General features: G+C 49.0%; 1 protein-coding gene across 1 annotated transcript; it reads left to right on the top strand.

Moving 5' to 3' along the window:
* The first annotated feature begins 39,650 nt into the window (after positions 1-39,650).
* LOC119232438 (transmembrane protein 92-like) lies at positions 39,651-43,336 on the top strand. Its single transcript, XM_037494447.1, has 5 exons — positions 39,651-39,719; positions 41,835-41,860; positions 42,577-42,651; positions 42,791-42,986; positions 43,204-43,336. The coding sequence occupies exons 1-5, from the start codon at positions 39,651-39,653 to the stop codon at positions 43,309-43,311; spliced, it is 474 nt and encodes a 157-aa protein (XP_037350344.1). The 3' UTR covers positions 43,312-43,336.
* The last annotated feature ends 27,913 nt before the right edge of the window (positions 43,337-71,249 follow it).

The raw sequence follows: 71,249 nt of genomic DNA, 5'->3' as shown, positions 1-71,249 counted from the left end.
ATCAGCTGGCCCAGTAGGAATATCTTTAATAAAACAGATTAACATAGCCAGGTGCTTAGTAAGCAGCTACTGGTCTAGTAAATGAGGTTTTTTTCACCTCTATCAGGAAGGAGGAGCGAAACAAACAATTTGCATTCACTTGAGATGGATGCAGTATGCATTTAAGGTCTTTTCCCAGGACATATTAACTATTCTACTCCCTGTCATAATATAGGAACCTGGATGATCTTGAAATCTGTGGAATATCAGATTGACATATTCTTTTGATGATCTGTAATTCACGTGTATGTTGGGCAAGAGAGTTGAAAGTGGTAGCAGCTTTAGTAAGACGCATGTATCCTAGAGGGTGGGAAGTAGACAGTTTGCAAAGATCTAGGGGTTCATAACATTACTGGAGGTTTTAGGAGTTTAGTTGCCTAGAGCATGCCTTGATATCCCTCCAAAGAAATAGAGAGATTATTGCAATCATCCTGTACCTCCTACCACAAATAAAAAGACATCTGGTAGACCTCTTCTAGCTCCAGAGAAAACAGCCTGCACTTGGGAATTCAGCTCTGACCCATTTACAGGTGATGTGAAAGAACAGAAAATTTGAGTGATGCCTTGAGCAAGAAAGAGCTCTGCAAAAATTTCAGGATTGGCCATTTGCACCATAGGACCCACAGACCCTCTGGTATTAGAGGTGCTATGACACCCTTACAGGAAAATCACAAAGTAGACCCTTAGGGTTTTATAGAAAGACTGCTGCCATATATGCATGTATATAGTATACACTCCTTGCATACTACAGGGCCCTGGTAGAGGCAGGGGTCACCAAATGACCATGTGGCTGGACCTAACCATCATGAACTGGGTTCCAATAAGCCTGTGGTGTTTCTATGAGTCTCCTGAGCTGTCCTAGATCTCTCTTGAATGTCTCCTATGTGTCTGTAAATATTACTCCCACTTAACATGTGACTCAGCCAAGAATGTGCTCTTCCAACTGGAGGTGTCCAGTGTCCAGAGTAAGGACACTCCTACTTGCCACTGCATGACTCAGACAGCAGACTTATTGGCTATAGAAGTGTTTCTGAAGAGTGATTCACAGACCTTTGGGGGCCCCTCAAATCCTGCAAGTAGTCCACTGGTGTTGGTGGTAACCAAGGAAAAAAGGATTTTACACATAAACTTGAAATTCAAAATGGATTATGATTTTCACAGCGATCCCGTCATGGTCTTAATAACGGTCACATTTGTGGCCTCCCTGATGGCACAAGGGGTTAAGGGTCAGCAGTCAGCACAATGAAGCAATCTGCAGCTACTGCAGCACGAGTTTGATCCCCGGCCAGGGAGGTGACCCACATGGCTCAGCAGACCTCTTCTGTCTCGCCCGCTGCTCCCATCAGCAGTGTATTTCAGTCAATGCGCCTGTTCTGCTCCCCACTCTGTCTCTGGTGAATCCTCTCACTACCCACACCTCTGGCCTACACCCCAGCTCTTGTAGGCATAAATAAATAAAATCTTTTAAAAAGAACAAGTTTTGAATTTGGTTAGTCTATCTTGGCATCTGCTTGGGTGACATAATTACCTGTCATTTATGGCGTTTTGGTTATTATTTTTGTGACGTGTAATATTCTTAATTCAAATAAGAAGTCAACAGCTCAAAAGTGGCCCATTAAAGCTTAAGAAGTATGATGAAAATAGTAACCCAAATACTCAATTGAAAACAGTGTTAGAAAAGTAAATAGTGAACAAGCATTGTGTTCAAAAAAATGTAAATCTCTAAGAACTGGGACATGTATGATGATTTCACACAAGCAGCTGAAAAAGGAAAGTGTAAATAGTGAGTCTGATAGTTAATATCCAACACTGGATTTCATTGGACTGGCTATCCATCCCATCGGAATCCCCAGTGTGTTGTGTGTTATGAAACTTTGTCAAACAGTGGCATAAAGCCATGGAGACTTTCACATCATTTTCAAACAAAGCACACTGACCTTCTGGTAAGCCATTAGAATATTTGTTTTTTTCCCAGAACAAGAGTAAAATAAGCTTTCCAGGACAAAATTGATGGTTTTTTACCCCCCAGTAAAGGCAGGGGAAAAAGCAAAACTACTCCTCTTAGTAAAACACAGACACAAGTAACACTGTCTGAGAAGATTGTAGAATAGCTGTGTTATTGATGACACAGATTTTTCTTGGAGAGAAATTTGCCAGCTCATGGCAAACTTTCTTTATTGAGTGACTGTGATGTGGACTTCACATAGTATTGAATGTCTTGGCCTCTGAGTAAACTGTTTAAAGTCTTAAAATTGGTCTCAGGTGGATTAATCAATGACCTGAAGAAATAGTTTTATCTCATCTCTCTTTTGAAAAATTGATGTGATTCCTTATGTGAAGTTGGTTAAAATCAGTGTGGTTCAGAGAAAAACATTCAATAACTTTTCACTTTATCACTAAAAATCTGAGCTCCAGGAAAAAAAGATTCTTTGCTTAAGTGATTATTTTGTGAATTATGATATGAATCAAAACGATGGTTTGGCAATCACTGCAGAAGCACCAGGAAGAGTGCTTGCCCAAGGAGGAAAGATGTGCCTGAAAGTCAATTCCTATTTACTTCCTCATCTTTTCTTAGCATGTTGGGAGTGTCAACTATTGTCCCCCAATAGCCCTTCTCTCTCATAGAAAACATAGTATTCCTGGGGACTCCCTGGTGGTCTAGGGGTTAAATCTCAGTGTTATCACTGAGAAGGCCTGAATTCAATCCCAGACCAGGGAGTTAACCTACATATGGCCCAGCAGACCTCCCCTGTCTCGCCTGCTGCTCCCCTCAGCAGTGTATTTCAGGAAATCCTCCTGTTCTGCTCCCACCCTGTCTCTGGTGGATCCTCTCACCATCCTCACCCCCACACTTCTGGCCTATACCTTAGTTCTTCTATGCAAAAATATTTTTTTTTAAAAAAAGAAATCATAGTATTCCCAATTCTTAGTTGCACACATGATCATTCCAAATAAAAACTATATTTCCCATCCCCCTCTCAGCTAGATGTGGTCATATGACAATGTTCTGGCCAGTGGGATGTGAACTGAAGTAGGTAAATGAACTGAAGTATGTAAATGAAGTACACCAGGTCTAATAGGAAGGGCATCAGCCCCATTTTCATCCAATGACTACTTGGAATCTCATGTCATGGTGAACCAGCTTGCAGCATGACAATGAAGACAAGGTCTAAAGGTAGCAGAACAAGAAGATAGAAGGAACCTGGGTCTCTGGACAAACTAATGGAGAACAATCACTTTTCCAGCCCTTGACTACCTGTCTTTGGGCTATTTGATGAAAGAGAAATAAATTGCTCTCTTGTCTAAATCATGGTTATTTTGGATGTCTGCAATGAATGACCAAACCTAAATCCTACCTAATATAGAATTGCAGAAAATAGTGAAAATTTCCTTCACTGTGATCCAATGGTGACTATGATTCAGTCTCATTCACTGACCATACCTTTCAGCATCTTTTACAAAGATAAGCGCAGCAAGTTCAAGTCCACTTTTCCACCCTGAGATATTATAGCTCTGGAGGGAAAAGTTTCCTACAAGGAGTTTTAAAAAGGAGAACAAGATAAAACAGTTTTTTTCGTGTCATTGACAATGCCCCTCAAGAACACTTCTTAGATGTTAAGCAGCCAGCTCGGATGGCGATATGTTCAATGTCTGTATCGCCCTGATAGCACGAATCTGTCAGGATGCTTACTGTTGTTTATCAACTTAGCAGAACTTCTTGTAACCTTACCATGGTGTGACTGATCCTTTATGAGAGCTTGATTCTTCCTCAACACTGGTGATTTTTGTTTCTGAGCAAGAGAAAGGAATCGATGACATATTATTAAGGTTGTTTTAAAACCACATCCAAGTGTTACATCAGAACTTAAAGAATTCTTTCCAGAGTCAGAGTCAACCAAAGTGAGGATTATGGCTCCTCCCTCTCTCTTTCCCCCCCACTCTCTGAAATACTCAGCCTTCTAACTTTTGGAAGCTTTGTACCTGTTGATCTAGTGTCCAAAATATTGGAAACCAGCCTTCAGGGAGAAACAGGATTCTTCTTTGGTCTGAATCCATAAGCATCTGACAGAGCCACCAAACATTTGCTGCCATTTCTAATGACCTGTAATTGTGGTTTAGGATTTTCTAATTTAGTGCAAACAAGGAGTAAGAAAAGAAACTGAGAGTATACGAAAACTTGATGGCTCCTTATGGGCAAGCAGGGCATAGAAATACTGGTGAAACTTCCAGATACTATCATGTCCCTCGCTGATATGAAACAATTATCCTTCACATTGCTTTTATAAAGTTGCATTTTTATTATTTTAAAGTATAATATTCTTTTTAAATCTGCTTACACTTAATGATTGGTGTGTGAACTCAGTGCCCATTTGTTGATGCTAAGTGTGTGAAACATTCTTTGCTGCAGCCTACCATGGCTGCATTCCACAGCAGATAAAGAAATCCCTAAAGGGAATCCAGGGAGGCCCCTAAGATCCTGCAGCCTACGTGTCCAGGGCAAGGCTTGCTCCCCATGCGCCAGTTGGCTGATCCTCCATCGCAACATCTCAGAGCAGATCACGAGCTCCTGTTCATTCAATGTCACATCTGCTCCCCTCCAAGTCCAGCGTGGGAGGCATTGGTGTTCTCTTTATACAGATGGGGCCCCAGGGAGCTTCTTCCCAAAGCCACCCAGCTTGTGGAGGTGGGGCTAGGACAAGAGGTCAAGACTTTAATGCCCCCCAAAAGGCTCTTTTCCCCCACACTTAAATGTCTGCAGAACAACTTAAACTACAGAATAGGGAGCCTTATGGTGCATTCCAGACTCACTGAGGATGCTGCCTCACCCTTCACAACAGACATGAAATATACAGACCATTTGTTCCACTTTACAGAGGAGAACACCGAGGCTCAGAGAGGTTAAGTGACTTGCCCTTTGTTGTACACAGCTGGGAGTGGCTAACTGCCAGCCTGACAGTCAAGAGCTGGCTTTTTTTTTTTTTTTTTTAAATCTTTAAAATCTTTAAAGATTTAAAATCTTTTTTTTAAATCTTTAAAAAAAAAAAAGATTTAGAGGCACGGGAGGGTGGGAGAATTCACCAGAGCCAGAGCAGAGAGTAGAACAGGCAGAGTGACGAAGTACATTGCTGAGGGGAGCAGCAGACGGCAGGAGAGGCCTGCACGGCATGTGGGACCCTCGCCCAGCAGCCAGGAATCAAACTGGTGCTGCAGAGACTGCGGGCAGCTTCGCAACCCAGCGCTCAACCGCTGCACCACCGGGGAGGCCCAAGAGCTGGCTTTTAATCCCACCACAAGTGGCTGTCCCACGCACTGGCTGGGAGTATGCCTGTCACATCCCTTATTTTATGGTGTCAGCTCCCAGAAATCTTGCCTCCTGCTGCCCCATTCCCACTCTCCTTAAGTGACTCTGACCCCTTGTCACCTGGCAAAAGCTCACTTGGCAAAGGCTCACTTGGGAACCACCAGCAGGAAGCCTACCCCTTTCAGGCCTCTCCCACAGGGCCTAAACATCTCTCCTGGAGCCCAAGTTGCTTCACTGCACAGCCTTTCCCTCGTCACCCTCCAGGGGGCAGCTCTGGGAGGACTGGGGTTTTCTGTCAGGCTCACCCTGCCTCCTCCTACAGTGCTTGGCACATAGTGGATCCCCAGGAAAACTGGTAGGAGCGGGGAGCTTCTGGGGACTTGGGCTCTGCACTCACTTCCACCAGTTCAAATCCCAGGCCTTCCTTTTCGAGGTTGTGTGACTTCCAGCAATGTACTTCCCTACGCTGAGTCTCAGTTTCCTCTTTTCTAAAATGGGAATAGCAGGAGATCTGTTTCACAGGGCTGTTGTAAGAACGCAGGACACATAGGACAGCGTTTGACGCGGTGAGCTTGCGCTATGTATTTGGAGATGTGGGTTATTGTTAATCTCGTTTGTGCTGTTACTGTGTGCCATGCCTGCCTCTTCCACTGAACAGCAGGCCCCTGAGATGTGGGGTCTAACCTAACTCTCCCTCAACTCCTGGCTCCCCAGGGCCCTGCCCACAGTGCAGGTCAGGCTGTCTCCTTGGTCCGCCCCTGGAGCGGAGCACTCTTTGGTGGAGCTGCCCCAATCAGCATCCTGGGCCCTGAACATGTCCCAGCCTCGCTCCTGTCCCAAGGGCTCCTGTGCCTCGAATGCCTGGCGCTCCTCGCCCCACCCAATCAAGGGTAGTCCCAAATCCAAGGGCAAAGGTCCTGTCCTCCACCACACCTCTCCTATCAGGGCAGATGGGCGCCTTGCAGCCCTTTCTCAGAAATTCCAAGGTTCTGAGAGCACTAGAAAGACTTCTGGACTGGAGAGAGGAGCTCTGTCTCCCAGTCCTGCTTTGGCAATTCACAGCTGCGTGACTCTTGTCAGATCCTTACTTCCATGCCTGTAAGATGGGAATAATTCCAGCCCCCCTCTGTGATGTTTAACTGCACACAACAGAGACCAGCGGTGCTTTGGAAGCGGAGGCGGTGGGAAGAAACGCAAGGCGTGGCTACCGTGGGGATGGGAGCAGGGCTGGAGATCCGGCCCAGGCGTCTCTGATCAGGCCTGTGTCCAGGGTCCCCACTGTGCTGGGCAGCAAGCCCCTACATGGCGGGGCAGATTGAGGATCAGCCTAAACCCAAACATTGTCCAAAGTCACCCAAGGATTTCTGCTTGCTCAGTTTCTTTGCCACCTGCCCTTATCACTTTTCCTACAGCGCCTTCAAATGCCTCTGAGGGCCCCAAGACTGAAGCCTACTGCCCAGGGCGTTGCTAAGTCTGGCTGTGCGCCAGCTCTCTCTTTTACCCCCCTTGAACTCCAGCCCTGCTGAATCAGGAATTTCCTACCATTAGTCATGTCCTTTCAGTACTAAGTGGCAACTGCCTAACTCTAAGTGGCTTAAGCAGAAAATTAAACATATTTGGCTTATTTAAACCAAAAGTCCAAGTACAGCTAGATCCATGGGCTAAAATGGTAGCAAGAAGGCTCAGTTTCTTTCTTATTTTCATTTTTCTCTGAAATGTCTCTCTCCATGCCCTAAAAGTCTGGCTCCATGCGGTGGTCTCAAGCAGCTCAGGGTTTATTTTCTAAAAGCTAAGCAACCCCAGGAGAAAAACAGAACCTCTTTCACAATAGTTTCAGAAAAAAAAAACTCCCAATGTTGACCTATATTGGGCTAACTTGAGGCCTTCCCTAAAGCAATAACCATGGCCAGACGGATGAAATACGCTGGTTGATCTGGGCACAAGTCCACACTAGTGACACATGGACCAAGAGTGAGGGAGGGACAGTTCCCCAAAATAAAATCTGGATGCTGTTTCTGGAAGAAGGAGGAATGAACCCTGGGGAAAGCAAAACAATGGATGTCAAAATATTCCACCCCTTGACTGCCAGAGGAGGCACACACACACTTTCCCCATATGCTCAAGCCCTATAAGCTATTTTGTTGCCATTTTTCTTTTAATATGGAAATAACTTCATGTTTGCAGAAAAATTCCAAGGATGGTGCAAATAACTGTTTTCCCCCTGAAGACTTGAGAGTACATTGCCAACATGTTGTGCCAGCACTCTGAATACTTCAGTATAAATCCTCCAATGACATTCTCTCAAATAACCACAACACAACCATCCAAATTATAGATACACGTGTATACTTTATTCATGTTTTAGCATTTGTCCTAAAATATTCTTTGTAACAAAAAGACCCAGTAACTGTATTGCATTTGGTTGCCACACCTCTTTTTCCATGTGTAACAGATTCTCTGTCTTTCCTTGATGTTTGTGACTTTGTATATTTGGAAGATTTTAGGCCAGGGACTGTGAGAGTATCCTTTAATTTGGACTTGTCTGATATTTCTTCATGACTGGATTTAAGTAGTTCATTTTGGGTGGGAATAGCACAGAGATGGTGCTGTGTTCTGACTCTTAGCGGGTAGTGTGGGATTTTGACTTGTCTCACCTTTACCATGGGACCTACCTTGCTCTGGCCTACCTAATGACTGTAGAGATGAATTGTTTAGGTAAGAAGAAACAGGAAGGGAAAAGGAGAGAAAAGGGGAATTTTTTAAATTGAGGTATAGCAGTTACTATAAAGTGAACAAATCCTAAGCCTTAGTGAACTTGTACAGAGGAGAATATTGCCAGCATCTCAGTAGTCACCCTCATGCTTTGTCCAGTTATTACCTAGATCGATTAGAAGAAAATCAACTTTTATCACTGTGGAATAATTTTGCTTATTTTTTTTTTTTTTTTTTAAAGATTTATTTATTTATTTATTCATTTATTTATTTATACAAGCACTGGGTACAGTCAGAAGCGCGGGAGGGTGAGAGAATTCACCAGAGCCAGAGCAGGGAGCAGAGCAGGCAGAAGGACCGAAGCACACTGCTGAGGGGAGCAGCGGGCGGCAGGAGAGGTCTGCGCGCCATGTGGGACCCTCCTCCGGTGGCCGGGGAGCAGCTGGGGATTGAACCGGCGCTGCAGAGGCTGCAGGCAGCTTCGCAACCCAGCGCTCAACCGCTGCGCCACCAGGGAGGCCCAATTTTGCTTATTTTTTAACTTAATGTACAGGGAAATATATAGTACATTCTTATGTATGTGACTGACTTATTTGATTCATCTCTGTTAGAGCATGCAGAGATAGTTTGTCCTTTGTCATTGTTGTATGGTATTTCACTGAATGGATATACCACAGTTTATCCACCCATTCTATTACTGATGGTCACTTGGATTCTTCCTCACTTTTTACCATTGTGAGTAACCATGGCTACCAACAAATTTGCAGTTCCTCTTTGGTACATATATATGCACACTTTTCTGTTGGATATTTATTCAAGAGTAGAACTGCTCAGTTTTAGTAGTCATCACCAGATTATTTTTTTTTTAAAGCAATCATACATTTATACTGCTCCCAAGTCTTAGTTTTAGTTTGGTGAATGTCATTATGGAATTAATTTGCATTTTTCTGAATTATGTTGAATACTTTGCCATGTATTAATCAGCTATTTGGATATCCCTTTTTATGAAAACCATGTGAAAAACATTTTAAATTTGCCTAGTTAAAAAAAAAACCTGAATTGTCTATATTTTCCTCTTATTCTGTGGGATGATTTTAATATTTTCTGGATACAAGCCTTTTGCCAGATACATATATTAAAAATATCTTTCATGCTATGATTTTGTTTTTCTTTTTCTTTTTTTTTAAAGATTTATTTATTTATGCATACAAGAGCTGGGGTACAGGCCAGAGGTATGGGGGGTGAGAGGATTCACCAGAGACAGACTGGGGAACAGAACAGGCAGATTGATCTAAGTACACTGCTGAGGGGAGCAGCAGGCGAGTCAGGAAAGGTCTGCTGCGCAATGTGGGTAGCTCCCTGGCTGCCTGGGTATTGAACTCATGATGCAGAGGTTGCGGATTGTTTCATAGGTTGCGTCTTAACCCCTTGAACCACCAGGCAGGCTCCTGATTTGCTCTTTCATTCAATAATGTTTTTTGATAAATAGAATTTTTTAACTTTATCGAAACATGATTTAGTCAGCTTTTCTTCATGACTAGTTGTATGTGTTGTTTAAAGAATTCTTTGCCCAATCCTAAGATCATGGCTTCATTGTCTTTTGTTATTCTTTATTGTTTTCTTCTAGGAGCTTTCTTTTTCTGTTACTATTCATGATCTCTCTCTTTTTTTTTTTTTTTTGCATAGAAGAGCTAGGGTGCAGGCCAGAGGTACAGGGGGTGAGAGATTTCACCAGAGACAGACTGGGGAGCAGAACAGGCAAAGAGGCAAAGCTACTGAAATACACTGCTGAGGGGAGCAGTGGGCGAGACAGGAAAGGTCTGCTGTGCCATGTGGGTTAGCTCCCTGGTGGGGAGACTGGAACTCAGGCCACTGAGCTGATAGCACTGAGTCTTCACCCTTAGGCCACCAGAGAGGCCCATGATTCATGTTTTTTTAGATGTAAGTTTAAATTTTATCAAAGATATCTAAATACATGGTTTAAGAGACAAAGGAAATCTACAGGGAACATAGAAAAAAGCAGCATCCTCAACCCCTTCATACTTATTTCCTGCTCCCTAGAGTCACTGATTTTCAACTCAATCAACTAAGTTTTGGGAGAGCCTCCCCATTTCCAAGCTTTCATTGTCAATTTATTATTTTTTGTTGTTGCAATCCTTTTCTTTTGACTTCCCAGTGTGGAAGAGGAAGATTTAATTCTTTTCAACTCCTCACCTCTACTACACTCAGTCACATTTCCAGCCCCACCAACCCCTCAATATGGCTACATGGTAATTTTGGTTAGGCCAATATTCAGTGTTTACCTTAATATGACTATAATTGTTATTTGTGTCTGCAATGGGTAGGGTGCTATGATCATGTTTTCTTTCTGTTCTCCTGGAGTTAATAATTATCTTATTTGTGTTGTTGCTGATGTTAATTTAATTTTCTGTGTAACAACCACTATTTCAACCCCAACTGTCCAAATCCTCCTTCAAGATGTTCTGTCAGTTTCCTCTCCTTGAAACCATTCTTAAGAAGACTCTGATCTACCCAGATATCGACTAATTGCTTTCTAGTTCTGGTGAACAGCTCTCCTGCTGGAATCTCTTTTACCAACCTCCTTAGGGTTCCCTTTGCCTCTTCCTCACATCTGATACCCATTTACTGAAACCCAACTCTCCATCTTACTTGTTTTACCCTCTTGTTTCCTAGGAGCACATCTTTTGATAGGTTCTTGAGGAGGTATGAAAAGGGAGTGTCACTTCTGAAACATTGAGCATCTGAGAAGATCTTTTACTTATATAAATGTTTGCATAGGAGAACTGGGGTATAGGCCAGAGCCATTGGGGTAAGTGGGTAAGACAGAATGGGGAGCAGAACAGGCAAAGAGGCAAAGTTACTGAAATACACTGCTAAGGGGAGCAGCAGGAGAGAGAAAAGAGGTGTGCTGTGCCGTGTGGGTCAGCTCCCTGGCCAGGGATAGGACTCAGGCCCTAGGGGTAATAATGCTGAGACTTAACCTCTAGGCCACCAGAAAGGCCCTGAAAATATCTTTAATATACCCTCACACTTGACTGATAATTTTAGAGTTACAGGTGACAAATATTTTTCTTTCAGAATTTCAAAGGCATATTTCTATTTCCCTTCACATTTGGATTAATGATCCATGAAAACTAATTTTTCTGTCCAATATGGCATAGACACAGTCAAAGTTCATTTTTTCCTACATGGATATTCAGTTTTTCCAGTGTAATTTATTGAAAAAATCACTCTTTCCCCATATCCCCATACTGGGTCATGCAGGTGTGACATGTCTGTTTCTGGACTCTATTGTATTCCATAGTCTATTTGTCTGTAAGTTTGCCAATGCTGTTCTAATGACTGTAATTTTATAATAAGTCTTCCTAACAGGTAGTTTAAGTCCTTCTAACTTTTCACTTCTTTTAGATCTTTATTATTCTTGACTTTTTGTATTTTCATATAATCTTACAATCAACTTGTTATTTTCCACCAAAAAATACTCTAGGAATTTGGGCCTTCCTGGTGGTGCAAGGGGTTGAGTCTCAGCATATGAAGCTATCTGCAGCCACTGCAGACACTGCAGCACAAGTTTGATCCCAGCCAGGGAGCTGGCCCACATAGTGCAGCAGACTTTTCCTGTCTGCCTGCTGTTCCCCTCAGCAGTGGATTTCAGTAGATCCACTGTCTCTGGTGGAAGCCTCTCACCCCTCCCCCTCGAACCTCTGGCCCGCACCCCAGCTCTTGTATGCATAAAATAAATAAATAAATAAACAACAAATAAATAAATAAATAAATAAATAAATACTCCAGGAATTTTCTACTGAGGTTTAAAAAATAAAAACTTTGAAATTTAACTTATATACCATGCAAATCATCCATTTTAATAATTTTATATTTCAGTAGATTTTAGCATAATCACAGACTTGTGCAAGTATCAGCACAATCAACTTCAGAAACTCTCACCATTCTTCAAGAAAAATACCATTAACAGTTAATGCCCATTAACAGTCATTCTCCATCCTCACCTTCCAACCCTCTTTTTTCATCTTTATTTGCCTATTCTGGACATTTCCTATGAATGGGATCAGACACTATAAGGTTTTTTTTTTTTTTTTTAAATGACTATTTTTTTTTTTTTTAAGATTTATTTATTTATTCATACAAGCACTGGGTACAGTCAGAAGCGTGGGAGGGTGAGAGAACTCACCAGAGCCAGAGCGGGGAGCAGAGCAGGCAGAAGGGCCGAAGTACACTGCTGAGGGGAGCAGCGGGCGGCAGGAGAGGTCTGTGCGCCATGTGGGACCCTCCTCTGGTGGCCGGGGAGCAGCCGGGGATCGAACCGGCGCTGTAGAGGCTGCGGGCAGCTTCGCAACCCAGCGCTCAACCGCTGTACCACCAGGGAGGCCCAAGACACTATAAGGTCTTTATGACTTGCTTCTTTCACTTAGCATGTCTGCAAGGTTCATCCTCATTGTAACTTTAATTCCTTCTGTGACTGAATAATATTCCATTGTATATATATATATATATATATATATATATATATACCACATTTTGTTTTTCTAGTCATTAGTTGATGATCATGTGACATGTCCATATTTTGGATATTATGAATAATGCCACCATGAACATTCATGTGCAATTTTTTGTATGGACATTTGTTTTCACTTTTCTTGGGTATACACCTGAGAGTGGCATTACAGGTTCCCATGGGAACATCATATTTATCCTTTGGAAGAACTGCCAAATTATTTTCCAAAAACGTTGTTCCATTTTCCATTTCCACCACAATATGTGAGATTTTATTGAGACCAAATTGAATAGTAAATCAGTTTGGGGGAGAACTGATCACTTTGTGGTATGGGCACTAGCAATGTCTGAACACAGTGTATTCTTTTTCCCTCTCAATAATATTCTGTAATTTTCTGTGATTTATGAATATATTTTGTCATATTTATTCCTAAGTCCTTTAAATTAAAAATTCTATTGTTGGGCCTCCCTGGTGGCGCAAGGGGTTAAGATGCAGACTATGAAACTATCCACAGCCACTGCAGAATGAGTTCAATCCCCGGTCAGGGAGGTGACCCACATGTCGCAGCAGACCTCTCCTGTCTTGCCAGCTGCTCCCCTCAGCAGTGTATTTCATTACCTCTGCTTGTTCTGTTCCCCATTCTGTCTCTGGTGAATCCTCTCACCCCCACACCTCTGGCTTGTACCCCAGTTCTTATATGCATAAATAAATCTTTAAAAAAATTCTATTGTTGATGAGATTTTTTTTCATTTCCTAATTGCTTATTGTCAGCTTGTAGAATATAATTGACTTATATATATTGATCTTGTTTCTAAATACTTACTAATACTTTCTAAATTTACTAATTTCTCTTTTTTTACATTTTTTTTTTTATTTTTTATTTTATTTTTTTTTTTTAAGATTTATTTATTTTATTTATATAAGCACTGGGTACAGTCAGAAGTGCGGGAGGGTGAGAGAATTCACCAGAGCCAGAGCGGGGAGCAGAACAGGCAGAAGGACCGAAGTACACTGCTGAGGGGAGCAGCGGGTGGCAGGAGAGGTCTGCGCGCCATGTGGGACCCTCACCCGTGTGCCGGGGATCGAACCGGCACTGCAGAGGTTGCGGGCAGTTTCACAACCCAGCGCTCAACTGCTGTGCCACCGGGGAGGCCCTTTTTTTACATTTTTAAAAGGACAGTTTATTAGGAAAAGGAGAAAGAAAATGAGAGGCACCTGCATAATCACAGGCTGGCAGAAGAGCTGCCCTAAATTCATTAATTTTTATAGACCATCTGCAGAGTTACAAAATATTCCAACATACATAATCATGCCATTGATAAATAGCCAGTTTTTTTTTTACTTTTCAAATCGTACATCTTTATTTATATTTCTTGCCTTATTGCACCATCCAGGTCTTCCCATGTGATGTTAAATAGTAGTGATGAAGGTAAACATCTTCAATTTGTTACAGTCTTAAAAGGCATAGCTTTCAATATTTACCATTAAGTGATAATTGCTGTAGGTTTTTCTTTAAAGAGTTTTATTTTTTTATTTTAAAGATTTATTTTATTCATGCATATAAGAACTGGGGTACAGGCCAGAGGTGCAGTGGGGGGGATGTCTGTGTGAGAGAGGATTCACCAGAGACAGAGTGGGGAACAGAACAGGCAGACTGACTGAAATACACTGCTGAGGGGAGCAGCGGACGAGTCAGGAGCGGTCTGCTGCACGATGTGGGTCATCTCCCTGGCCAGGGATCAAACTCGCACTGCAGTGGCTGTGGATAGCTTCATAGGTTTTGTCTTAACCCCTTGTGCCACCAAGGATGCCCTGCAGTAGGTTTTTTTGGGGAAAAAATCAAAACAAAATAAAACTCTCACCATCTTTTATTATACTCCCCTCTGTCCTTACTCTCACCCTCACATCTGGGAACCTCAGTTCAATTGCCAAGGTCCACTAGTTTATCTTTATGTTGTTTTGTTCACTCATCCAATTTTTAAAAAGATTTATTTATTTATACAAGAGCTGGGGTGCAGGCCAGAGATGCAGGAGGGTGAGAGAATTCACTAGAGACAGAGTGGGGAGCAGAACAGGCAGACGGACCGAAAACACTGCTGAGGGGAGCAGCGGGAGAGCCAGGAGAGGTCTGCCGTGCCATGTGGGTATCTCCCTGGCCAGCCAGGAATCGAATGCATGCTGCAGAGGCTGTGGACAGCTCCACAACGCTATGCTCAACCCGCTGTGCACGGAGGAGGCATGAAATTATCCAATTTTTGTCTTTATCATTCTGACTAATTTTGCTTTGCATAATCCACTCAATCTCCTTAATTATATCTGTCCCTACAGCCATGTGGTAATTTTTTTTGTTTGATATAATCAGACTAAGAGAATTCCCTTTTACTCCTAGTTTGCAAAGAATTTTATCAGTTCTATCAAATGATTTTTTCACATGTATTAAACATGACTTCATTCCTTTATACTTTTAAGACAGTGGATTACATAATTGGTTTTCAAATGTGAAGCTAACCTCATATTCCTGGAGTGAATTCAAATTTGTAATGATGCATTATCATCTTTATATAAGACTGTATTGAATTACTATTATTTTTGTTTAGAAACAAAACCAATGCTTTTTCAGAAATTATAATTTTTCTTTCTTGTAACATCCACATTCAGTTTTAATATCAAGGTTATGCTGCCCTCATCCAAAAAGTTAGGAAGTGTTCTTTTTTCCCTTCTATTCTCTGTTAGAGTTTATTTAAAACTAGCATTATTTCTTTCTCTAAACTTTGGAAGAATTCAGCAGTGAAGTCATCTGGACTTGGAATTTTCTTTTTGGGGAGATAGTTTAATTACTGACAAAATTTACCAATAAACATGGACTATTCTCTATATTGTCTTCTCTGTGATTTGGTAAGTTATGCTTTTCAAAGAATTTTCCCACTTCATCAAAATTTTCAATTTTATTTGTATAGAATAATTATAACACCCTCAAAACATTTTAATTGTATGTAGGTTTAATAGTGATGATCTTTCTTTCCTGATGTTGGTAATCGGTATCCTTACTTCTTTCCCATCTTTATTCCTTCCTTCTTTTCTCTCTTTCTCCCTTTCCTTCTTTTTTCTTTTATTCTTATCATTCTAATCTTTATTATTTGTTTTATTTTATTGGGTTTATTTTGCTCTTTACTGATTTCCAACCTTTCTTACTTTCTACGCTATGTGTAGATATTTATAAATTTCTCTCTAAGCATTGTTTAAGTTACTTCTCAAGGTTTTGAATGTATGTCATTAACATTAATTTAAAATATTTTCTTGGGCCTCCCTGTGGCGCAGCGGTTGAGCGCTGGGTTGCGAAGCTGCCCACAGCCTCTGCAGCGCCTGTTCGATCCCCGGCTGCTCCCCGGCCACCAGAGGAGGGTCCCACATGGCGCGCAGACCTCTCCTGCCGCCCGCTGCTCCCCTCAGCAGTGTACTTCGGTCCTTCTGCCTGCTCTGCTCCCCGCTCTGGCTCTGGTGAATTCTCTCACCCTCCCGCGCTTCTGACTGTACCCAGTGCTTGTATAAATAAATAAATAAATCTTAAAAAAAAATATTTTCTTACTTTGGTGTGATTTCTTCTTTGAACAAGGAGTTATTTAGACGTATATTGTTTAGAGTTGAAATATTTGGAGTTTTTCAGTTTATCCTTTTGTTATTGATTTGGAGCCTAATTCCAAGGTTGCCAGAGGCCATACTCAGTATGATTTCCATCTTTTTTTTTAAAAAATATTTATTTATTTATACAAGCACTGGGTACAGTCAGAAGTGCGGGAGGGTGAGAGAATTCACCAGAGCCAGAGCAGGGAGCAGAGCAGGCAGAAGGACCGAAGTACACTGCTGAGGGGAGCAGCGGGCGGCAGGAGAGGTCTGCGCGCCATGTGGGACCCTCCTCAGGTGGCCCGGGAGCAGCCGGGGATCGAACAGGCGCTGCAGAGGCTGCGGGCAGCTTCGCAACCCAGTGCTCAACCGCTGCGCCACCGGGGAGGCCCTGATTTCCATCTTTGACATTTCTCAAGACATGCTTTATGATCTAAGATAAAGTCAAGCATATATAAGAATGTATATTTTGAAGTTGTTGGGTACATTGGTGTGTGTGCATATATATCATTTAGATCATATTGGTTTAAATTCTCCATATGCTTACTATTTTATGCTTGCTTTTCTGTCTATTGTTGCAAGGTGTGTTGAAATCTCTAACAATAGTGAAGATTTGTCAGTTTCTCCTTTAAGTTCTGTAAGAGAAGGTTTTTGCTTTTCATATGCTGTGACTTGTTACATGATTACAGGCATAGAAAGTAACGATTTTTATATTAATATATTTTAGCCTTCTATAAATAAATAATGATTTACTAGTATTACTGGTAATACTTCTTGTCTTAAAGTCTACTTTGTTTATATGAACAAAATATTTAATGTTTATAAGGTATTGTAACTTTTGGATAAAATGGAGAATTTATGTAGCACAACTTTATATATCCCTTAATTTCAATATTTCTGTGTTCTTATACTTAAAGTATGTCTTTCACAGTAGTAAACAGCTAAAATTTTCTCTAAGTCTGTTCTGGCAATCTTTGTTTTTAATCCATTTACATTTAATTTAATAAGTTATATTTGGGTTGGAATCTATCATTATTATTTATTTTTAAATTATCCCACCATTTAAAAATTTTTTCCTTTCTTGCCATCTTTTTGATTAATCAGTATTTTTATTAATAAGTCAGGCTAGAAATATATCAATTGTACTTACCTTTCCAAAGAACCAGATATTTAATTGATTTCCACTTACATGTTATTGTTTCCTACACTCCACATACTTTGGGTATATAATTTACAATTTACTTTCCTTGTTATAGTTTATTAGGTGGAAACTTGGGTATCTTATTTTAATTCTTTCTTTTTTCCTAATATAATCCTTCTAAACATTGCTAAAGGATCCACTTCCAAGTTCACTCACCTGCAGTTCTCTACTGACTGTTGGGAAGAGATGTTCGTTTCTCACTCTGTGGGCCCCTTCTCACCTTGTCATGATGTTGCTGTTGATCTGACTGGATTTCCCCCAGGTGAGTGGAAAGAGAGCGCGTGAGAGGGAGAGAGCAGGAAGCCATGGTGTTTTTTATGAACCAGTCTCAAAAGTGATTATGTCTGTTGTGTTCTGCTGGCTATGTGGACAAACCCTGACACATTGAGGAAAGGGAGTACTTAGGGGCAAAGACCAGTGACAACCATTTTGGAGGCTGGCTATCATATCATGTGTTTTTCTTCTTTGATGTTTTTTATTATTTTATTTTTTTAAAGATTTATTTATTTATTTATACAAGCACTGGGTACAGTCAGAAGCGCGGGAGGGTGAGAGAATTCACCAGAGCCATAGTGGGGAGCAGAACAGGCAGAAGGACCAAAGTACACTGCTGAGGGGAGCAGCGGGCGGCAGGAGAGGTCTGCGCACCATGTGGGACCTTCCTCCAGTGGCCGGGGAGCAGCCGGGGATCGAACCGGTGCTGCAGAGGCCGTGGGCAGCTTCACAACCCAGCGCTCAACCGCTGCGCCACCAAGGAGGGCCCCGATGTTTTTTATTTTTTCTTCCATTATCATATGTCCTTCTGGGATCATTTTCCTACTACCTGAAAAGCTTCCCTTATGATTTTTATTAGGTCTGATAGTGATGAGTTCTTGCAGTATTGATTGGCCTCAAAATATTTTAATTCCCTTCATTTTTAAAATTAAATGTATATATACTTAAATTATAACACCTCAATTACAGAGCAATAATTCAGTATGTGATATATATCAGTACATGAGCTTAGGAACTTAGGAATCTCTCATTTAATTTTTTTTTTTTAAGATTTATTTTATTTATTTATACAAGCACTGGGTACAGTCAGAAGCACGGGAGGGTGAGAGAATTCACCAGAGCCAGAGCGGGGAGCAGAGCAGGCAGAGGGACCCAAGTACCCTGCTGAGGGGAGCAGCGGGCGGCTGGAGAGGTCTGCGCGCCATGTGGGACCCTCCTCCGGTGGCCGGGGAGCAGCCAGGGATCGAACCGGCGCCGCGGAGGCAGCGGGCAGCTTCGCAACCCAGCGTTCAACCGCTGCGCCACCGGGGAGGCCCTCTCATTTAATTTTCTATTTTCAAGTACAGCATAACATTATAAACACATACACACACTGTCCTAACTATTTGTAAATAATGTTGTAATAAACATTGTAGAGCATATAATTTTTGACTTAATGGTTTCATAGTATTTGGATAGATGACTAAGAATGGGATAGCTGGGTCATATAATATTTTCATTTTCAGTTTTTTTTTCAGGGCAAATCCTGCTCACTTTCCCTAATGACTGCACCAATTTACATTCCCATCAACAGTGTAACAGGGTTCTTTCTCTGCATTGTCTATAGCATTTGTTGTTGGGGGTCTTTTTAAAATGTGCCATTTTCAGGGATACGAGTTGGTATCTCATTGTGGTTTTGACCTGCATCTCCCTTATTAAAAATGATGATGAATGATTTTCCCATGTATCTATTGGCTTTCTTGATATCCTCTTTGGTGATAACCTGTTCAGATCTGCTAGCCTGTCTCTTAATTTGGACTTGTTTCATGTTTCCTCATGACTAGATTCAGGTCATGATTTTTTTTTTTTTAAGATTTTATTTATTTATTTATACAAGCACTGGGTACAGTCAGAAGCGCGGGAAGGTGAGAGAATTCACCAGAGCCAGAGCAGGGAGCAGAACAGGCAGATTGAAGGAAGTACACTGCTGAGGGGAGCAGCGGGCGCGGCAGAAGAGGTCTGTCGCGCCATGTGGGACCCTCGCCGGTGGCTGGGGATCGAACTGGCGCTGCAGAGGCTGCGGGCAGCTTTGCAGCCCAGCGCCCAACTGCTGCACCACCAGGGAGGCCCTCAGGTCATGAATTTTTTACAGAATATTACAGGGAAGGTGCTAGTCTCTTATTACACCCTGTCAGGTAGAGCATGATTTTAGTGTGTCCCATTACTTGTGGTGTTCATTTTGATTGCCTGATTAAAATGGTGTCTGGAGCCATCTCCACTGTAAATTTATTATTTCCCCTTTTAATTAATAAGTATTTTGTGAGGAAGTACTTTAAGAGTATGTAATTATCCCATTTTTCAACAAACTTTCCATGTATTCATTTATTTATATTTATGAGGAATCATGAATTCCAATTTTATTCCATAAATTATAATCTATTAATATTATTATTTTTTCTGATGCACATGTTGTCCAGATTCAGCCGATGGGAGTCCGTTCTAGCTGGATTCTGTATTTTTCTGATGTGGTCCATCATTCTTTGAATACTTAAAAAAAAAACAACAGCATTATTATGTATCATTCCCATGCTGTACAATCCATGCATTTAAAGTGTACAGTGCAGGGCTTCCCTGGTGGTGCAGGGGTTAAAGTCTCAGCACTATCAAGCTATCACCAGCCACTGCAGCATAAGTTTGATCCCTGGCCAGGGAGCTACCCACATGGCACAGCAGACCTCTCCCAGCAGACCTCGCCTGTCTCACCCACTGCTCCCCTCAGCACTGTATTTCAGATCTACCTGTTCTGCTCCCCAATCTGATTCTGGTGAGTCCTCTCACCCCCCTGCACCTTTGATCTAGACCCAAGTTCTTTATGCATAAATAAACAAATCTTTAAAAAAATAGTGTACAATGCAATGGTTTATAGTATATTCACAGATATGTGCCAACATTGTCACAGTCAATTTTAGAACATCTTCATTATCTCAAAAGTGAACCTTGTAACCTTTAGCTGTCACCCCTCTGTCCTTCCAACACCACTGCAGCCTCAGTAACTACTAGTCTACTTCCTTTCTCTGTACATTTCCCTGTTTGGGACTTTCATATGAGTGGAATCACAGGAAACACAATATCTGCTGTTTTGTGACTGGCTTTTTTCATTTAGCTAATGTTTTTGAGGCTCATCTAAGTTGTGGTATGCACAATTTATTCCTTTTTATGGCTGACTAATACTCCATTTTATGGAAATGCTACAGTTTATTTATCTGTTCACCGGTTGATGGCATTTGGGTTGTTTCTGCCTTTGGGATATTGTGATTTATGTTGCTATAATATTCAGGTACACATTTTTGTGTGGACATGTGTTTTTATTACTCTTGGATATACTTAGGAATGGAATGTCTGGGTCATACAGTAACTCTGTTTAATAATTTCTGAGCATTGCTTTCTGGCACATGATGATCCAGCCTTATCTTGTTCTTTCTCTGTCTCAGCCTTGTAATGAGCCATTTCTCCAAGGAGCCCTGTTTCCTTTCAGTGGACAGTGGTAACTAGAATAAAGACGGGGGTGCTACTTATGCTCATTGTCATTAAGATGTCACTGCTGTTAGCCCTCCCAGTGGATGAAGCTGGGAAGTACATGCCTGTAAATACACACACGCATACGCATTGACACATGCACACAATATAAACACACACACATTTACATCAAAATTTATTTCTTTTTATTTCAAAAATCATGGGCTCTCACCAATACTTCAAATTCCAGTCCATTTCCCTCTTTTTATATTTATTACACCTTTGCGAACAGTGACCAACCTCGTACATTTCCTCAACATATTTATTTACTGGACCGTTCCACTGTGGGTAGTCAATGTCCCACTGCCCTGCTCCCCGCCCCATACGGTCCACCCCATGAGCACCTCCTCATCTGCTTAGTGCCATGATGCCACATGGTCCCCTCCCCACACAGAAGTGCTCCTCACCCCTCCTGGGCTGTGAGGCCACCCCACTCTGGACCTCCCCGCTACTCCTTCCCCCCATGGATATAAACTGCACCTCAACAGGCTGTAACATCCACCCATGTTCCCTCTGGACTCCCTGCCCCCACCCTTTAGGGCCTTCTCACCCCTCCCTTGGACTCCCCTTCCTGGAACCTGGCCACGGTCCGGTCCGTGGTCCTGGTTGGACCCTCGCAGGGATCAATCCCCCTTGCTGAGCTGGACCCACTTGTCCTCCTCCCTCTCTGCTTGGGCTGTACTCCCCATTCCAGTCTGCCTCTGCCTGGGATGGCCTCCTCTCAGCTTGAACCCCTAGACCATGTGCTGGGCCTCTGCATTTCTCTACCAACCCCACCCTCTCCCATAGGATGCCTACCTGGCTTGGCCCCTCTAGAAGCTTCTGGACTGAATTGTTCTTGAAGGGAAGGGGAGAGAAGTGGGGGAAGAGGGAGGGGATGGGAGAAAAGGGAGAAGAAGAGGAAGAGAGACTTCTGGCACTTTTTTTAAAAAGATTTATTTATTTAGGGCCTCCCCTGGTGGTGCAGCGGTTGAGCGCTGGGCTGCGAAGCTGCCCACAGCCTCTGCAGCGCCAGTTCGATCCCCGGCCCACCAGCGAGGGTCCCACATGGTGCGCAAACCTCTCCTGCCGCCCGCTGCTCCCCTCAGCAGTGTATTTCATCAGTCTGCCTGTTCTGCTCCCTGCTCTGGCTCTGGTGAATTCTCTCACCCTCTCACACTTCTGACTGTACCCAGTGCTTGTATAAATAAATAAATAAACAAACAAACAAATAAATAAATCTTTAAAAAAATAATATGAGGTTTCTCAAAATACTAAAAATAGTTTTTAAAAAAAGATTTATTTATTTATACAAGAACCAGGGTACAGGCCAGATGTGCAGGGGGGTGAGAGGATTCACCAGAGACAGAGCGGGGAACAGAACAGGCAAACTCACAAAATACACTGCTGGGGGGAGCAGTGGGCAAGACAGGAGAGGTCTGCTGCGCCATATGGGATTCTCGCCAGCCAGCGGGGATCGAACCCGCACTGCAGAGGCTGCGGACAGCTTCACAGCGCAACGCCCAACCGCCTGCGCCACCAGGGAGGTCCCATTCTGGCAATCTTTTTGAAAGGGAGACCAGGGTGACAGCCTGGCTAATGTTGCTTCTTCCACAGAGATCATTTCCTCCTGGCTGCCAGCCAGATAGATTACCTGGCAAGGAGGCCCCTAAGGGGGGGGGGTGTGGGCAGCATCAGGAGAAGGGGGGCAGGTGGGTTCTGGAGGGGGCCCTGAGTCTGGGGAGGGCAGTGAGGAGAGGAGAAAACACACACACACACACACACACACACACACACACAGCTTTGAAAACACCTGTGTGAGGCTAGAGATAAAGTCACTGCAGAGGGGGAAGGGCAGCCCCCTTGGGAGAGCAGTCAGGGGAGGGGTTACTGGGGAGGAGCTCAGCCAGGGGAGGTGCCCTGGTGGTGAGGGAGCTCGCTGAGAGGGAGGGTCTTACTAAATGGGAGAAGCCCTGGCTCTATGTCTAGACAGGACACCTGGGAGCTGGCACTGTCCTTCCCTCTGACACTGGGCCCCGCCCAGAGCCTTGGGGTGGGGAAGTGAGGAGGGGGCCTCTGAGCACCTTCTTTTCCAGGACCCGGGTGGGAAGCAACAGAGCCGTGAGCCCCATACTTTATGCCTATGGTGGGCATGGGGAAGCTGGGGTCCCTCCAGAGCCCTCCCTAGCTGGGCCTTCCCTTTCCCCCCAGGGGCCCGGCTCTCTCTGCCCTTCCTCTCTCCACGGTGCAGACAAGGGCGCAGGAGCCCCAGGCTGGGTTTGCTTCTCATTGTGCTCTTGGCTCTTCTGGTGGAAAAACCGAAGCACACCCCTTGGTACAGCTGAGGGGAGAGGGTGAGCGTGGCTGGGAGGCTGTCCTGCCAGGGAGGCCAAGGGGCAGGCGGGGCTGGGCCTGGAGAGAGGCCCCTTCCCAGCCTTCTGCTTCTACGTGGCTGTGGCTTCTGGGCCCAGGGTGGACGTCCTGGGAGCCTGAGGTGGAGGGGCTGGGCTGGAAGGAGGCGAACAGTGGGTTTGGGTTAGCCTCAGGCCGCCAGCACCCTCTCTCCAGGTTGTCCCCAGAACAGTCTGCAGAGGGTGGGGCGTCTAAAGTTCCTTGGGGTCTTAGCAGGAGCCGCGGGAAAGCCGCAGCAGGTGGTCGGAGTCAGGCAGGAGCCCCTGTCCCCACACAGGGCTATTTCCTAGGGGGAGGCAAGCCCCGTGCTTGGGTTCCGCAGCACCCCAGGACAGTGCCCTGTGTCCTCCATGTCACCTCCAGGAGGTAAGCTCTGCACTGGCCGCCCATCTGTCAGGTGAGGGCCTGGGCTCCAGGGACCAGCACCCACTCAGCGCTGCAGTCTCCAAGTGGCAGGGCCAGGATTTGAACCCCGAGGTCTGGCTCTCTCCCCAACACCAGAATCACCCGATAGCCTCCCTCCAGGGTCTGGAGCCCACACAGCAGCTTCCGGGTGGGCTGCCCATCAGGGGGCAAGCCTTGCCAGAACCCAGGAGCGGCTGGGCTGCCCTGCCCTGAGGGCTCGCCCTCTGTCCGCAGTTCCTCATTGAGCAGTGGGGTCTTCGGGAGATCTCCCCTCCACGCACCTCTTCTTGTGGACCTCACGCCACCCCCACTCCAACTTTCCAGCCACCCCCAGTCCCTCGCGCTGGCCCCCACTCAGCCTGATGGAAAGAGGAGCCCAGAGAGGAGCCCAACCACTTTCCTTCTGGAATCTGCTGCCTCGGCTTTCGGATGGAGAAACCATCTGGAGCGTATTATGGGCAATGGAGAAAGCGGAGCGCAGGAAAATGTGAGTTGGCCCTGGTGGCTCCCCTCCGCAGGAAGAGGGGGCGCAGTGCTCTTTCGGGGATGGGCTGTAACTGTCCCGGCCACCCCAGTCCCTGGCTAGGCAGAGAAGGGGCGTGCCCAAGAGACAGCGGCCTTGGGAAGGCAGGGCCCAGGCCCAGACACCTGCAGAGCCCAGTCTGAAATGCTCACCTTACCACCCCTCCCGTTTCACAGATGGCCCCGAGGCCCAGAGAGGGAAAGGGGCTTCTCCAGGGTCACACAGCAAGTCATGAGGTACGAGAGCAGGGTGGGTGGGAATGCTTCCAGATATATGCTCTTGCCATCGGACACTGGAGGTCCCCAAAGTCAGGATGGGGAGGGGCACAAGTTGAAGCCCAGGGGCAGGCTAAAAGGCTGAATGGCTTTTCTTTCCTTCAGCTTCAAATGATTCACTCATGGGAGGCACGTGTTAAGGAGAACAGGAAGGGCCATCTGTCATTCTTTTGGGATCTTCATTCCTTGCCTACCAATTCCACTCCTACCCCTGTCCCTGGTGCCTGATCCTTGGGGTTACTGGGGTCTGGGGTGGGGACCTTCGGGGCTCCTCCTCTCCTTGCAGGCCCCAGCTCTAGACGTGGCAGCAGGAGTGAGGTTTCTCCACTCCCTCCCAAGTGCTGTGCTGGCGGCTCCCGAAATAAAAACCCAACGCCGGCTTGGCAGAGAGAACTGTGGGGGAAGCAGCCGCCGGCGGCAGCGGCAACAGCAACAGCAGCAAGAGGCAGCAGCGCTGGGGCTTCATTCTTTCCATTGTAACTTCACCTCCTAACCTCTGGCATTTTAATTATTCTCCTACCCGCTAGCTAGTTCTCTCTGGGCCAGAGGGTGAGCTCAGCCTTTCCCCTTGTGTGGGAGGGGGTGGCCACTGCCTGGACCCCCAGCCCCAGGGTGCTCCCTGCAAGCTGGGTGAAGGCCCAGCTGGGGGCCCAGGCCTAGCTGCTCCCTGCCCTGAAGTCTCTGAGGGGCCTGGAGCAGGCCAGGCTCCAAGCCTACAGCTGGGCACCTCAGGCTCCATGTGTGAATCATTGTCTTCACACCCACTGCTCCACTTAACAGAGGCCACTGTCTTAAGCTCAGGCACCACAGGCTCACTGCCCACATGTGGATGATGCAGCCAGGCCAGGAGTGAGCAGAGCAGGGCCTAGGACCTGGCTTGTGGCTTCTGGCCCCACATTGTTTCCAAACCCAGGAAGAGGCGAGGGCAGCTCAGGCCTATCATTTGCCTCCTTTGCCCAGAGTGGCCATTTTTTCCCAAGTGGTAAGTGATTTAAAGCACTATTTTGATATCCATACACACGCAAGGACATAGTATGGGGCAGAAAGTAAAATGCCTGGGAATTTTTTTTTCACATTTTATTTAAATTTTATTTTATTTTTTATTTTTTTTCTATAATAAATTTTATTTTTATATTCCCCATACATTTGCAATCCCCTTATTTTGACCCCAATCCCTCCCCTCCCCGCCCCCACCACCCATAGAGTGTCTCTGGTTCATAGTTGTTTGTTGATTTTGATATTTTCTTTCTTATAGTTATTCTTTTTCCTGGTCCCTTATTTAGGTTTTCTAGATTCCTGCTATGAGTGAGACCATCCAGTATTTTTCTTTTTCTTTCTGGCTTTTCGCTGAGCATGATCCCTTCCAGCGTCATCCATGTTGCTGCAAATTGCATGTGTTTATCTTTTTTGAATGCTGAGTAATATTCCATGGTATATATGTACCACATCTTCTTGATCCAGTCATCTACTTTTGGGCATTTGGGTTGTTTCCAAAGCTTAGCTATTGTAAACAGTGCTGCTATAAACATAGGGGTGCAGGTATTCTTTGGAATTAATGTTTCTGTGTCCTTTGGGTAAATACCTAGGAGTGGAATTGCTGGATCATATGGGAGCTCTATGTTTAGTAGGTCCAGAAATCTCCACACAGCTCTCCATAGTGGTTGGACCAGTTTGCACTCCCACCAACAGTGCAGGAGAGTTCCTTTTTCTCCACACCCTCGCCAACACTTGTTGTTGCTAGTTTTTTTAATATGTGCCATTCTCACTGGTGTGAGATGGAATCTCATGGTAGTTTTGATTTGCAATTCCCTGATGACAAGTGATGTTGAACATTTTTTCATATGCCTGTTGACCATTTGCATTTCCTCTTCAGAGAAGTTTCTTTTTAGCTCTTCTGCCCATTTTTTGACTGGATTATATTCTTTGTTTTTGTTGAGTCTCATCAGCTCTTTGTAGATTTTTGTGATTAGTCCTTTATCATTAGTGTTGTGTGTAAAAATGTTCTCCCAGTGGGTGGGGTTTCTCTTTGTTTTTGTTATTGTCTCTTTTGCTGTGCAGAAGCTCTTTAATTTGATGTAGTCCCAGCTGTTTATCTTTGCCTTCACGATCACTGCTTTGGGTGATGTGTCTGTAAAGATGTCTTTGATGTGCATATCACATAGTGTTTCGCCTATATTTCCTTCTATGGATTTTATGGTTTCAGGTCTTATGTCTAGTTCTTTAATCCATTTTGAGTTGGTTTTTGTTCACGGTGTGAGGTAGTAGTCAAGCTTCGTTGTTTTGCATGTAGCGACCCAGTTTTCCCAGCTCCATTTATTGAACAAACTTTCTTTGCTCCAATAAATGCCTGGGAAATTTTAAGGAAGAAAACAAGTTCTCAAAGACAATCTCCACTTGGGAATCTCCCTCTCTGGTCCACTGAGTCACCAGTCTTCTGTTTGTGGCCAGTTTGTTCTGACCCCCAGTTGCTGCTGAGGAGGCTAATAGGTGGTGGCAGACAGCCTCTGTCATCCTGAGTGCAAGGGCTTCTCCCACCTGTAGGCCCAGGGCTGGCGCTCCCTGCCGACTCTGTGTTCCTGGGAGGTCAGCGTCCACGGGACAGGCAGAACCGGCGCCGAGAAGCCTCAACTCTCCCCAGGGCACCACCCCAACCTACCCCAACCAAGGCCTCCTGGAACCTCCGCAAACCCATTGCTTCATAGGCCCAGTCTGGGGGGGGGAGGGGTGGAGTCAGGGAGAAGGAGGCCTCTGTCTTCTTTCTTGCCCTCTAAGTCTCCCCCGAATGAAAATTCTATCAATACACGATTCCTGGGCATCACTTTGCCTGTACCAGGCATTGGTGTGGGTAGTTATGGCCTCTGCTCTAGCGGAGCCCCTGGAAGTAAAGTGTAAAGTGCTGTTCATGGGGGAGATGCCAGAGGCCATGGCAGCTGCTGGAAGGGACCCTGACCCAAGTTTGGTTAGGAGAGCATCAGGGAGGACTTCCAGGAGCAAGTGATGACTCGGAGGATTCCTGCAGAAGAGCACTTCAGGGAAGCACTGCAGATCAAGAAAACCTGCAAAGGAACTGACCCTGTAAAGACCCAGCACTAAGGGAGAGCCTGGTACACAGCCTGGGGGATAGAGATGCCATGCAGGAGCAGCCCTCGCCTGGACAGGGGCAGGAGCACTGGGTGTAGGCGGTGGAGAACATGATCGCATGCATGTTCTAGGGAGATTTCTGCACAGATCGAGGAGGTGGGTGACCACTCAGGTGCCGCCGAGTCCAGGTGGGAGGCCATGGTGCCTGCCCAGAGAGGTGGCATCAGGGTGGAGGGTGGTGGCCTTATGGACAGAGACTTTGGAGGCAGAAGTCCCAGGACCTGGTGGCCGATGGGTAGAGGGTCAGGGCTGGCTCTGGGTTTCTGGCTGCAGTTTTCCGGGTGTTCTGCTATTGAACATGGTGACTTTGGGGCTCCTGAGGCACAACCACGTGGAAACATGGAGGTGCATCCACTGGAGAATGTGTAGAGTGAAGAGACCAGGCCCAAACCCGAGAGAAGGTGGAGAAGGAAAGCCAGAGAGGTAGGAGGGACACCTGAGAGTAAGGGGCCGCCCAAGCCCCCAAGGAAGGCAACGCAAAGGAAGGGCCAGCACCAGCAGCTCAGGCGGGCAACAGCCCGATGAGGGGCACATGGTCTAGGGCCCAAGAGACTTTTGCTGCTGGTCTGCTCCTGGTCCGCTCTCACCCCAGCCTCCCGTGCCCCTCAAAACCCCTTCACTTTTGCCCATGAGCTCTTTTTTTTTTTAAACTTTCCCTCTACTCTCTTTATCTATCTATCTATCTATCTATCTATCTATCTATCTATCTATCTATCTATCTATCTATCTATCTATCTATCTATCTATTTATACAAGCACTGGGTACAGTCAGAAGGGCGGGAGGGTGAGAGAATTCACCAGAGCCAGAGTGGGGAGCAGAGCAGGCAGAAGGACCGAGGTACACTGCTGAGGGGAGCAGCGGGCGGCAGGAGAGGTCTGCGTGCCATGTGGGACCCTTGCCCAGTGGCTGGGGATCGAACCGGCGCTGCAGAGGCTGCGGGCAGCTTCGCAACCCAGCGCTCAACCGCTGCGCCACCGGGGAGGGCCTGCCCATGAGCTCTTGTTCACCTCACTCTCTCTCACTGAGCAGAAGGCTCACCACCCCCACTACCACCCCCCAACTCGGGTCCTGGGTGCCCTCTCTGGCTCCTGAGAGCACCCCACTGCTGCACCAGCCACCACAAAATCACCCAGAACTCCCAGAAACTGGGGCATAGAGGAGTACACTCCACTATCCAACCCCCTGGTGGCTCACAGTTTCCTCTAATTGAGCCCCCAGGGGGTGCCAGACTCCAGGATAGATCCAGGCAAGCCTGACCCCCAAACCTCAATGTCCTAAAGGAGAGAGAAGCAATGTCCCTGGCATGCCCAATTCAAGGAAGAGGAGGGGTCCAGAGAGCAAGCTATGGGCACTTAGATCAAGCAGAGGGACCCAGGCAGGCTTCACAGAGGAGGTGACTCTATGCAGGACCTTGAAGGACTAGCAGGATTTGGTCAAATGATGATGGCAGCAAAAGGAGGAGGAGAGAATGTGATGAGAAAGATGTCAAGGTGGAAAGAGGGTCTGATTCAGGCACAGCCAGCAGCTCAGGGCACTGAGCTTGGCCCTGGGGTTTTCAGACCTGGTGCTGTTTCCTCATTCATTCATTCCAGAAATATTTATTGAGCTCCTATTCTATGCTAAGCACATGCCGGGAGCACTGTAAGGAACATAATAAACCCCCCCTCCTCGAGAATTTTAAGCTCCAGGAAGTTGTAAACAAATCAAGATAAAGAATTAAGCTCATGGTAGGGGTCATGGAGAACCCCACCAGCCTAGGGGTCTGGGAGGGCAGAACCTCAGTCTCCTCTGTCAGATTAGGGGCTCCCTGAGGGTAGAGCCTGGATCTCCTCCAGTAGGCTGGGAGCACCCTGCACCTCCGGGGAACACAGAGAATGGGGCACCAGGGAGTGAGAGCTGTAATGGCTCAAAACCCCCGGGAATGGCTGCTTCTCCAGCCCAAGAGTCCTTTTGCTGGGCCTCCCTGGCAGTGCCCACATACATACCACTGCTCGCCTCCTCCCTCCCACCACAGTCACCAGCTGCTGCCAGTGCCTGGTGCATCAGGAGGCCTGGGACCGATGGCCCAGACTCCCAGGCCTTACAGGAGACTGTCGATCACTGCCTGTTGCCTGGGCAGGAAGGCCAGGAGGGCCTGTGAGGAGGAACCAGGGGCAGAGAGGGTAGCGGGGATCTTGGAAAGGACCCCCTTCCTGGCCAGGTCCAAGTGGGAGGGCTTCCCTCTCCTCCTCCCGTCCAACCCCCACCCCATTAAACCCTTAAATTAACCTCGGCCCCACCCAGCGGAGCTGGAGAGAGTGCCCCAAAATAAATCCTAAATTACATGCTGCCTGGGGGCAACCACAATTCTCCTTCCTCCCTCTCCAGCAAGCAGATCCGCCCAATGCTGGGGGGGCTCCCCCCAAGTCGGTTATTTATACAGCTCCCCTCTTTGCTGTCTGGTCCTATTGTGCTTGGGTGAGGCCCAAGCAGGCACCATGGCATCGGGGAGATGGAAGGGGTGCGGTAGGCTGTGAGACTTCAGGGCCTCTCCAGGCCCTGGGGGTGATGATATATAATCAGGACCAGGATGCCCTGGGGCGGGGCTAACAATTCCTCTACTGACCGGGCACCTGGTCACCTAGGAATGGGACCCAGAGAGAGTCAGAGAGAGAAGGGAGAGAGGAGATTAAGAGGGAAAGAAATTAAGAGGGAAACTGAGGGGGAGAGAGAGAGAGATCCAGAAAAGGAAACTAGAGAAAACGGGAGGGGGAGAGAGAAGGATTTTCCTTCACTTCCTGGTGGCCAAGGGGAGTGAGCAGGCCCCCAGCCCCCTGCCCCCTGCAAGGACTAGAGGGGCTCTACGCTAAGGCCATGGGGCAGGGGACCCTCTTGGGTGGGGACCAAGCAAAGAAATGGGAGCTGGAGGTGGATGTTTTGAGACCATGGACTTAGGCCAAGCACTGCCCTGGACAAAGCCACCTTCCACTCTGGGAACCTGGCTCCAGACAGTGCATTTGTTCCCCTCAACAAAAAAATATAGGGGGGACAGTGAAAGACGAGAGTGAGGAAGGTGGGAGACAGATACGCACAGAAACAGACGGACACACAGACAAAACAGACCCAATGCAGGGGGCACTTCGGGAGCCCCAGGCCTGGGGCAAGCCTGTCCCTACCTCATGGCCCTGAGGCTCTGGACGCCTGGCCTCTGGCAGGAGGTGCTGCCCCAGGACAGGGACGCTCAGCTTCAGCCTCCTCCTTCCAGAACCTCCTCCACTCCCCAAGGTCCAGACAGCCCCAAAGAGGTGTCTTGGGGCCAAGATGCCCCCCACCTCATGAGTCCAGAGGGAGGGCAGAGAATTAGACTCAGCCCCAGGGGAGGGGAGGGGGCAGGCGCTGAGAAAAGGGGGAGAAGTGGAGGCTGCAAAAGCCTGAGGAGGCGCTGGACACCGGGACCTGGAGCCTGACAAGGGGGACAGGACAGTGCGAGCCAAGACAAGAAGATGGGGGCCAGCCTCCCTCCATTGAGGGGAGCAGCCTGGTGTGTGTGCACGTGTGCATGTGTGTGTGTGTGTGTGAGAGAGAGAGAGAGAGAGAGAGAGAGAGGATTCCCCAGCACTGCCTGAGGGGCAGGGACCCCTCAGCACTGGGGAGGGACACGAGCCCCCACAGCCCCCACGGCCCCGCAGGTGGTGTCTCCCAGTGGCCCTGATTATCCGTCTGCTCACCAGGTCTCTGCGGCCCCCACCTGCCCAGAAAACACTGTTTATGGGCCTGGGCCATCAGACCTGTCATTTAGCGGGAGCAGGAGGCCCCGCCTCATGCAGAAAACTGCCCAGCTCCAGGCAGCCTCCAGCCCAGACACTTAGTGCCTGTTTACCCTGGCATGGGCGGCTGGCACAGGTGGGGCTCTCCCGGGAGCGGCCAGAAGGCGGCCAGCACACCCACCTGCGGGCAGAGGCGGCCAGGACGGTGGCTCGGGGAGCTGGGCAGGGCGGGGACATCTGGCCCAGCTGCCCACCTGTGCTCCGCTGCGGGGCGCGGGGACTAGCCCCCCAGAGCCCCGCACTCTCAGCCGCCCCGCGAGAGGCGATCACACGGGACCGAGGGAGAAACTGCCACGGAGGGTGCTGGATGCCCCCTTAGGAACGGGGGTGGCTGGAGGAGGTGGAGGACCCCCAAGTCTTTGGAGCCCTGCTTTGGTGTGCCGGATGCCGCTGCTCCCCAGGTCGAGGGACTCGCTCTCAGCACCCACAGGCACCTGGACTTGGAGTCCATGTCACCATCACGCCCCACTGTGAGACAGTTGCTGCTCAGATGTGCCCCCACCTCTTATCCCACAGACACAGAGACCCCCCCACAGCACATGACCTGCTAATACTGGCTCCCAAACACTGTCTGTATGGGTAGGACACCCCACAATACCCTCACTTCCCCACGTATAATCTGGACTCCAGCAGTGAGGTCACACACACACACACACACACACACACACACGTCCTTGGCACCCATACACGCCCCTCCCAGGAACACACCCCCACAGGAGCCCAAGGGGGTCGATGTTTCAGTCCTGAGCTTCTCCTGTCCCTCCCCCCTCACCCCCGGCTGCTGCTCTCCCTCTCTGCACCCCCACCTCTGCTTCTCTCTAGTCTCTGGGGGACTCCAAGCCGCGCCCTTGCCCTGGGACCTCGTTGTCTCCTCTCTGCGCACCCCGGGGAAACTCCAGGGCTTCAGGGCTGCACAGGTCCGGCAGCCGCCCCTCCACCAGGCCCGCGCCAGGGGCTGGGGGTCACAGAGGAAGGGGAACAGCAGCTGGCAGTAGTTCAGGCCTCACTTTCCCCTGCTCGCCGCCTCTTCCCATGGACCCACCACCCTTCCTCATTCCAGGCTGAGTCATTCCCACATCTGGAGCCTCTGCACATCTGGAAGAGCTGAATGAAGCCTGTGCAGGGAGCTCCACGTGGACACCCGCCCCCACCTCCATCTCACCCCACTCCTGACTAGCCAGGGTTCGGCTCCTCAGCCCCCGCCAGGATCGGCCCCCTGTCACCTAGCAGCAGGTGGGCGTCCCAGGACACCCGTCACCCCTGGGGCTCTCCCGGGCAGTGGCTGCCACTCAGTGCCCACCTAGAGGGTGGCAGGACAGCACGGGCCATGGGGGAGGCCGGGCCAGGCCGGGGAGGTAGGCGAGCCAGGCGGGAGGAGGCCGTGGTTTGGCCCGGCAGGCACAGAGAGTTTATGCTGGCGCCAGGCCCTGAAGCCAAACATCCTCCACTAACCTGCAGACATCAAAGCCGCAAGGGAAAGGGCCCTTCCGCAGAGCAAACCTGCGTCCTGGCTCTGGGCACAGGACCACCCTGGCCCACTCGGCGGCCCAGGCTCAGGCAGGCACAGCAGCTCTGGAGGGGCCACTCCCCGCCCCTCAGGCTACAGAGAGGGTGGACATTACCCCCACGAGGGTGGCACAGCTGGCACAGGACTAAGCTTTGACCCCTACTCAGGGCTCCATCCCACCCTTGCCCCTGCCACCCTCCAGCAGGAGACACTGATGGGGGTTCAGGACACTGACTCCATCCCAGGACCCCTTGTTCAGCACAGGAGCTCTCCAAGTGGGCGAGGGGTGGGGAGGGAGGGGCTTAGGGGGAGGAGAAGAAAGATTCAGGAACTAGAACCTGCAGTCCAGTGGGAAGATGAGATCTGGGCTGCCAGCCATGGGCGTCCCGCGGGACAGCAGGGGCTGGGGCAGGAAGAGGGCCTGTGAGGTGCTAACAGGGAGGGAGGAGGTGCTAACAGGGCCCCTGGGGTGAGGGGGTACTGGAGCCAGCCCTCCAAAGCTCAGCCTGGAGACAAAGAAGCCAGGGATTGGGGCGAGGGGGCTCTGCCACCTTATCCCGGGAGGCTGGGAGTTGCGCACACACAGGCATCCATGTATGACACACATGCAGACACCCATGGCACACCCCACACGTGTGTGCGTGCACAGCACCGCAGCCAAGTCTGTCCTGGGCCGGCGGCCAGATGATGTGGCTGCTTGGAGAAGCTGCGATTTGCCGAAGAATGTGCTCTCTGCCCGCCTGGCTTCCCCAGCACCGTGGCCCAGCCCCGCCCTCCGCGGGCTCCTTCTCTGCCTCATCCCGGGTCCCTAGGAGCTGGTCAGCCTGGAGAGGCCCCCGCTGTGAAATGCTTGCAACTCAAGTCTGCAGCCCAGCCCCCCAGAGGCCCTCCCGCCACAGTGCCCAGCCCACAGAGGGCTTCCACTGGCTGCCCTCAGCTTCTCTGGGTGGGAAGTGCCTCTGAAGTCTAACCTCAGTCCCTTAGCATTGGGATGTGAGCAGAGGAGCCCACAAGCAGCGGGCAGTGGAGCCCATTTGCAGCAGAAGTGGAGCTGGAAAGTGAGGGCTTGGGGGATCCCGGACCCCACCCTTGTTTTTCCTCTCTGGCTGCAGCGTCCTGTCTCAGAGAGAACTCGAGGATAGGGTGGGAGTGGGCTGCAGAGAGGGCGAGGAAGTCTTGGGGACAGGAGCTCCAGAGGCAGGGGACAGGTGGCAGGGGGACTGTCAAGACCCTTGACCTGGGCTTAGCTCAGCCCTGGCGAGTCAGTGACTCAGCTCCATCTGCTCCCACTGCCCCCTCCCCTCTCCCACAACCTTCCCCCTGACTCTCCCCACCCCTCCTCTTGGAGGTGTCTCCCTCTCTACCTCTGGCTGCACCCCGGAAACCTACACTTTGGAAGGATAATGGCTCCCAAGGGCCGTTTTTGTCTCTGCTAAGCCTTGGAGAAGGGGAGAATTAGTCGACCTGCTCATTAGGATAATAAGCTCCCTGCATGGTTAATTGGTAGGTTCACGCCTCCCTCCACTCTCCTAGGCCACAGGGTAGCAGCTTAGACCTGGGGTTAACTCCAGAAGTCATCTCCCCTACTCCTATGCCCATCATCGATCCAGAAGGAGTGAGGGGCTTGTGGGCTTCAACTTCCAAAGGAATGCTGGGAAGGCGACCCAGACCCTGGTGCTGTGGCCAAGAATTCCTTTTGGCAACCCAACCTGTATCTTCCTCCTCCTGGAAGGTGAACTGTAAGCCAAGCATTCCTTGTTGCATGCGTGTAGGAGTTCCTCCATCCCCAGGGAGCCATGTACTCACTTGGGGTGGGGGGGTGCATGCATTTGGGTGGCTGGAAGCAGAAGGAGTGTAGTCCCCAAACCACACAGCCAGTAAAGATGAAGAGCTCAGCTATTCTGGAACTGCCGACTGACAGCCCCCCACCAAGGAATTTGGAAATTCACTCCTAATGCCTGGAGAGAAATCTGGCCCCTGACCCTGGACGGCCCCTAACCAGCTTCTATTCAGTGACAAGAGAAGTAGTGTTTACTTGGAACAAAGCCCCATGGGGGAATGAAAGCTGAATCAGAACTAAGCGAGCCCCCGCAGCCTACTGGAACATTAGGACATGTACACATATTGTCAAGGGACAATGGCCAAGGGCCATTGAGAAACCCAGAGAAAAGGCCTGGCTGGGGGTGAGCAAGGAAGGCACGGCCACTTCTAACTGGAAGATCCAAGTCTTGGAAGGCTTTCTGGAGGAGGTGTTCATTGAGCTGAGCCTTTAGGAATGGGTGAGAACTGGACCCAGCCAAGGGGATGTGAGAGAGGATGCTAGACAGCATCTAGCTGGACAGCAGAGGGAGCTAGTGAGCAGGGCATGGAAGGTGGGGGTCAGGAATTGGAGCTGGACCCCAGCCCATCCAGAGGGCCCAGAACAATCTTCAGAGGGAAGTAAGACCCTTCATTCTTTGGCACATCACTCTGCTCCCCCGTGAAGGGGAGAGGTATGCGGGAACGGGCGTTCGGGGGAGAGAGAACACTCAGAGAACACGGGGGAGGAAGAAAGTGGGGTGTGTGGCTGGACATTTGGACAACTCGTGGGCAGAACAGGGAGGGCACATGGAAGGGGGGGGTGTTAGGAAGGGCACAAAGTTCTCCCACAGATGGGACTTTATTTGGGTGGAATAAAGGGGACCTCTGGAAGGTGGAGCAGGAGTGACACACCCCCACGTGGGCAACAGAGAGGCCAGGCACGAGGCCTTGTAGAGATGGTTGTAATGGCCCTGGGAGCCGCGCTGTGAGAAGCACAGTCTCCTGCTCCCCGGAGCTCTCAGCCTGAAGGAGAGGCGGGCCCACCATGAAGCCCACGCAGGCAATGCGCAGCAAAGCAGGCAGAGCAGAGGGGAAGGGCAAGACCAGGAATGGAGGGAATTGCCCAGCACTGGGGCCCTATCAGGTCCCTGGTGACCTTCCAAGAGGAGTGGTCAACACCCATCACCCTCCTGAGAGGTTCCACCCTCCGGACCTGATCTTGGGTGGGGACCAGAGCTCTTAATGGACAGCAGAGGGAGCTAGTGAACAGGGTACAGGAGATGGGGGTCAGGAATTGGAGCTGGACCCGGGCTGATCCAGAAGGCCCAGAGCAAATTCTTCAGAGGGAAGAAAGACCCTTCATTCTTTGGCACATCACTCTGCTCCCCCGTGAAGGGGAGAGAATTCGCTTTGGGCCCCTTTCCTGTTCGGGAATGAAAAGCGTTAACATTCATTGACTGGCCACCAGGCCCTGAACAGCTAGTTCCTCTCACCACAGCATCTAGCGATGGGGGAGGGGCTGTTATCCAAACGCTGCCCCCTTCATAGATGAGTTCAGAGAGGAACAGAGAAGTTTAGCTTCTTGACAAAGTCACACAGCACCCCCAAAGGGGCACACTTACTAACATGGCACAATACTCCCGCAGGCAGAATCAGGCTATTGAGGCTTTGGAAAGTAAGATGCCCAGCTCCCTAAGCCATTCTGGGGACCAGAGTCTCCCACAGTATGAGGGGTGGTTGATGCAGCTAACAGAGCACAGCCAGGCTCTGGCCCCTCACCCAGGCCTGGCCAGTTGGCTGGTTGAGCCAGGGGGCCAAGGTCTCCCAAGACAGCAGCTCCTCTCCAGGCCTGACTGGGTGCCCCCTCTGAGGCTGTCTCTGGGTGTGAGTTCTCCAGACCTGTGTAGTTCTGCTCCTGAGTCAGTCCCGGCGTCCTGTGTGACTTGGCCTTCCCACCCCTCTGGCCTCCCTCTCTGAGTAGGGGCGGGTGGACGGCTGACCTCTCCAGCCCTTGCAGCTGGGCCTGGCAGGAGCAGAGACAATCAGCTCCTTCTTTAGTGAATGGCCCGGGAGGCAGCGAGTGAGGATGAGGACATTTTGACTCTGCTGCTCTTGGGAAACCCCAGATGGAATCTGGCATGGAATCTAGAAGGACGCATGGACTGCATGAGGTCTCTGGCCTCCTGGTGCATCGTTCCTGCCTGCCTGAGCACGCCTGCGCATTCCCACCCATGGCAGGATTAGGTGCTGAATAGATGTTGTCTTCCAGGCACCTCCTGACTCTAGACGAAAACAGCCTCCCTGCACTGGAGTCTGGGACTACGCTGTACCCCCACCTCCACCAGACCTCACCCACCGAGAATACAGGGGCCCCCAAACCATGATGGACTGAGGGACTCTGGCCACAGGGCCCCTCACCCCATCCCTATCTGCAGAAGGGAAAACAGAAAGTTTGGTATCAAGAGAAAAACTGGGGAGCCAGAGGTAGGTTGCAGAGGCCCTGACTGACTCATGAGCCTTACTTCCCCACTGGGGAGATATGAGGGGGGTGTGTGTTTCTTCTCAAATGTCTGTTCCTGTGACATTTTAGGGATGTGAGTACAGGTATCAGATTTAACATAAAAATACAGGACACATAGTTATATTTGCATTTCAGATAAGTGCAAAACAAATTTTAATGTAAGTATGTCCCATGTATATTGCATGGGATATATTCACATCTTTAAAAAAATTGTTATTTATCTGGAATGCAAATTTAACCGGGAAACCCTAGATGTGTATCAGGTGGATACGGAGAGCCAGAGGGGGGCCAGTGCCAGCCTCCTGCCCTTCTCCAGGAGAACTGGCACTGCCTGGACCCTTCATCTCTTCGGTGCTCCCGGCCTGTCCACCCCGCCAGCACAGCCCGGTCCTCTCACACCCTCATTTCACTCTCCAGGATACCCTCCTCCCCTCAACCACTCCTTTACGTCTCCCTTGGGGCAAACCTTTGTAGGGGCCCAGACCTGGGCAGAAGGTCTGGTGGGTGGAGATACCCCAGGCCTTGGGTGCTGGCACAGTGGAGCTGGGCAGGGTGGGGGGCCCAGGGAGCAATTTGACCAAGGAGTCAGAAGCATGGGTGCTGCTGGGAGAAGGTTCCAGAACTCTCTGGACCAGGTTCCCCTTGACAGGGGCAGGTTAGTCCAGAGCCAACTGCAGGGGGAGGAGGGAAAAGATGCCCCCCCACCCCCCCCACCCCTCCACTACTGTTGTCACTTCAGGAGATTCTCTGAGGCCAGACACCAACTCCACTTGGGTCAGGACTGGAAGCTTTGGTCCTTAAGAGATAAGGAGAAACAAATGGAGAAGGGGATGGGGGGGGGCAGGGAGAGCGATCCACCAGGAGGGGGGAGCAGGAGACTCAGAGGTGGAGGCGGGGAGACCCAGAACCAAGCCAGAGACCAGGGACATGCAAACAGACACAGAAACAGACCCGACAGAGACAGACAGACAGACAGAAAACCAGAGATGGAAAAAAACCCCAAACACTCAAAAGTTGAGAGAAACTGCTTGGAGACTGAGGGCCCATGAGGCAGAGATTGGCAGGAATTGAAAGAGACAAGGAGTGAAACACCAGGCGGAGGTAACCGGGAGATGACAAACAGGCACTTTTTAAAGCGGTAAAAAGAACAATAAACCCGAGAAGCGGCTTCCTGCCTGCTAGGTTGGGGGTATGCACAGTGACAGAGGCAGCTCTGGCAGGAGGCTCCTAAAGTCCTGGGAGCTTCTCCTGCGAGCACCCCCTCTCCCCAGCTCCCAGAGCAGCCGCCCCCACACCCCATCGCGCCCCCCCAGGGCCGGGCCGCCTCTGTCCACCTTCGCCACGGCCTCCGCGTCTCCCCGGCTCCGGCTTCGGCGGCTGCTTCCCGCCACCCCGGGCCCTGCACCCCGCCCGCCGCCCGCCCCAGCCCCCGCGCCTCGGGGTCCCAGGCCCGCGCTCGGGGCGTCGGGGCGCCGCGTTGAGGCTGCCGCCCCCTGCCGGCCGGCCGCGAGGCGCGCGTCCCGAGGGCTGGGGCGCGGCCGCCCCCTCGGAATCCGGCTGCTCCCGCGCCGCGGCCCGCGCGGGTCTTTCCAGGAGCCCAACCCGCCGCGCCCGCGCCCCGCGCGTCCCGACGCCGCCCCGCCGCGGACCCCGGAGCAGCCCCAGGTCCCCGGGTGCCCCCTGTCCCCTGTCGTCGAGTGGGGTCCCGACGCCCCCGCCCCGGGTCTCAGGGGAGCTCAGGGGACTGGGAGGGGCCGCGCCCCGCTCCCGACCCTCCTTCCCGGGCCTGGAGATCTCGGGGCTCTTGGAAACCAGCCGCGCGTCTCCTCCTGGAGCCAAATAAAAGCAGTGGGTGACGTCCCCAACAGCCCCCTCACACTCCCCTCCAGGGGTCGGCTTCCCTTCCCGAGCCTCTGCCCGCAGAGGTCGGGGGAGAAGGGACGCCCCGCCCCCCTGTTCCCCGCACGTCGGGGCGCAGCTCGCCCCACCTCGGGCCAGGAATGACTGGAGGTGGGGAGCTGCGGGCTGGGAGGCAGAGCAAGGCTGTCCAGACACCGGAATCCCCCCCAACCCCCCCAGGTTATCAGTTCTACCTCCCAGTTACCAAACTTCAACCAAGCCCCCCTCCACACACACACACACACACACACACACACACACACACACCCCTTCCGCATTCAGGTCCAGGACCGTCCTATCTAGGGTGCCTAAGCTCCGCCTCCCTCCTGAGGCGGGGCCCTGCAGGTGTAGGGACCTGGAAGAGGCCCCCACCTCTCCCCTCCTTCCCCCACTACGCGGAAGCTCAGTGACCCCCATGCCAGGATGTCTGACTCCGGGGTGCCCGGCCTCCGGCCCACCTTGCTGCTCGGCCTGCTGGCCGGCCTCCAACAGGTGAGCTTTGGGTTCGCCCTTCGGGATCTGCTCTCCCCGGTCAGGAACCCGCTTCTGGAGCCCGGTCACTACCTGTCCTTGTCAGGATTCCCCCCCACCACGCGCTGTTAGCAGCCTCCTTTCTCTTCTTGCTACGGAGGGGGGACAGGGGGTGGCCCTGACTACCCAGGCTGCTTGCTGCAGGGACTGGGGTGGGCTCCGCCCAGCGCCCCACACCCAGCACCTCTCTGGAGTGGGGACTTTGACCCCACAGGAGCCTTGGCTCTTCCTTCTGCGCAGTCAGAAAGCTGGGAAAGCCAGCGGTGGGGGGCTGAGGTCTGCACACCTGGCCAGCCTGTCTCCCCAGCTCTGCTCCTCCAGGGCTGGGTGACCTTGGGGAAGTCCCAGGCCTCTGGGGCTGTGTTTTTCTGCTTGAGCCCTGGGGTAGGGGAGGCTCTCCTGCCCTCCTGGGACTGGAGATAGGAGTCCAGCCTGGGGTAGGATTTGACCCAGCTGCCTGACCCCAGGCCGCAGTGTCCTCTGAAGTCTTGATTCTGGCCAGAGGAACCCCTTGCTCCCACATAAACCCTAAAAGCCCTGGGGGAGGTGTGACCAGTCCAGGGATGGGAGCTTGTCCTGGAAGCACCTGATGCACCTTCCACACCTCATGCAGGTGTAGACGCATCTTTCAGTTTGGGCTGAAGAATCCCGGGGAAGTCCCAGGCTGCTCCCCGGAACAGGGCAGGTTCCCACCACCAGACCTTCTCAGAAAGCTCTGCCCAGGAGGCGCTGGTCCTGCCAGGCCTGTCCGGGTCAGCTGGCGCCGGCACTCACTAGGCCGAACATCCTCTTCTTATTCCTCCAACAACTGCAGGGCCAGGTGCTGTTAATGTTCCCGAATGATGTGTAAATAAACCGGGTTCCCAAGACCAAGATCCCTGACACTGGATAGAAAGCAGGCTGTGGAAAGCCTCCGAGAAGACCACCCCCTTAGAGTGGAGGGAGAGTATCTGGAGAAGCTCCCCTCCGCCCGCCCCAAACTGGAACTCAGCACCCATTTATTAAACCTGCCAGGAGAGGGAGGCGCGTCTGGTATCTGAGGGTCAGGGCCTGACTTCTGCGTCCTCCCCAAACCCCTTGGTTTGTCCCCAGCTCTGCAGTCGCCCTCTTGGCTCTGGTCCTCCCCTCTGTGGGCTTCTGCAGGGGCTCCCCCCTGCTCCGGTCACTCCTGGCTGGGAAGGACATTCCCACGGAGCCGAGCACAGCAGAGCGTTCTCTTGTTGGCTGCACGGGCGTCCCTGGCTGTATGCTGCTGTCATCCTTGTGGTTGTAAAGACAGAAAGTCACAGTGGCTTTGCCCAAGTGACTACCTATCCTTGAGCCCTGCTTGCTTGCACTGGAGGCTGGGAGGGGCGAGGTGTGTGTGACAGATAACCCCCCTTCATCACCCCCACCCCCCCAAACTGTACTCCCCCCGCCAGGTGGAGTAGCCTGGGGGAGATGAAACCAGGTGATGGGTGAATGGGCTTCATTCATTCCTCCAGGCCAGCGTCATGACTGGGTTTGACAGTGACTAAAAAGACAGAACTCCCTGCCCTCTGAAGGTTGCCTTTTTCGGGGAGACCAGCAGTTGAGGAGACAAAAGAAAGTGTTTCCGGTGTGAGATGTTGGAAGAGCTGTGCCCAGAAGCTCACCTCAGTGAGGGGAAGGCGAAAGCTTTGGAGCCTGGAGTGATCTAGCAGGCAGGAGTAGTTGCTGACTCCTGGACCCCTGACACCAAAGCCATGGAGAGAACACAGCGCAGAAGGGCGGCAGAAGACCTGAGCCTTTGGGACCAGGAATGTGGCTGCGGGTGCCGGAAGGGGCAGGCAAGGAGACAGCAGATAAGCTCGCACCTCGCGCCTCTACTAAGAAAGGGAATGAGGTTATATAGGTTTGGGGGGCCAGGGTTGAGAGAAAGGAGAGCTGAGGCCAGATGTGGCAGCTGGGGCTCCAGTTGTTGCCCAGGGGCACATGGGGGGGCGAGGTGGAGAGCAGTCTTGGGGGAAAACACTGACCCCTGAGAACATGCAGCAGCGTTGCTAGGAGACCCTGTTCCTGGGGAGACCTCTAACCTCTGCCTCTTTCCTTCCCCAGGCTGCAGCCCAATGTGGGATCATCTTGTAAGTCTGGGGTGTGGGCTGTACCTACCAGTCTGGGAGAGACACCCTGAAGCCTGCCCTACCTGCCTTCAGGGGATGGGGGGAGGGAGCACCTCATCAGTCATTCACACACACTCCCCTTCCAGCCCACTGGCCCCCCCCCCCCCCCCCCCCCCCCCCCCCCCGTCCCCCACCCAGAGGGGACTCTTCCCTCCTTCCACCAGCCAACCTGCAGGCTGCGGGGAGTCAGAGCCCAGCCGTCCTCAGTGCAGTCTCAGGCCATCTCCCCTCTGAGGGAACCCCGAGTGGGACAAACACCTTCAGTAGAAATGCCAGGAAGTGCGCGGGCTGAGGCTGCTGGGCAACCAGTGAGTCCTGGAAGCTCTGGAACACCCTCTCCTCCCACTTCCCCTGCAGGGGCACCAGCAAGGCCCCTCCCACTCCTGCTGGGCACTCCCACCCCCCCATCTCCCTAGGGTGTTGTGAGGCCTCTCTGCCTGTCCACAGTGGGGGCAGTGACTCGGCCTTCAGTCGAGGGGACTCACATCGCGCCCATTTTACAGAGGGGGGTTGCGGCCACGTGAAGAGCATAACTGACCCAGGAGCGCAGGTCCAGGTCCTGGGTGCAAGTTTCTCCCACTGAGCCAAGGGGAGCAAGGGGCGGGCTTGAGCTCTGCCCTGAGTTATGGATGAGATTGCAGGACTTGATGCCAACACCCCCTCTCTATGCCCCCCAGTATGTGCCCTGAAGGATTCACATGCTGTGACAACCAATGCTGCCCAAAGATGGACATCTTCTCTGGCCCCCTGAGGTGAGTCTGGGCAGCCTCTTCAGCTCAGTCCCCTGGGGCAGCTGCACTTCCTGCCAAGGGGGTCGGATGTGGGCCAGGGCAGGAGGTGCTGTGGGCATGGCATGGAGACTCAGCGGGTGTTGGTGCCTCCTCACTGCAGGGTCTTCGTCATCGCCTTCCTTGTCAGCATCCCCTTCTTATGCATCTGTGGCTTGATGAAGCGCTACTGTCGCAGCTGCAGAAAGCCAGAGCTGGACATCCCAATGGATCATGTGGGACCCCCAGAAAGGCCCTCCATGGCCCCCCCAGAGAGGGTGGGGGTATCCATTCCTGAGCCCCCGCCCCCCTACAATGAGGTGGGTGTCTGCCCCATCCCTGTGCTGCTCCGTGGCCGACTGTGCCTCCCTGTTGTCCTGAGCTAAGGGACAGTGGGAGGTCTCCTCACACCAGCCTCTGGCCCCGAGGGAGGCAGCCTGGGTCACCTTCTCCCTGGTCAGCGTGTCACAGTCAGCTCTGGGTGGCCATGGCCAGCACCAGGCCCTAAGGAGTCTGTGTCCCCTCCTTTCCCTGCAGGTTATTCTGAAGCCTGTCCTGCTCCCCACAGAGCCACCCCCTCCCTACAGCTTCAGGCCCGAAGAACATGCTGGAGCCCACAGGGGCATCGACAACCCAGCCTTCTGAGCCACCTCCCGCCTGGAACCCACCGCCAGGTCCTCCTGGATCCAGCCAGAGACTCCTGGGCCCCTGGATTGCCTGCGTCTTCCTGCTACCCCCGTCCATCCCTGGATTGAACTTACTGCCTTCCCTGCCCCAGCGACTTCTCTTGTCCTGAGGGCTGGAGCAACAGTGTCAGCTGCGAGGCTGCTGGGAGGAAAACCCCAGCAGTGGGAGGTGCCTGACCGTGGAACCAGGAGTGGACAGAGCCCGTCTCTGGACTGGACGCCAGCTCTGTGCCATTGTGGGGGCACTTCTGTGCTGGAGGGATCGCCACCGAGCACCTTCCACTTGAATGAGCCCCAAGAACCTTCCTCTTCTGCCTGTATAGGGGAGACCTCCGTCCCCCATGGGGTGTCACTGTCCTCCCAGGACCATGTACTCATTAAATTCCAGCCGGTTTTTGCTGAGAGTCAGCTTCTGGCTGCCTGGGGCGTGAGCAGGGAGGTGAACCCAGACACTGTGGGGGACTTAGGGAGGGCTCACTGTGCCCCAAGTCCCACCCCTGATGCGTCTTCCAGGGTGTGCTGACTGCCTGTCCGGGAGGACAGGACACCCACAGCCACCTCCGGAAGATGCTGCCTGCAGATGCTTTGCCCTGGCGCTGAGGTCTCTGGGCGCTGCAGAGACTGCATAGGGCGGTGGGCTGGCTGTTGGCTCCCCACCCTGCTCCCTCTGCCTTCCCCAGAGCAGAGTTCAGCTCCCTGCTCTGTCACCCTGGGGGTGGCAGGGGGCACAAGGGAGGAGAGTGGGGAGGCCAGTCCTCTGTGGGGCCATGTTGGAGACCTTGATCAGCGGCACCCCGGAATCTCCTGGAGGGAGCAGCAGAGTGCCAGATCCACCCTTCTCTTCCCACCCTCCATCCCCCCTATATGTTAACTCCTAAGAGGAAAGAGGCATTTTCCATCTCAACATGGAGAGTCCTGTGGGGGCTGTAGCAAAGGCGGGAGCTGGGAGGCTGGCAGGGGCATGCAGAGTAAGACAGACCCCCCCCAACTCCCTGCCACCTAGCTTCACAGTGCTCCCCGCAGTGCCTTCTCTGCAGGTGGAGGGCATAGCAGCAGCGCTGGCCAAGGCTCCTGGCCTGGAGAACTGGAAGTGGAGCTGACCTGACTGCTGTCAGGGATGCCCCCTCCAGGGCTTGTTAATAATCCTCCTTGGGGCATTGGGGCCCAAATAGTAGGAACTGGGTCTGTCTGGCTGGGGAATCCTCAGCCCCAGAGGAAAAATAACAATTGACAACATCGTGCTCGGGTTGGTTAGGGAAATGAGTCCAGACACAGGAAGTTCCATTTAAGTGTCAGGGATTGATGAGTGGGGAGCAGAAGGAAGATATGTGGGTGCTTTGTGTCCATGTGGGGAGCTCCAGTTAGACAAGCCCTCGAGCTAAGTTTGCCCTCTCTGTGGTACCCCCGGCCCCCAACACCATGGAAGGCTGTTAAGCGGTGAGTTAGCAGACGGAGGAGGAAGCCACACTCAGCCTGGTTGCTGCCTCCTTTCGTCAAGGAGGACATGGGCCTTGAAATCCACCCAGGCAGTGGTAGGGTGGCCTGACAACAGTAGTCACCCCAGACCAAATGTCGCTGGGAGCTGGTGCAGAAACTGCCCGTTTTTTCCTTCCTCCCTGTCACTAAATGCTAAGGAGCACGGGGCAGCACTATTCCAGGTCTGCAGAAAGGAGAGCCACAAGCAGACGTCATTCCTGCCCTCGTGGGAAACAGACGCTCTTCAAACCACCCAACAAACAGGTTGGTGTGTCGACTGTGGGCTCAGTGCTGGGAAGAACAAGTAAGCATGGAATATTAGAGAACTGTCATGGGCAGGGACTGCTTTAGATCTCTCCTAACAGGTGACATAAAAGTAATTGCAGAGGAAAGAGAAGGAGCTGGACTTGAAAGTGCATAGAGAAGAGCGCCCAGGGCAGAGGGGCGCCACATGGAAAGGCCCTGAGCAGGGAGACCTACAGGTGACCCCTCCTTGCTTTAAACCCCCGGGGGTTCCTAATAAAGGTACATTCATTTGTTGGGACTAGGATCCAAACAAATAACTACCACATGGATGACTTACAGCAACAGAATGTGCACTCTCAGTTCAGGCCAGAGTCTAAAGTCTCTGTGTGGGCGGGCCCGGTCCTTCTGGAGGCTCTCAGGCAGAGCCATCCCATGCTCCCTCCTGGCTTCTGGGGCTGCCTGCAATTCTCGGGGTCCTGGGTGAGCGGCTGCCACCCTTTTCTGCCACCGTCTTCACAGGACTTTCTCCTCTGTGTCTATGTGTTCTCCCATGCTGTCTCTCCTGGACCCTCTTCATTGGATTTAGGGGTCCCCTTAATCTGGGATGATCCCACCTCAAGATCCTTATGTTCATTAAATCTGCAAAGACACTTATTCCAAATGAGGCCACATTCTGAGGCTCCAGGCAGGCACATCTTTTGGAAGACAAAATTTCTCCCTCTACACAGGATATGGGCACCTCAGAGATCCTCAGCCACAGAGTATCTCAAAGTGTATTCCCTAAAAAAAAACTTCTAGAAGATGTTTTCAATAAGGGAGCGGTAATCTGTGCTCAAATAAATTTGGAAGTGCTGCTGTATACATACCTCCCACAGGAAGATCTGCAACCCAGTTTAACATAGTAAAGGGTTGAGAATTCCCAGGAAAGAAGCCCGCTTTCATTACTTAAAACAGCCTTCCCTTAATTTATATTGCCATAAAAGCCCATTTTCCTCATAATCCCTGGGAAATTTTAAGTTCTTAGCATTTTGTGGAAATTTGAGAAAAATGCTGACGTATTTCAACCCTATTACAGATGAGTCAACCAAAGTCCAGAAAAGGAAGTGACTCACCCAAGGTCACACAGCTGGCAGGGTCAGAAATTGGATTTAAAACCCAGTCTCTTCAATATATTAGAGATTGAGAGCAAATTAATGAGTATCAGGGGTAAGGGATGATGGTGGGAGGGGACTGTGTGTGGCTCTAAGGGAGTAGCAGGAGGTAGATCTTTGGGGTGATGGGAGGTTCTGAACCACAAATCTACCCAGGTGATAAAATAACAGCAATGCTCACAGCACACGCACATTGTACCAAAGTCAGCTTCCTGATCTGATACTGTACATAAGGTGTAACCACTGAGGAGCCAGTCAGAGGGAAGTTGGGACCTTTCTGCACTAGCTTTGCAGTCTCAAGTGAATCTGTAATGATTTCAAAATAAAATATTTAAAAAATCAGTTTCCTACCTCTAATGTTCAAGAGCTTAAATGTTAAAGTTCATTATATCAAATTTAGTTTTGGTTTATGCACCCAGGGCCCACTACAAAGCACGGTTTATTGCTTTTTACAGCTTGCTGTTTATTTAATGTAGGTGTAGAGGGAGGTAATTTGTGAATGTTCTGCTGCAACGGTGAATGCAAAAGTGGAGGGGTTTCTCCCTCCTTCACACCTGACATGACTTTTCTGCAGTCAAGCGTGTGACTTCTACTCACACAGAGATGCAGAGCAATCAGAGGCTCTGGAACATTTCTGAATCATCTACATATTGGGGAAGGATTTTATAAACACACACACACACACATACACACATAGACAAAATGTAAATTTTATTTATAAAAACAAGCAAATTGGGCTCATGCACCATAGTTAGCTGACCTCTGAACTGAAACATATAACCCAAATAAAGGTCTTATTTTTCCACCTCTGATCCTCTACCCAGCTTGCTTGTACATTTGTTTTTTTTCCCCTTTTTTAAAATTGTGGTAAAATATACACAACATAAAAAATTAATGGCTTAACTATTTTCAAGTTACAGCTCAGTGGTATTAAATAAATTCATGATGCAGTTTGCGAAGCTGCAGCCTCTGTCGGTTCGATCTGCTCACCAGAGGATCCCACATGGCGCGCAGACCTCTCCTGCTGCTCCCTCAGCAGTGTACTTCGGTCCTTCTGCCTGCTCTGCTCCCCGCTCTGGCTCTGGTGAATTCTCTCGCCCTTCTGACTGTACCCAGTGCATGTATAAACAAACAAACAACAAACAAACAGCAAAATAAATAAAAGCATGCCTCTATAAAAATAAAAATAAATAAATAAATAAATAAATAAATAAATAAATTCATGATGCTATGCAATGTTACCACCCTCCATCTTATAACTCTTCTCTGATTTTTTAAATATTTTATTTTGAAATCATTACAGATTCACTTGAGACTGCAAAGCTAGTGCAGAAAGGTCCCAACTTCCCTCTGACTGGTTCCCCAGTGGTTACACCTTATGTACAGTATCAGATCATGAAGCTGACTTTGGTACACTGTCCATGTGCTGTGTGCTTATAAAACAGTACCCATTAAATAACAACTCTCTGTTCTCTGCTGATTCAGTTCTACCTATATTCTAATATAGCTTATGATTTCTTCTTTAATCCACTGGTTGTTTAAGAATGGGCTGTGATTTTCCACAAAACTGTGAATTGTCAAGTTTACTTCAGTTATCGATTTCTAATTTCAGCTTGCAATTGGAGAAGATATTTTGTGTAATATCTATTTTTTAAAATCTATTGAGACTTCATTTGTGAGAGGAACATGCATGCTATTATTGGTGAAGTGTTCTGCGTGTTGCTATTCAATCTAGTTGGTTTATTGTGTTAAGTGCTCTGTTTCTTTAGATACCTTCTGTCTGATTGCTCTATCCTCAACTAAAAGTGGGGTATGAAGTCTCCAACTATTTTTTCTTAATTTTTAAAAAAGATTTATTTATTTATTTATACAAGCACTGGGTACATCAGAAGTGCGGGAGGGTGAGAAAATTCACCAGAGCCAGAGCAGGGAACAGAACAGGCAGACTGATGAAATACACTGCTGAGGGGAGCAGCGGGCACAGCAGGAGAGGTCTGTCGCGCCATGTGGGACAGCTTCGCAGCCCAGCGCTCAACCACTGTGCCACCAGGGGAGGTCCTGAAGTCTCCAACTATTATAGAATTGTTTATTTCTCCTTTCCATTCTGTCAGTTTTTGCTTCACATATTTTGATGGTCTGTTATTGGGTGAATAATGTTTTAAATTATTATATCTTCTTGTTATATTGAACCTTTATCAATATATGTCCTTTGTGTCTTGTAAGCTTTTTTGATTGAATATCTATTTTGTCTAATACTAGTATAACTACCTTTGCTCTCTTTTCATTACTATTTATATGAATATCTTTTTCCATCTTTTCACTTTGAGGCTATCTGTGTCCCTGAATCCAAAGCAAGTCTCTTGTTGACAGGGCGTAGTTGCATCAAGTGCTTTTATCCATTCTGCCAATTTCCGTTGTTTGGTTGGAGAGTTTAATTCATTCACATTTAAAGTAATGCCTGATGGGTAAGGACCTCTGTTCTGTGCTATTTGTTTTCTACATGACAGTGGCATGTTTGACCCTCATTTTCTGCATTATTGTCTTGTGTTTAGTTGATTTTTGTTTTATAAAGGAAATTTAAATCCTTTCCTCATTTCCTTTTATGTAACTTCTATAGATATTTTCTTTGTGCTTATCATGAATATTACATTTAACATCCTAAAGTTATAACACTCTAATTTATATGAGTTTAACTTCAATAATGTACAAAAAAAAATGCTCCTTTACAGCCTCAACCCCACCTTTTTGGGAAATGATGGCACAAAATTATATAACATAAGCCAATGATTTTTTAAAATGCTAATACTTCCCTCATGTAGTCTTTAAATTATGTAGAAAACAAAATGTGCAATGACAAACCAAGGTTACAGTGATACCACCTTTTAGATTAATAATTGTTTCTTTTATTTATTTATTTATTTTTAAAGTACATTTTTTTAAAAAGATTTATTTATTTATTTATTTATTTATACAAGCACTGGGTACAGTCAGAAGTGTGGGAGGGTGAGAGAATTCACCAGAGCCAGAGCAGGGAGCAGAGCAGGCAGAAGGACTGAAGTACACTGCTGAGGGGAGCAGTGGGTGGCAAGAAAGGTCTGCGCGCCATGTGGGACCCTCCTCTGGTGGCCGGGGAGCAGCCGGGGATCGAACCGGTGCTGCAGAGGCTGCCGGCAGCTTCGCAACCCAGCGCTCAACCGCTGCGCCACCGGGGAGGCCCAATAATTGTTTCTTTTAATATATTAGTCTTCTAAATCATGTAGAAAACAAAAAAAAAGTAGTTTCAAACCATTGTCACAAAAACAGTAACTTTTATCATCTTTGTTTTTTATATGGCTTTGAATTATTGTCTAGTCTCCTTCCATGTCCCCTGAGCATTTTTCATAAGGCAGGTCTAATGGTATCTGGATGAATCCCCTCAGCTTATCTAGGCATGTTTCAATTTCTCTCTCTCTCTCTTTCTGACTATTAGCTCACTGCCTTCTGGTCTCCAAAGTTTCTGATGGGAAATCTGCTGAATCTTAATGAGGATCCCTGTATGTGATGACTTACTTTTTTCTTGCTACTTTAAAGATTCTCTCTTTCACTTTGTCTTTTGGAAGTCTGATTATAATGTATCTTGGTGCAGGAAAATTTTGTTCATGTTACTAAGAGTTCACTGAGTTTCTTGAATTCTTACTTTCATATTTTTCATCAAATTTGGGGAGATTTCAATCAGTATTTCTTCAACTATTCCCTCTGTCCCTCTCCTTTCCTCCAGGGCCGCCACCAATGCATTCATTGGGTCACTTGTCCTTCATGATATCCCACCAGCCCTTAAGTGCCATTCATTTTTCTTCAATCTTTATTCTTTCTGTTCTTCAGAACTGACAATTTCCATGGCTCTATTTCAAACCAGGGATTCTTTCTTCTGCCTGCTCAAATCTACCTTTGAGTCCTCTGGGGAATATTTCATTTCAATTATTGTACGTTTCAGCTGCAGAATTTCTTTTTGCTTTTTATGTCTCTTCATTGATATTTCCACCATTTCATACATCATTTTCTCAACTTCTTCCAAATCTTACTTTAGTTCTTTGAATCTCTTTGAAATAATTTCTTTAAAGTCTTTGTCCAGTAGGTCTGCCTTCAGGTCACTTTCATGAACAATTTCAGGTGATTTTCTCTCCTTTAAATGGACCATAACTGGGCCTCCCCTGTGGCTCAGTGGGTTGAGCGCTGCACTGTGAAGCTGTCCACAGCCTCTGCAGTGTGGATTCAATTCCCAGCCAGCCAGGGAGCTACCCACATGGCGCAGCAGACCTCGCCTGCCTCGCCCGCTGCTCCCCTCAGCAGTGTTTTCAGTCCATCTGCCTGTTCTCCCCGTTCTGTCTCTGAATTCTCTCATCCTCACGTGCCTCTGACTGTACCCCAGTTCTTGTATAAATAAATAAATCTTTTTTAAAAAGGCAATCTTTAAAAATAATAAATAAATGGATCATAACTTCCAGTTTCTTTGCATGACTTGTGATTCCTTGTTGAAAACCAGACATTCGAATCTAATAATGTGGTAACTCTGGAAATCAGATTCTTCCCTAGAATTCGCTGTTTTTTGCTTTTTTTTTTAAAGATTTATTTATTTATGCATACAAGAACTGGGGTACAGGCCAGAGGTGCATGGGGGGGGGGTGAGAGGATGCACCAGAGACAGAGCAGGGAGCAGAACAGGCAGACAGACTATAATACACTGCTGAGGGGAGCAGAGGGCGAGACAGGAGAGGTCTGCTGTACCGTGTGGGTAGCTCCCTGGCTGGGGATCAAACTCGTGCTGCAGAGGCTGCGGATTGCTCCATAGGTTGCATTTTAACCCTTTGCGCCACCAGGGAGGCCCTGTTTTTTGCTTTTTGTAATTGCTTTTGCAATTTTGATGTTGTTGTTTTAGGTTGTTTCTGTGCAAAGAATAAGACTGAGCTATAAACTTCAGTTCTTCTCAGGTCTTTTATGAGCCGGTGCCTTTCCCTGGGCATGTGTGATCACTTTCTAATTTTCCCATATATGCAATTGTTCTTGAATGTCCTATAGTCTTTAATGTTTGGCTCCCAAAAGGAGAAAAGAAAAAAATGAAGAGGGAAAGCAAAAGCCTAATGGTGTTTTAAATCCCCTGAAAGTTACATGTGGGGGTAGGAGAAAGAAGGTGGGCAACACACCTCTGAGATCAGAAGCAACAATCATCAGCCATCAGAGCACAGATCCCTGATATTTTGAGGAGTCATTTTTGTTCACTCTACTTCCTGTAAACTGTGCAAGCTGCCCAGGAACACGTGCACAGCTGTCTGCCACATTACTGGGGGAGTGGGGGGAGCTGGGCAGGGGATGAGCACTACTACTGGGCTGAAATTGACCAAAATTAAATACAGTTTACCTTCTAAGTCTTCTCCTTGAAGTTTCACACCTTCAAGATACTCCAGAGTTCCCAAAGAGTGATATCAGACAGATTCTGTGCAATTGCTGCCTTGGTAAGGAGACAGGTCCTGGAGCTTCTCACTGCACTACATTTCCAGATTGATCTCCACAGGATTATATTGTGGTTGTGTCTATTTAAGAAATTTCAACTGTGTTAGCTGAGATTTGACCAATAATTTATTCAAAGCCTGCTTTAATTTCCTGCCAACATTTTCTCAGAACAAAGGATGTTAAGAACTTTAATCAGAGGCTCAAGAAGATAATTTTGTTCTTGGACACAGCAACAGCAGAACTTTCATCAATAATTAAATTCCAAACTCATTACAGCACACATTTTCCCCATATGTCCAGCCTCCTGAATGTTCTTGAAACTGTCTCCACCTCCCCTTCCTGGCCCCACCCCTATTCACATAAAAACCATGAAACTGGGGAGCAACCATTTTTTACAAAGTGGCTTTGGCTGTCTGGCCACAACTGAGCATTGGTGAGCATTGATCCAGGCTGAGCCAATCAGAGTCCTTCTATGAGAATATTGGATCTGGTGAGTCTGCCTAATTTCTGTACGGCTCAGGTAAAAAAGCTGCTGATGGATAACCAGGAACACACTAGGATCCATGTTAGCCACTGTATGAAGAAGACTGGCTGAATGAGATAGAAGTCAACATTTAGAGCAAAATAGAGAAAAGAAATAGAAAGTCCTGATGATCATCAAATGTCTGGCTCCATTTATTCCTGAGGTCCAGCTGTCTTCACATAGCCTGGCCACCAAAAGCTAAATATCTTATATTTTTGCTCAAGCTATTGTAAGTTGATTTATTGTCACTTTCAACCCAAAGAGCACAGCGTAGCCTGCTAGACCAACTCCCTCACTTTACAGATGAAGAAACAGATTCTGAGAAAGACTATGGCTTCATTAAGGCTACCAGTTAGGAAATGGCCAAGATAGAATTAAATCTCAAATGTCCTCACTGCTGAGCCCCTGTTTCTGCACAGCAGCTGCTAATGCAGCCACGCGATGTTTTCAAAGCCTTTGGAGATTTCCAAGGTCCTCAGTTGGAGGGAAATGCATCTATATCTCCTCCTATCTCCAAAACAAAGGGGAAAGGATAAAAATAGAAGACCATCGAAACCTAACTGGAGACCTGGGACCTGGGAGGTTGGCACAGGAAATTGAAAATGGAAAGAACAAAGATTTTATTAGAGGTGCAAACCAAAAGGACTCCACACTATTTGTAGCTGAACTCTCACACAAGGAAGGCAGGATCAAAGGAGATCTTCACCTCTTTGCAAAACTCTCACACAGGATTCAGATTAAACTGAGCCAATAAAAATCCTCCTAACCAAGGCTAAAGGGAGATCAGAAGACTAAGCAAGTATCTGCTGCCTGTGAGTCCCCAAGATTTCTGAGGTCACCCTTCCTTTAACATCAAATAACATGGCTTGAGGGGGGCCTCCAGATGCCCTTTCTACTAACTAGTGCACAATTCCTCCCCGCCCTCTTAGTCCCACCGCAAACACTCTCCTCCTGTTCCCTCACCCCACCCCAGACACAGCCCTCCTTCCTGCTGCCCCCTCCCCAAGCACCACATACAAAATTGTCCTAAACCTGAGCGTCTGTGCCAGGGAGGACTGTTTTCATAAAGCTGCCTGCAGTTCTGCCGTATGGTTGGAAGGTAGATTCTAAATAGGGAATCCATGGACCCACAATAGTTTCCTGGATAGAATTTGGGTTGTCCAAAAACTGAAATGGGAAAAACATGATCTCTTGATTTTTTCAGAAACTGCTAACTAAAAGTTGGCATCACATAGAAACCACAGACACTCTGTATCACCTTAGAGTCCCTGGAACTACCATGAAGTGTCATTTACACTCAGAAGTGCTTTACCTTGGTAGTTATTAAACTTACTGCTAGATTCCATTATTAAGTATTTTTATAAAGAATCTCACGCATTATTTTATCACAAAATTTCCAAATATTTCGCTTATTTCATTTGGATATAATTTGTTCTCCTTGTTCCAATGTCTTTTATTTTATGCATTTAAAGTGCATTTCTGCATCATTCAGAGAAGGGGCCCATTGACTTCATTAGATTGCCAGTGGGATCCAGGACAAAAATAAAATAAAAATTAAATAACTTTGAACTCTGGGGAGAAGGTCCAGATGTAAGGATATCTCTGGAAAAAAAAATTCTTTTTTTAAGGAAAGCAACAATTGTTGGGGGTGGAGAGGAGTAGTTGACTTTTGCAGAGACCTGTGTGGTAAAAAAGACCTGGGAGGGCCTCGTGGTGGCATCTCTGAGCTTGTGCAAGCCCCTTCCACGCACTCGACACCTGATCTCACACCCCTCAATGCACTCTGTAAGTGAGAGTGTGTGGGCTGGGCCAGAACAGAAAAGCATGTCATCCAAAGTAGGCGGAGGAATGTAGGTTGAAGGTCCCAACTCTGCTACTTAACAAACTGAGGCACAGAGGTCACCATGCTGGCCTTGCTGATTCTGTTTCCACCCACATAAAATGGGGTTATAGCCCCCAGGACTGTGAAGTCAGAATTCAGACAGCCAAGCAAGCAACCCTTTAGCCCCTGGTCCGAGCCTGGTGCTCAGGCTGTCTTAGTCCATGGTCACTGCCTCCCGCCTGGCCCTGAAGGCCTCAGGCTGCTTCTCCCTGACCTTACTTTCCTCAAAACTCAAAATCTAGGACCTGCAGCTTAGCTCAGCAACCAGGTAAGCTCTCTGCATGGTTTCTGTTCTATTTTTAATCCTGAATTCTTCCTTTTAGTATAATGCTCCAAATATCCTTGGGGAAAAAACCTGGAGCCTAAATCCTAAACAAATAATTGAATTTGACCTGGCACAGTTCGTCTTGTAACCATTAGAGAGAACATGGAAATCTGTGCTCATTCCCACTTGTCACCCTCAGCCGGGAGAAGGCTTTCCTCTGGGACGCCCTGTCTTCTGCTGCCCTCGCCTGGGCAGAAGTGGGACTGCATGGACAAGGAGGGCAGACCCACATGTGTGGGTACAGCAAGGCTGAGCCCCAGCTCTGGAACTGGCAGACACTGCCTACCTGGAGAGGCTAGCAGTGCACCTCACAGGAAGAGGCAGGTGCTGTGGCTTGAAATGCTGGTTTCAGGGTCACTTCAGGACCCAGAGAAGGCTAATGTCAAGGGAGGGGGCTCTAATAATGACAAAGCTAGTCCGTCTCTGTTAAAAAAGTTTTTCCCAACATTGAACTACACTGGAGGACAGTCAGGATCCCAATCTGAGATCCCTGCACTAGAGCCTGGTAACTCAGCATCTAGTCCTGGGACCAGCAGCCTCTGTCACCTGTGGGCTAGTAATGCAGGCTCTCCGCGCCCCGACACCTACTGACTCAGCCGGGTGTGGAAACAGAGCCCCCAGGCCGCTGGTGTGCATGTCAGAGAGTGAGAAGCGCCAGTTTTGTGACTGGAACACACGGCCTTCCAGTCTTCCTGGGAGCGCTTATCAACATGCTTTGTTTTCCCCAGATGGAAATCACATTGTTTTTTTTTCCTGTTTAGAAAGGTTCTACATGCTCACAGAGAAGAAATTCACACAATATGGGGAAATTTAAAGAAGAGAACAAGACCCATGGGGACATAAATATCCTCCTAGACATTCTCTGCGTGCACACGGGCACACTTGCTCACACGGACTTGGACACAAATCACACTGTATTCCCCACTCTCTGCTTTTTACTTATGGTCTTAAGGTATAATTTCTTTTCTAGAAAAGTAGCTGCTCCATGAATATCTGCTAAATGAAAACACTGAGTGAAACAATAGTCATGACTCATTGAAAACTCACCTATGGGGGCAGGAGAGGCTGGTACCAACCGACACCTGTTGTGTGATCTTGCAGATCTCACCTCAGCCTCGGATTTTTTCAGAGGCCGGGACTGGCCAGCCCTGGTTTCACCCTGCTCCCCCACACCCTGCCACGAGAGACCCAGGCAAACCATCCGCACAACAGCAGCGACCCCCGTCCCTCTCCACGGCCACCTTGGCTCCCTGGCTGGCTGGGCCATCCTTGGCTGTGAGAAAGGTCAGCCTCACCAGGCTCAGGAAAAACACCTGTAATCTGGGCAGGTCACGGAGGGTGGAGTGTTTAACCTAACAGGGTGGGGAATTCAATAAAGGCGCAGTTCAGGCCCACCTGGCCTCCACCCAGCAAGGTGACAGGAGTGGGGAGTCTCTCCCTGCCCCTCCCAGCACGGGGACAAGTCAGAATACAGTGGTGACACTGACTCCCAGTGGTACAGGGGCCAGACCTCGTGCTGAGCAAGTGCTTTCCTCACGACAACCTTGGGTGGAAGGTGTGACTCATGGCCACTGCGCTAGGAGAGCCGAGGCTCAGGGTTCTGTGACCTCTGGGAGGGTCCAGGGTCAGAATCCAGGATGCCTGGCTCTAGAGCCCATAAGGGGAACCCGGTGGCCTGTGGGGTCCCAGATGTGGTAGTGGGAAGGTTGGAGGGTGGACAGACCTGAGGCAGGACTGGGCCTCAGAGGTCGGTACCTGCAGCAGGATCCTGACATCGGGGCTTTGATTCCAATAAGGAAATGCTGCTGGGGGTGCGGGGATGCAGCTCTTGGATCTTTCTCATCAGACAAGGAACAACTCTGCCCCTCTGCAGGGCTGGGAGAGGGCTGGCCCTTTCTGTAGCAGCAGAATGGTATGGACCCCAAATGAATGGTGGGGAGCCTGCCAGCTGCACAAGGACAGAGCCGGGGAAACACGGAATCGGTGGCTGTAGAACAAAATGTTACAAGTGAGGAAGGCTGATGGGGTTTGGGCTGTGTGACAGCTGGCAGCTGGAGGCTGTCCCCCAGAGGACAAAGGACACAGCGCCAACCCAGTCTGTGAGAGGCACAGGCAAGCTGACCTAGCACAGAGAGAGGTCCCTCCCCTGGCGCAGGACTCTGCTGCCTACCTGGAGGAGGAGGGGGCCCCGTGAATGTGAACTGGAGGCAAATCTGAAAGGAGGAGGGTGAAGCAATTCAGGTAGAGATCTGGGGAGGGTGGCAGGCAGCCCGGACTCCACTGGGGAACTGTTAGATCCCAGGAAGCATCTGTGCTTCTCTGTGTGTGTTTATAAACTTCCCCCCTTCCAAGCTGGAATCAAGACTTATTTGGCAAAGAACTTTGTCTTGGGAAAAGAGCCAGCCTAGCGATAGAAGCATTTAGGTGAGTTCGTTCCTCAGAGCTTTCAACATGACTTATTTGTCCAGCGCTCAGGTATTTTTCTAAGATAAGTAAGTAAATTGTTGACAAAAAATGTGCACTTGAGCAAACTTTGGGAGATTGTTGGCACTTAAGTCCTGGGTTTGTGTCAGCTCAAGCTTGTGTCTATGTAACTGGTATTAGGGGTGATAAAATGGGGCTTACATCTTTTTTTTTTTTTTTTTTTTCAGAAAATACAGATGTAGCCATGCACTATGATTTTTAATTGGAAGAGATTAGACATATGATCTTGTATTAATGGATTTGTTTTAATTGACTTATATTTTAGAACAGTAGTACATTTACACAGGCACTATATAGAAAGTATAGGGGTTGCCCCCTGCCCCCTTCACCCCTCAACCCACACCCAGTTTCCTTACTATTAATATCTTGCACAGGTATGGTGTGTTATTGACAATTGAGTCAATATTGTTCCCACGTCATCATTTTTTAAAAAGATTTATTTATTTATTTATTCATACAAATGCTGGGTACAGTCAGAAGGGCGGGAGGGTGAGAGAATTCACCAGAGCCAGAGCAGGGAGCAGAGCAGGCAGAAGGACCGAAGTACACTGCTGAGGGGAGCAGCGGGCGGCAGGAGAGGTCTGCGCGCCATGCGGGACCCTCCTCCGGTGGCCGGGGAGCAGCCGGGGATTGAACCGGCACCGTGGAGGCTGCAGGCAGCTTCGCAACCCAGCGCTCTACCGCTGCGCCACCGGGGAGGCCCCCCACATCATCATTATTAACTGAAGTCCAGGTTTACATCAGGGTTCACCCTTTACGTTGTACATGCTATGGGTTTGGACACATGTATAACATTACATTACAGTGTCATACAGAATAGCGACACTGCCCTAAATGTCCTCGGTGTTCCACCCAACATTAACAGATTTCTAAAAGGGAGATTTTAGAATTAAGTGATTTCCCACCACTTTCTGCTGGAAAGTGGAGTTATATCACCCACTCTCACTCCATGTCCACCCTCTCTGCATTCTAGGCCCCTCACGCACAACCTCAAGTGAGGTGGCCAGGAAATGCTTATCATTTCCATTCAATGTGGCAATATGGGGTGCCCTGAGGAATTAAGCACATTCCATACAGTTGTCTCCTAACATTGCCATGGTAGTTCTTATCCCTACTCCCAGCTTAGGGGTCCTGAACAGATTCCATTCAGCTCTTCCACTCTGGAGTGTTGCTTTTGGCTGGAAGCAACAGAGACCTTTATTTTTCTTTTAAAGATTTATTTATTTATGCACACAAGAACTGGGGTACAGGCCAGAGGTCCAGGGGGTGAGAGGATTCACCAGAGACAGATTGAAGAGCAGAACAGGCAGACTGACTGAAATACACTGCTGCGGGGAGCAGCGGGCGAGACAGGAGAGGTCTGCTGCGCCATGTGGGTAGCTCCCTGGCTGGCCGGGATTGAACTCATACTGCAGAGGCTGTGGCAAGTCAAACTATCTTAAGCCGGGTCCCAGTTTAAACATCACACCAAGGGCAGTACTCAGGACTGGTCTTGCCCTAGGGAAACTCTCAGTGGCACCTGGAACCTGGTGACCCTTTCCTGAAAAACACCTGAATCTTGCAGAAATGATGCCTTTTATCTTTTTTTTTTGTCTTAATAGGAGGATTGAACATCTTCCCAGCAGGTTTGCCTCCAGGCGTGCAAACACAAAGTTCCACTCTCACGCCCCTCCTCCCTTTTATGCCTTTCCTAGTTAAAGGCCCAGGCAGTTCCCTCAGCTAATCTCTGCTCAGAGGTCCCTGCACTCTCTTGCTGGGAGACTGGTCGGGCTGGCTCCAGTGTGTCAGAGCTGGTGGGCTTCCACCCAGGGCCTCACACATGCCACAGAGAGACATGTCACTATTCCTGTTGAACTGAAGAAGAGCACTCCTAAGAAACAATCCTTCCAAAGCAGCTTTATTGCAGTTTCTTGGGCCCCATCCAGCCTACACTATTTAGTTCTTCCTGTCTTGGCTGAAAACTCAGGCAGGCCCCAGCAATGCTGCTCATCCTTCCTCCCATCCCACATTAGTCACATAAAAGTCTAAGTCTGCAAAAGAGTGAAAGGTCAATCTTCCTTTCGAGGAGACATCTCTCCAAGCTGGGGCCAGTGACTGGAGAGAGGCGGGGCCCCTGACTTCTGTTCCCCTTGGGCCAGGACCAGCTGTCCAGCTGCAGGGAGCATCATCCTTTCCTTGGGGATTTGCCCCAGCTGAGACACTGCCTGGCCAGGAGCACGGCCGGCCGGGCCCCACATCCAGCACTGACAGAGCTGGAAGGCTGTGGGGGTGCACAGGGAGCTATCCCTTCTCACCTGGCCCCTGTGCCATCCTAGCTCCCTCCCCTTCCATGCTCAAGCACCCTTCCCAGATAATTGCCCCAGGAAATCCCCTGCAGGTCCAACTGGGCCCAGCATCTGCTTCCACCCTGCCAGGACCTCCTCTCCTCTTCTTCTGTTTCGAGGGCACACAGGCCACCAACACATTTGCTTTATTATGGTGGCAGCTGGCAGAGAGCGTGGCTGGAGTAAAACTGCATATTTCCCAATATGTACCCCAGAATCAGACTGACTCACCTCAGGCATAAGCAGCAGCGGACAGGGTGCTCCCCAGGCACAGGCAGAGCCTGACAATTTAGGGTGGGGTTTACAGGAACCAAGCAGACTTGGTCTCCCCAGGAGAATGGTAGGAGCTGAGAGGACCCACCCACAATCAAGTAAGTCCCATTTCCTGCCTTGGGGGAGCCAGAGAAAGGGTAGAGACCGGGAGCAACAAAGCTCCTTTCACACTAGAGAAGCCAGCCCCTGAGGAACTCTCTCACCTCCTTCCTGAAACAAATAAAAACCCCAACAAAGGTTAAGTCTAAGTGCAAAGTGGATTGTGTTATTATGTTAAGACAGGTCCTTCAACCATGCATGGCACTGCTGACTTTGGGGACCTGATAATTCTTTGTGGTGGGGAGCTGTCCTGGGCTCCGGAGGAAGCTGCTTTACACCTTCCCTCGCACCTCACACCCCACCTCCAATCAGGACCATCAGAGATGTTTTCAGACTTTGCCAGGTCCCAGGGTGGGGGTATGGGGTGAAATTGCCCCAGGTCCTAACTGATCAGAAGAGGAGGAAGAAGCCCATCTGGGTGCTCCAGCCCAGGGCACAGGGATGCGCTGGGGCTGGAAGGGAGAGGGCCAGCGAGAAGAGTGAGGTGTCTGTCCCAGCCAGGTTTGTGGAGGCCAGGTATTGGGGGCCAGGCAGGAATCCACCACGGTGGGGAGCTGAGAGGAACAAGTGTGAACCCAGGCACAGTCCGGGCAGCCGAGGGGATCAGTGCTGGAGTAGTGGACAGGGCATGGGCAACCTCTGGAGATACCAACACCAAGCCCTGTCAGCTCCCATCCTCGAGAGGGCTGTTTGCCTGTAGGGCAGGGGAGGGGTGGGGGTGGGGGCCTCGTGCCACTGCGGAGAGATGAGGACACTCCCCGGGCCTGTCAGATCAGGTCCCAAAACTGCCCCACCTCACCCTTCCCCTACCCTCACATCTCCTGATGGTGCCTCCAAGGGCCAAACCCAGCGGGAAAGAGGAGAAAATGGGCTGGTAGAGACCTTCCATGGAGCGCAGCTTCCTAGAGCACAGAACAAGGGGTGAAGGGAGAGCCCGGCTCACCACAGGGGGAGCTGTGCAGGCGGGGAAGGGGCTAGAAGCAGACAGACATGTGAACAGATCTGACATGGTGTGGGGACGTAGGACCCACCGATGACATGGGTCCCCCCACGCCACTGAGAACACTGGAAATAGATGCCTGAAAAGAGAAACAGCTGTACTGTCCTCACAGGAACACCTGCCAACAAGTGATTCACTTACTGGAATATTTGCCTCTGGCAGGGGAGGAGGTGGTGAGCAGCAAAGAGGAATGTGGATAAAAGAGGATAAATAGATGACTACAAACAAGAGGCCCCTGGTGTGGACAAGCAGACAGAGTGCCTGTGACTAACAGACTTCTGCACCTGAAGTTTAGTAACAGGCAGAAATAAAAATAACAGAGGGAAGCCCACCAGCCAGCTGGCCAGGAAGGGGGCCGGCGAGTGTGAGCAGAAGCTGTTCAAGGAGCACAGCCTCTGCTCCAGAGCGGCCCAGGCCCAGAGAGAGAAGGCGGCTCGGGGGCCTCTCAGAATCTTCTTTCTAGCAACATCTTATCTTTAGCAACTTTTTTTTTTTTTTTTTTTTTTGCTTTCAAGTCAGTTAGTCTGCTATTAGTATAGCCAGTCTAGCTCTCTTGTTTGTTTCTTGATTAGTGTGTCTCTTTCTTTTTAAAATTTATTATTTTCTAAAAGATGTATTTATTTATGCATACAAGAACTGGGGTACAGGCCAGAGGTGTGTGGGTGAGAGGATCCACCAGAGACAGAGTGGGGAACAGAACAGGCAAATTGACCAAAGTACACTGCTGAGGGGAGCAGCGGGCGAGATAGGAGAGGTCTGCTGTGCCATGTGGGTTAGCTCTTGGCTTGGGATCGAACTCATGCCGTGCTACGTGGGTGCTAGGGTGGCTGCAAATAGCTTCATAGTGCTGTGACTTAACCCTTGCGCCACCAGGGAGGCCCTCTTTTTAAATGTTTATTTAAAATCTTGCTTTATTTATTTCTTCCTACCACCAGCCCTTTACCCGCCTGCCGCCCCCGCCTTAACCATAGAAATCTCAAGTCGTTTATTAGCACCCACTAGTTTCTATAAGGATCTTGCTTTGTGGAATTGTCCAGTATGTAAATGGCCAGTATTTGTTTCTGTTATTCTGACCTGCTTTACTCCACACAGTCCCCTCGAACTCCTCCCATCTTGCTGTAAATGGCAATATCTCATCTTTCCTATGGCTGAATAATATTCCATCGTGTGGATTACCTTCTTCATAATTTTATGAAAATGGCAAACAGGTCAAGACATTGTATAAGATCCTCATATCCCAAGAGGATTCCAGAATTTTAAGGCCATTAAGCTTGGCACCTTCCATTCTGGAATGAATTCAAGCCCAAAGGCCTAAATTGAGCCTCGACTTTGCATCCAGCCGAGTGCGTGAATCACCCAACAGATGGCGGGTGCACATTTAGAAACCAGCCCAGGGAGGCCTTGGCGCCAGAGGGCCTCCTGGGAGGAGCGGTGCCCGGCCAAGCCCAACGTCCGCTTCCGAGTGGGGCTAAGAGACCAGGAAGGTGTGTGTTCTGCTCTTTCTGGAGGCAGGTGGGTCCAAACCCCATGGAATCTTTCTCTTGGGTGGAAGAATACAAGACACAGAGAGCATGGAGGGCAAGAAAGGGGGCCAGAAAGAAGTGCTTCCAAAGAAACTCTCCTGTAGAGAGGACATGAGGTGAAGTTACACAGTGTTGCTCAGTATGGCATGCGGTCTCAGGATTGTCTTAGCCCTGGTGCTGGAGCCTTCTCTCCACTCCTTGCTCCTGGCCTCTGCATTCACGCCTTATTTTCACTGGGGAGGTCTGCAGAAAAACACGCCTTCAGGGAAACATGAAAGTTTGTCATAGACTCATTCTTATCTCCTCTAGGCAAGAAGCTGTGTACAAGGTGACTTATGCCTGGTGATCTGGACCAACAAGGAAAATTCCTTAACTCTTACTAAGCCTGTGCTCAGGCTCACGGGGAGCAGCGGTGACGTGGCAAAATTCAAGGAATGGGGGGACCGGGTATTTGTCATCCTAGGAAAGCAGGGCCCGGGATGCAGCCCAGTTTCTCTTCCTCACTCAGGTCTCTCACAGCCTTGTCAAACACCCTCTTTCTGTCTTTCTTCTTCTCACCTTCAACCTTCTCAAGGAGAGCAGATTTCATGGCCTTATTCTGTCACTTTCCAAAATGGAGACTCTCCGTTGGGTGGTTTTGGCTCGTCATTGTCAGCTTGTCCAGGACTAACTGGTTCTTTCGAGGTGAGTGGCTATTTTCTCATGCAACTGGCTGGCACTGGGGCTTTGTGTCTGCCCAGCAGACACGGATAACGTAGCTTCATTTACTTTAGGTACCACATTATCCTGGCCAATGCTGGGACACCGCACCACTGCTGCTGCCCAGGCTTCTCTGGAGATTCCGTTACTACGAGATGAAACCTGAGCCCCTTGCTCCATGGGTCATTTCCACCAAGACTGTCACATGCCGTGGCCTCCTCCCTCCTGCTCAGGCTTCAGAGGGGAAGGCCACAGGTGCATCTCCCTCCTGGTCCCCATTTGGAAGCAATTTAGTGGCCAGGTCCTTCTCCAGACTGAACCAGATGCTTCACCTAATGTTTCATAGTAGGAAATACACAGACTTTATTCCTTCCCACCCCAATACTATCCTATAAGGGCCCATGAGAGGGGAAAAGTAGAATGAGGCAAAGACGATGGAAGCAGTGATAATTTTGCCCAGAATACATTGGCAACTAGGGGTCTTCCAACTAGTCTCCCTGGCGGATACAAGCATGGAAACAAAGGGCAGCCCCTTCCAGAGGGGCGTGGGGCTTTGTGAGGCTTTCCTGCCATGCCACACTGTCCCCCTCCTGAGTGCAAAGGAGAACACTTCCAGAGCCATGTTGAACAGTTATGGTGAAAGTGTCCCCTTTAAATAAGGTGTTGTTAGCGTCTTCAAATGGATACAACAGCTGGGGTATAGGCCAGAGGTGCTGGGGGTTGAGAGGATTCACCAGAGATAGAGTGGGGAGCACCCTTTAAATAAGGTGTTGTTAGCGTCTTCAAATGGATACAACAGCTGGGGTATAGGCCAGAGGTGCAGGGGGTTGAGAGGATTCACCAGAGATAGAGTGGGGAGCAGGACAGGTAGATCTATTGAAATACACTGCTGAGGGGAGCAGCGGGTGCGTCAGGAGAGGTCTGCTGTGCCATGTGGGTCAGCTCCCTGGCAAGGGATGGAACTCATGCTTCAGTGACTGCAGATTGCTTCACAGTGCTGACGCTTAACCCCTTGCACCACCAGGAAGGCCCCATTTCTGGTTACTTTAATCCCCACTGCCCTCTATGCTGGACTTCTTGCGACCCAAAGAAACAGCTATAATAGAAGCAGTGGGGAAAAAAATCATTTTTGCTTTTATTTTAAATATCCATGTGTTTTGCTAAAAGTGTTTTTAAAAAGAATTTTAAGTTATTTTAAGACTTGTTTGTTTTGAAAGTTTAATTCTTTATTGATATTCAATTAAAGATAGGTTTTCAGTGGTTTATCATATTTTCTCCCACATAAAACTTTGGAATTACTTGTTGGTAAAGGTGACTTGTTTGAAGAGCTAGTTCAAGGGTTTTTCAGGAAGTGGATGGGGCCACCTTCTGGCCACAGACACCATGGCCACCTGAAGAAGCTGGGTGCTTATCACTCTGACAAACACGTGCCCCCAATCCCCCAAGGAAACTTGATGCATCAACTGATGATCTTGTCTCTATAGTTTCATTTTGGCTTCAAGTACTTGTCTGAGCAAACCCGGTTTTTCATGGATGGCTGAAAACACTTTGTGAAGGTACAGTTCACAAGAGTTGATAACAGAAAGCACTGTGTCAAAATCCATGACATGAATATAATTAAAATCACCTTGGGTTTCCCGTTGGTTGCTGAAGCAGACATTTAAACAACAGGCTTATCTTCAATAGAACATTTAGAATGCCCTGTCATAGAAAATTATCTTTAAATGATAGCTCTGAAAAGAAATATAAAGATCTCTCATGTCATTTATTATTAATGTGATTTACGTTCAGTCTCTCAGTGGAATGCTGAAAATGTGCCAATAAATTAGTTTAAGAAATGATGCAAAATTAAATATTAATGAAGCACTCAAACAAGCACCAATTATACTGCAGTATAAGCTTGTAAATATTTCCATAAGTAATTCCCATTCCATATTCAGGTAGCACTGCAGTCCAGAAAAGAGAGTTATCATTAATTTAAACAGAAACCTTTTTTCACTAGTAAATTTTCCAATTCACAGTTTTGATCTTAGCTTCTACTTTTTAAAAAGGCAATAAACTGCTAGTATTTGTGCTTGGATTCATAGCTCATGGGCCATCTGGATGTTGCAACTGATAGAAAGTCCAACTCATGTGGCTTAAAGAGAAAGGAGAATTTGTTTGCAGGCTTAACTGTACAAAGGAAATGTGGCTTCAGGCATGGCTTCATCTAGCAGCTCAACGGATGTCACCAAGAACCTGGTATCTTTCTGCCTCTTCTCTGCCTTCTGTTGGCTCCTCCTCTTCTCAGGGCCTTGGGTATGGAGAACGTTGCCTCTCTCTCCCCTTCAGGACCAGAGCTCATCTCCTATGTTGTCAGGACTGGCTGTTGACAGCTCACCACTGAGTCCTCCAGGTATTGTCCCATATAAATGAAAGCTCAGGCTTTATTTACTCCATTCAAACACTGTCTTCTGCCTCGCCTGAGCTTTGGTGGCCTCCCAGTAATTGGTCAACGCAGGGTACTTGCTTAAATTTGAGGTCTGCAGTAAGAATGTACTTGGACTTGGGGGTACTGGTTTGGTTGATTGGACAGAGATGGGAAAGAGAAACATTCATTTGAAGGTAAGAAAAAAGGCAGTCTGTGGGTGGGCCCGGTGTAAGAAAATGTTACATCCCGGGTTAGTGTAATCAATAGGAGCCACCCAGGGGCTGGAGTGAAGTCACCCCAGACTCCCAGGCCAGAGAGAAGGGACAAACGAGGAGGGAGAGGCAGAAACAGCAGAGTTCCGCTAGGTGACAGCTGCATTCTGGGAACAGATGGCCAAGGGAAGTTTCCCCTGGATTCTCACTTCTAAAATGGAGTGGAGAGATCATTTTGTCCAGTCTCTCACCAAAAGTAGGTAATCCACCAGCCTTGCTGGGAACGCTTTCAGACAGGAAGCTCCAAGGTCCCTGTCTCGCTCCAGGGCATTTGCCACCTCAGCTGAGTTTCCTCAGGTGGCAGGCTGGGGCTGGCCCTCCCCAGCTGTGGGCTCCATACCAGGCTAGAATAGAGAAGAAAGTATTTTGTAAGAGAAGGGATGGGAGTTTTGTTAGCAAAATAGTCCAGTGAAGTTATGCTGCAGGAAAGACGCGTTTTAGTAAGAGAAAGAACCATTGTGACTGTTTCCCTCAGAGGGAACTAAATCCCTCTCCCTCACACAGACCACCTCCGCTTCCATGGAGAGAAGGAACATCAGAAAGGATCTTTTGACTAAGAGCCTCAGATGGGAAGCGGATGGATAAAATGACCAGAAATTCACTGGGAGGCAGCGTGGGGGAGGGGGAACGTTGGGGCAGGTGTGGGGAGAGGGAAGCAGGAGAGACCAGAGGGAACTCCTGTCACCTGTGGGTGGGGCTCAGTGGGCTCCGAAGCTCTTCCACACCCTCCATGAGGCTCTGACAAGAGGCTTGAAAGTCCAAGGAGAAGGTGTTGTCTCACCGCCTCTCAAATGGTAAGGGTCCTACTTACTTTGGCTAAAACTGTTAGTGGGCAGACTGAGGGGCACCCTGAGCCCCCCTGACTTGCACCCTCTAAATGGTTCTGACATCCACTGCATAAAGACAAACATGTCCTTAGTGCATAAGACCTTCAATAGAAAAGAACTTTAATACAATTAATGTGCAATAGAAAGGAAGTACAAATATAGTTAAAATAGTTTCCCCATGAAGTACCCAGTTAACCATCCCCTCATGGGTAAATTTCAGCCAAACAGGGTTGGCCCAAGGCCAGAGTCCCTGGGTGTATCACTTCAGAAAAAGAGAGTTAGTGGAGCCCTTGTCAACACCCAGCTAAGCTAAGCTAAGCTAGGACAGAGGCTGGGCATTATTAGCATTCTTGGCCTCACTGGCCTGGGCCTACCAAATGGCCCAGATACTCAGAATAGATGAATCCAACCTGCCTTCCCCAGTCTCCTGGGATCCATCCAGAATGTTGGGTGTCCCTCCTGCGACATGTGCCCTGTCGCTGCACCCAGCTCCTTGCCCCTTCGGCTGCTCCACTTCTCTGTCCACCACACTCTCTCTATGGCCTCTTGTCCCCTGACTCCCTCAGACTCACCCTCCTTATCCCAGGCACCGGCCTAGACCCTTCCAAGAGTTCAGCACAATAAGGAAAACTAGGTCCTACCTGCTTAAAACACACACCAGACATGGAAATCTATTCTGAGAAGCTCCTAAGTCTGGAGAGGCACATTTCTTGCACACACGCACCCCATTAACTTTGGGAACAGCCCACTTACTCCAGTTCTGGGCATGGGATGGTCAGCGGCTCAAAGGTCCTCCCTAGGAGCTTGCTGGTCATCTGGATTACTCCACTTCTCCTGGTGTTTTGCAAGGAATAAGAATCAGCCATGGGTAGGTGAATCAATCTCCCCCACTTTTTTGCTTTTCAAAGGACAGTTTTTTCTGGCCTAGCTGCCATCAAGGTTTTAAAAGGCCTCCAGGCCTCCAGAACACCCCATTACAGCAATGCTCGGGCCTTCCTGTCTGGGAAGTGCTTTTCACCTGCATTATCTCCACACTCACAAACACCCAGGGAGCTTGATTAGCTGGGAATGGCTTTTTTAGGCTCTCTGCTATGATTTTTAAAATGTTAAAAGCACTGAAGATGACTCAAGGTGTTTCCATAACAGAAACAATAATCAGAAATCAAAATCAAAGTGGAGGAAAAGTCTTTTAAAATCAGAATAGAGTGAGAATGGAACAAAGCCCAACATACTCACACACACTGGGAGGTGGGTAAGTCCAGGGGAGGGTGGGGGCACACGAGGTGGCTTCTGCGTGGAAAGAGGGGAGCAGCCAGCAGTGGGAGAATGGAGGGGGACATCAAGCTGCATTCGAGGATGAGGTAGTGCTCACCAGCCAACAACTGGCGAGACATTCAGAGGTGATCCAGGCCTGCGTGTCTCCTCCAACAGACACCATTATCAGTACCTTTAATCATCAGAAAATCTTATGACAGTTATTGGGAGCAAAAGGATCCCAAATGCCTAGAATATAAAATGTTAAGAATAAGGTAAAACTGAGTCTTCTTGTGTTCATGTGTTCACATAGAAATAAGAACGGTGAGCCTCCCTGGTGGTGCAAGGGGTTAAGACACAAACTGCAAAGCTATCCACAGCCACTGCAGGACGAGTTCGATCCCCTATCCACCAGAGAGCTACCCACATGGCGCAGCAGACCTCTCCTGTCTCGCCCACTGCTCCCCTCAGCAGTGTATTTCAGTTTGCCTGCTCTGTTCCCCACTCTGTCTCTGGTGAATCCTCTCACCCCCCACACCTCTGGCCTGTACCCCAGCTCTTGTATGCATAAATAAATATTTTTTTTAAAAAGAAATAAGAACAGTTGGTTGATTATATTGAGAAGACATGAGCACCATTTTCTCAATATTGCCAGTGTTCCTGTCAACTGCTTCAAATAAAAGAACCTGCTTTTTCACTCCCCCACAAGGATATTACAAATAAAATACAGTTTAGAAAGAAAAAAAAAAAAGAAATAGGAATTGTGAATAAGTGAGTCACTCTTGGCTGGGAATGACTGGCAGGAGGGAGGCATAGACAATGCTCCCTGATGGCCTTCCTGGCCTCCCCCTCCAACCTCTCCCGATAGAACACCCCTGACATGGCCTCAGAAAAGGGGGAAGACTTGCATCAGGAGTGGAAACGAATCATCCACACCCAGGAAACTGGAGGGCTTTATGTCAGGCTGCCCCTGGGGGCAAAACAGGAAGCAGCCTTTAGAGAAGGGGGGCTGCCACCCCAGGACAAAGCAGACAAGGCCCCACAATAGGTCGCTCAGGGAACCCCCAGGAATGTTGGAGCAAGGGTGCACCCTGAAGTTTCCCTCCTGCCTCAGCACACCTGCAACTCCCAGACCACCCACGTGCACTCCTGATCAGCTACCCTGGAACCCTGAGCAGTCCCTGTTCCACGAAGCAGAAAAGCAGGCCTCCCTCCTGCCCCGGAGCCCCCAAACCTGTTATGAACTATTTCTGCCAAGGTGATGTCTTCCTGAGAATTGAAAAATAATAGATCTCCTTTTCTAAAAATTCACCACGGAGGTGGCACTGAGTGTCCCAGCCGTGGCTGCTCGACTCCCGCCGTCTCCCACTGCCCCTGGGCCGCGTGACTTCTGAGGAGATCATCCCCTGCTGCGGGCTCTGCCAATTTTCTTCAGTCCTTTGGTTAGAACCTGAATGGCGCTCTGAGAAAAATTCAGGTAGGAACTCTAACCACCTCCCACTGAATGAGGCTCCCTGTCTTTCAGAGTTATTGTTGGATAGGCAAAAAATGATACCACTTCCTTCCCCTCCTAAGTGGCGGTCATTTGAGAAACAGGTCACAGGAATTAGGCAACCAGAGAGGGAAATGCCAGGTTTATTGCTGACAAAGGGAATTGGAGGATGTGATTGTAGCTCCTTAGACAAATGGACTCCCTAGGTGTTCACACTGGAATTAGACACTTGCCATTGGCCCCTACACCGCCTCTGCAGGGCCACTCCGATTATTGCCAGGCAAAGAGCTGGCCTGAAAAGTCTCCTTCACCATCAGCTAAGATATTCCTCTGCGGAGTGGGCAACAAAGGAGCTTCCAGAGTGGAAGCCTCCCCCAACTCCATCTCACCCTTACATGGAAAATGAAAGCAGGAAAATAAGATGCTAACCCAACAGCCATACTGAGCTGGCTTAGACTATCCTTCATGAGGATGAGGCAAAGCAACGCTCACAGGACCCGCGAAGATTCTGCAGCTCAGAAAACAAACATCCCGTTAAGATTCTGAGGTCTTCGTCTCTCTGAGGTTTCAAAGAAAAATGACTGTAAGTTTTTTTTCAAAATTCTGATTCAAAATCTCAACAAGATTCCAAGGGACCCTGGGAATGATCTAAAAACTAGAAAAGAACATAATAAACAGACAGAAATCTAAGAGCAGGAAGTGGAGCAGGGAGGCAGAAACCACAATAGCTGGGGTAGAACCCACGATGGAGGCTGTAAATAGCAGACAAGACACTGGAGAAAATAAATTAACATGGTCAAGGAGAAAATGATAAAGGGATGATAGGGAAAAGGTAGGCGGTCAGGCACAGGGGATATAACCTGGGAATAATAGGCATTCCGGGGAGAAAAGAGTAGATACTGTGGAAGCAGTGATCAAAGGCCTGGGTGGAGAACACGTCTCTGGTACACAGAAAGGACTCAGTGGGAAATAAAGTATGTTTTAAGTCCCCAGCAAAGTTAATGGCAAGAGGAGCACATTTGAACACATATGGTAGAATTCTTTACAAAACATTAAGAAAATTTCTAGAACATGTACACAGGGGAAAGGGAAATGAATAGGGAGAGCTTACTTTTCTTTTTAAATCTTTTGTTCTGTTAAAAAAAAACCCACATGGATATAATTTTTAAAATATGCTTAAATCAGGGCAAGGGGTGATCAATAAGGATCTTACAATCAAATGTAGGGGTGGCAAACAGAGCCTAAATTAAAACTATCTGACTTCTCACAGCTGGAGAGCATCAATGTAAATATCAATATATTTTCTTTTACCTCAACTCATCGTTAGAAATATATTTTATGTTGTAGCCATAGTTTTAAAAAACAGAATAAAAGGTAGAAAAAGAAAATTTAAATCTCCCTCTTATTTGGAATCTTCAGATATTTCATGTTGCAATCATTATCCTTACTAGATTTACTGTAATATTTTCTATTCTTGTCAATATCATTCTTTATTTTCTTTCTTTTTTAAAAGTAGTATTTAAAAATAGCCGGGGGGCCTCTCTGGTGGCACAAAGGTTAACTCTCAGCACTGTTAAGCTATTGGCAGCCACTGAGGCCTGAGTTCTATCCCCAGCCAGGGAGATGACCCACATGGTGCAGCAGACCTCTCCTGTCTCACCCGCTGCTCCCCTCAGCAGTGTATTTGAGTGGATAACGCCTGTCCTGCTCCCCACTCTGTCTGGTGAATCCTCTCACCCCATGCACCTCAGGCCTATACCCCAGCCCTTGTATGCATAAATAAATAAAAATAAATCTATTTGAGGGGGAAGGAGCGGGAGGAATGGGTCACCTCCAAACTGGGCCCTCCCTGTTTGACAGACTTGTAAGTGATGGAGAATTCACTCAGGTAAAAGCCAATCATCTCAGGCTTGATCTCCACTTGACTGAAGGTCTTCCCATTGTTGACGCCCACTATGCTGCCCTCCATCTCGGGCTGGATGACCATGTCCAGCTTCTCCATGGGTGATGCACATTGCTCTTCTTACTCTTGGAAACCTATTATACAAAAACAAAGACACCAGTATACAGGATATGTGGACTAAGATGCATCTTGCAGCAATATGTACAGTGGCAAAAAAAAAAAAATAGCAATACCGGCATGTCCAATA

The sequence above is a fragment of the Talpa occidentalis genome, unplaced genomic scaffold (genome assembly GCF_014898055.3).
Source record: "Talpa occidentalis isolate TD23 unplaced genomic scaffold, MPIMG_talOcc4v2.1 talOcc4.7, whole genome shotgun sequence".
Taxonomy (NCBI): domain Eukaryota; kingdom Metazoa; phylum Chordata; class Mammalia; order Eulipotyphla; family Talpidae; genus Talpa; species Talpa occidentalis.
The sequence above is the reverse complement of the archived record's forward strand: the minus strand, read 5'-3'. Positions and strand labels throughout refer to the sequence as shown.

What these genes read in the sequence shown, in the direction of transcription:
- LOC119232438 (XM_037494447.1), top strand. Translation starts at nt 39,651, where the DNA reads ATGTCTGACTCCGGGGTGCCCGGCCTCCGGCCCACCTTGCTGCTCGGC. An exon ending in TGCTGGCCGGCCTCCAACAG is followed by an intron (nt 39,720 to 41,834) that starts GTGAGCTTTGGG and finishes TTCCTTCCCCAG; the next exon opens with GCTGCAGCCCAATGTGGGAT. An exon ending in CCCCGCCCCCCTACAATGAG is followed by an intron (nt 42,987 to 43,203) that starts GTGGGTGTCTGC and finishes CTTTCCCTGCAG; the next exon opens with GTTATTCTGAAGCCTGTCCT.